This window comes from Enhydra lutris, unplaced genomic scaffold (genome assembly GCF_002288905.1).
Source record: "Enhydra lutris kenyoni isolate GAN:26980312 unplaced genomic scaffold, ASM228890v2 scaffoldscaffold7, whole genome shotgun sequence".
Taxonomy (NCBI): Eukaryota; Metazoa; Chordata; class Mammalia; order Carnivora; family Mustelidae; genus Enhydra; species Enhydra lutris.
In genome coordinates, this window is record NW_019154091.1 from 37394777 (window position 1) to 37466865 (window position 72089).

General features: G+C 36.9%; 1 protein-coding gene across 1 annotated transcript; it reads right to left on the reverse strand.

Moving 5' to 3' along the window:
- Window positions 1-4517: 4517 nt before the first annotated feature.
- LOC111142019 (NKG2-A/NKG2-B type II integral membrane protein-like) lies at window positions 4518-50732 on the reverse strand. Its single transcript, XM_022494941.1, has 4 exons — window positions 50546-50732; window positions 50030-50125; window positions 48554-48705; window positions 4518-4766 (listed from the first exon to the last, which is right to left on the reverse strand). The coding sequence occupies exons 1-4, from the start codon at window positions 50730-50732 to the stop codon at window positions 4518-4520; spliced, it is 684 nt and encodes a 227-aa protein (XP_022350649.1).
- Window positions 50733-72089: the final 21357 nt, after the last annotated feature.

Below are 72089 nucleotides of genomic sequence, written 5' to 3' on the forward strand. Positions count from 1 at the left end.
CAGGAGAATAGGAGTTATTTCTTCTTTGAAAGTTTGGCAGAATTCCCCAGGGAATCTGTCAGGTCCTGGGCTCTTGTTTTTTAGGAGGTTTTTGATCACTGCTTCAATCTCGTTACGATATCGTTAGATATCGGTCTATTCAGGTTGTCGATTTCTTCCTGGTTCAATTTTGGGAGTTTATAGTTTTCCAGGAATGCATCCATTTCATCTAGGTTGCTTAGCTTATTGGCATATAACTGTTGATAGTAACTTCTGATGATTGTTTCTACTTCCTTGGTGATCTCTCCCTTTTCATTCATAATTTTATTAATTTGGACTTTCTCTCTTTTCTTTTGGATTAGTGTGGCCAGTGGTTTATCGATCTTATTGATTCTTTCAGAAAACCAGCTTCTAGTTTCATTGAATACGTTCTACTGTATCTCTGGTTTCTACCTCATTGATCTCTGCTCTAATCTTGATTATTTCCCTTCTTATGTGTGGAGTTGGTTTGATTTGTTGTTGATTCTCCAGTTCTTTAAGGTGTAGAGACAGCTGCTGTGTTCTGGATTTTTCAATTTTTTTGAGGGAGGCTTGGGTGGCTATGTGTTTCTCCCTTAGGACTGCCTTTGCTGTATCCCATAGGTTTTTGACCAAAGTGTCTTCATTCTCATTGGTTTCCATGAATTGTTTCAGTTCTTCTTTGATCTCCTGGTTGATCCAAGCATTCTTAAGCAAGGTGGTCTTTAGCTTCCAGGTATTTGAGTTCCTTCCAAACTTTTCCTTGTGACTGAGCTCCAGTTTCAAAGCATTGTGATCTGAGAATATGCAGGGAATAATCTCAGTATTGGTTGGTATTGGTTGAGTCCTGATTTGTGACCCAATATGTGGTCTATTCTTGAGAAGGTTCCATGTGCACTTGAGAAGAATGAGTATTCTGTTGTTTTAGGGTGGAATATTCTGTATATATCAATGAGGTCCGTCTGGTCCAATATGTCATTCAATGCTCTTGTTTCTTTATTGATTTTCTGCTTCGATGATCTATTTCTGATAGAGGCTTGTTAAGATCTCCTACTATTAATGTGTTCATATCAATATAACTCTTTATCTTGATTAAGAGTTTTCTTATGTAATTGGCTGCTCCTATATTGGGGGCATAGATATTTACAATTGTTAGATCATCTTGGTGGATAGTCCTTTAAGAATTATGTAGTGTCCTTCTGTATCTCTGACTATAGTCTTTAGTTTAAAATCTAATTTGTCTGATATGAGAATCACTACCCCAGCCTTCTTTTGAGGCCCATTGGCATGAAAGATGCTTCTCCATCCTTTCACTTTCAGTCTGGGTGTATCTTTAGGTTCAAAATGGGTCTCTTGTAGACAACATATGGATGGGTCCTGTCGTTTTATCCAGTCTGCAACCCTGTGTCATTTTATGGGAACATTTAGGCCATTCACATTGAGAGTGATTATTGATAGATACGTTTTTATTGACCTTGTGTTACCTTTGAAGTCTTTCTTTCTGTAGATTGCCTCTATATTTCTGTTCAATGCTATTTTTAGGATTTTTCCTCTTTTATAGAACCCCCCTTAATATTTCCTGCAGTGTCGGCTTGGTGGTTGCATAGTCTTTTAAGCTTTGCCAGTCTTGGAAACTCTTTATCTCTCCATCCATTTTGAATGTCAGTCTTGCTGCATAAAGTATTCTTGGCTGCATGTTCTTCTCTTTTAGTGCCCTGAATATATCTTGCCAGCCCTTTCTGGCTTGCCAGGTCTCTGTGTACAGGTCTGACGTTATTCTGATGGGCTTTCCTCTGTAAGTAAGGAGCCTCTTTGTCCTAGTGGCTTTCAAGAGATTGTATCTACAATTATGATTCCTCAATTTGACTATCAAGTGCCTTGATGTTTTTTTGGAATCTATAATCTTGGGTGGAGACCGTTCGGCCTCTAGTACATGAACGCTGGTTCCATTCGCGAGATTGGGAAAATTTTCATGAAGAACTTGTTCCACTATATCTTCTAGACTTCTTTCTTTCTCCTCCCCTTCAGGGATTCCAATAATTCTGACGTTGGAACATTTCATGGCATCATTTATTTCCCTGATTCTGTTTTTGTGGCTTCTAAGCTGTTTGTTCCAGGCTTCCTCCTAATCCTTTCTCTCTATCTGTTTGTCCTCCAGATCACTAATTCTATCTTCTGTCTCAGTTACCCTAGCTTTGAGAGAATTTAGATTAGATTGGAACTCATTGAGAGCATTGTGAATCTCATCCCTGGTAGCTTTCAGTTCTGCTCTAACATTGTGAACATCATCCCTGGTCGCTTTCAGTTCTACCCTAATCAATTCCATTTGGTCATCCATGGCTTTTTCCAACCTAGCTATTGCCTGGATAATTGTTAGCTTGAATTCTCTTTCTGACATATTGTCTATGTTGATAGCCATTAGCTCTGTTGCAGAACACCCATCCTCTGTACTTTTCTTCTGTTGGGCATTCCTCCTCCTAGTCATTTTGGTGAGAGATGACTGAACAGATGTAGCTGGATATATCGACCATGGTGCAGTCAAGGTGCACCCTGGAACGCTTCTGAGCAATCAGGATTCCCCACCGAAATGAGAGAAAAAAGAAAAGATAAAGAAAAAAAGAGAGAGAGAGAGAGAGAGACAGGAAAAAAAGGGAAGATAAAAGAGAAGGTTCAGCCCGAATGGGCCCCAAGGTAAGATTTATAAAGTATACAAACAAAAACAGACAAACAAAAAGACTGATAAAAGTATATGACAAGAGAAAAAAATATATATATATATATATAAAAGCAAATAAAGGAAGAACCTCGTCAAAAAGAACCCCAAGTGTAAGATTTATATACTATCAGAACAAACACAAAAACACAGAAACACTGGTGGAAGAAAAAGATGGGAGAGAAGTTATAAATTCTCAGCGTGGGCGAGGGAGTATGTTTTGATTCTTCCTGGATGTATCTTGATATCTTTGTTAAAGGACTCAACTTTCCTAAGATAAAGGGGGATTAAAAATTGGTTTACCTATAGGGGTAACATTGATTGGTGGAAGGGGATTACCTTGAAGTTTAACTCTATATGAATATTAGAAAATAAAAATAAAAAAGGAATAAACTAGACTAAACTAAACTAAAATTTAAAAAAAAAATTTTTTAAATAGAAATGCAAAAGAAAAACACAGGTGTATGTATCTAAAAGTTCAGGTTAGAAGGTTATTATGGAATTTGATGTACTGGACATCTCACTGTGATGGTAAATAGGTTTAAAAATTATCTATATAAAAATAAATAAATAAATAAAAATGAATGAACCAGAATAGTGGGAACGAGTTAAAAATAAAAGTTGTCCTATGATGTAGTGGGGGTTGTTATCTTGTAGTCTTTTTTATTTATTTTTTTTCTTTCCTGGTTGGTTTTCTTGGGGAGAGGCCTGCCTCATGGGTTTTCAGTCAATGATGTTCCCTGAGTTAAGTCCTCCCGCCCCCCTCAAGGGGGTGGGCTCTCAGGAAACCGTTTTTTTCAGGCTTTTATTCTCTGTAGGTTTCTATGCTCACTTTTTTTTTTCTCTCACCTTGACCGCTTTTGATGGCTTTTGTAGGTTTAGAGGAAAGCGCAAACTGCACCCTGACCTCCCTCTCAGAGAGAAGCCTCAATCTGGTCCCCTGTGGGTGCTGCAGAGCCCATATAAATTCCCCCTTGGCCACTGGCAGAGCAGGTTCTGAGTCAAAGTCCCTGGGGATGCAGGATCTTCTGCTTGTACCCAAAACCACCACAGCGGCGGCTGTCTGGGCAGCTCCAGACCGCCAGAGAGGTTCCAAGCAGCGATTGCACACTGAGATTTTTCCGCTGGCCTGGGCTAGGAGTGCCTGGTCTTTTTGGGTCTAAGAGCACCAGGCTTGTGCGCACCTCTCTCGGGGGAGGGTGTGGGTCGCGTGCGCGTCTCAGGCTCTGATACCACGGCTCCGCGTTCCGCCTCCGGCGAGGCTCCCAGCCCCTCACAGGAGCCAGACCCCACGCGTTCTCAGGTGTGCTGGCAGCTCAGGGACGTAGACCTGGTTTCTCCACTGCACAATCTCTGGCTCAGCGCCAGGGGAGGCTGTCCTGGGACCGTGGACTTAAGCTCCTGTCCCTAGCTGCCCTGATTCCCACAATATCTCCCCAGAGATCCTTTACTCTTTTTGAGTGCTTTCAACCAGTCTCCAAGTTAATGCTGGTCCCCAGATGCAGGACACTCTCGTATTAGGGGTATTACTTTCCAATCGGTCACCTCTGGTGACTCCCTCCCCCTTTTGTTTATCTTTCGATATCAGTCCTACATTCCCACTCCGCTTTACCTGCCCACTGGCATCTTCTGCCCCTGTAGAGATCCAGATGTGTATAATTCTGATCTCAGGCTGATTTCATGGGTGATCGGAGTCTTTGGTAGGTAATCAGCTCACTTTAGGGTACAGATTGAAAGGGCGCCTCCTCCTACTTCCCTGCCATCTTGTCTTCTCCTCACTGCTGCTGTTAATGAATCTATGTTGTCATTAACAGTTTTCTCTAGGCTGAATATTATCTTCATAACTGCTACCCTGAAGTCTATTTCTGACCTCTTGTTTCGATCCATATCCATTAGATCTGTGGGAGAAGCCATTGTCTCTGAATCTTTTCTTTGTTGGGAGTTCCTCCTCATCATCATTCTGTTGAGTTGTGGTTGAGGGGTTGTACAAGCCAAAAATATCAACCACTATCCAGTCAAGGAGCACCTGGGAAGTTTTGGAGCAAACAGATATTATCTCCAAAAAGAAAGAAAAAGGAATAGTTAAAGAAAAAGAAAAAGAAAAAAAATTCCAGCTAAAATGAGCCCCAAGAGTAATATTTATAAAGTACAAAAACAAAAACAAGCAAACAAATAAAAAGAGAAATAAATAAATAAATAACAAGGGAGGCTGATGGGAAGATGGTTATAATCCCTCAGTGTGGGAAAGGAATGCCCATTTCTGTTCTTCCTGGGTGTATTTTGTTATCTTTGTTAGAGGACTCAATTTCCCAGACATACAGAGAAATTAAAACTGGTGTGTATATAAAGGTACTATTGAATAGGGAAAAAAGGACTTCGTTGAAGCATATATATATATATATATATAAGAAAAAATATATGTATGAAACACTCAAGTTAAAAAGTTACTATGGAATATGTTGTATTAATTAAACATCTAGTTGGAATGGTAAGTAGCTTAAAACAACAATAACAACAACAGCCAAGAACAGGGATCATGAGAAAGAATTAAAAATAAGAGAGAGGAAGGTTGTATATCAGAAATATACAGGCTGTGAGGCAATATCAGGAACTTAATACATTATTTTCCCCTGGTGTTGGGGTTTTTATAGTTTCATGGGGACCCTGTGGTTGTTGTCCTCTGTTCTTTCAGCTTGTCTTCTGGAGGAGGCGTCTGCTGTGTTGTTTTTCAGTTAATCCTGCTTGGGTAGAGTTGCCTGGCCCCTCTCATGGGACTGGGCTCTATGGAAACTGATTTTTCAGGATTTTGTTCTTGGAGGCTCTTCTTCTCTGGTGACTTTTTGAGCCATTTCAGAGGGTCAGAGCAAAGTAAGCTGTCCACACCCAGACCTCTGCCTTAGGGAGAAGCTACCCTCTGCTCCTCTCTGAATCGTCCAGAACATAGACTCCACCTCTGCAAACCCCATTGAATACTGCAGCCTCCCACAGGTGGTGTCCATTCCCAGCGACCCTCTGAGTGGTTGCCTAAGACCCCCAACTTGTCTCTGTAACCCCCTGCACAAGAACCATGAGCGATACCAGTTTGGGTGAACATGGCCCTGGTGGCTGCTGCTCCAGGGACTGTGGTCTCCAGACAAAGTTGGGTCCTCTCAGCTGCAGTGGTAGAGGCAATTATGGTGGCATCAGTAGTTACCAAGCCCCAGGGACCACTGATTCAAATCCCCACTGGGTCCTTTCAGGCATAAGTGGGCAGTGGTTGTGGTCAGTCCATGTGTCCACACTTAGGCCACCTGGTGCCTGCAATGTCCCTTAAGCCCCTTTGTTCTTTTTGAACATTGTTATCAGTCCCTTTCTGTCTTGCAGCCACCCATCTCCAAGGTATTGCTGGTCCCCGAGCACAGGGTGCTTTTGAACTGGGGAATTAATTTCCAATGGCTGGTTTCTTTTGGCTCTCCCCCATTCTGTCCTGCAACATCTATCTGTGCAATCCCAACTCCATCTTTTGTACCTCTCCACACATGATTCTCAGCCCCATAGAGATCCAGACATGTATAATCTTTCATCACAGGCTGATTTCATGGGTGTCCAGAGTGGCTTGGTAGATTTCCAGCTAAATTTAGGAGACTGGTTGAAATGGAGTCCCCCACTCTTCCATCATCTTGGTGGGACCTTCAGTAAGAAACCATTCTAGTGAGTGATGCTGATAACAAGCGTGCCCATGCACTTGTGTATAAAGGGGTAATAGAGGAAATCTCTGTATCTTCCTCTCAATTTTTTGTGAATCTACAATTGCTCTAAAAATTATATCTGAAAAATATTCTGAGATGATAATTGTATAACTTTAGAAGAAATGAGAAATATGTTCTTTATAGATGGTAAGATAGCATTATACCAAAATTAGGTGACTAAAATGCCCAGAGCTTACAAACATATTTTTTTTTTGATCCAAGCAGGATTTGAAAGAAGTTTTGTTTAAGTCAGAGTTGAAAAAAGGGACACTTCTTATCACTCTCTGAAGAAATTGATGACCTGAAATAAGGAGAATTATATCTCATTACTCTTAAAAATATGAATCACAATATTGTGAAGAATAAATAGTTGATTTAGACTAATAGCTGTACAATTAAATCTGAATATATCCCATATCATTTTTTATGGAAACATTTTCACAATTGTGTTATATAATTGTTCACATATTGCATTTATTCTTTGTAAGATTAATCCTCTTAAGGCATAAAACAAGTGGTCAAGAAACTTACACTTTAGGAAAGGAGGTGGAGACTTTTGGCCACACAGATGAATTAAAAAAGATGTTCTGGGAATCTCTACTAATCCACGAAGAATGAATGAGGAAGCTCAACAAATACTATGAGAAAACAAATTATTTTTAGAAGTCAAACAAGAGCTTTTATTTGAATTTTACAATAACAAACATAGTTGATTCTTTCTTACTTTATAGACACTTTCAAATTTTAAAGTAATTTTACACACAGGACATGTTATAGAAATATCTTAGTAGAAATAAATGAAGAGGACAAGTGACAAAGGCAACAATTTCAGAGTTCTGATAATTGATCAAAGGTTATTAATATTTTATGAATTATCTATTATTGAAAATCTCCTAGAGATTCAAGTAAGAAGAAGTATATCTATAGTCTTCTTGCCCGGTACTGCTCCCTTGCCTCCCTGCTTGTCCACCATAGCTCAGTGATCCAGAAGCTTGTAGTTCCACAATTTGGAGAAGCTTCAGAAAGCAATGGTGCTGATGCCACAGGGGAGACTTGATCAGCAGTGGAAAAGGCACTGAAATAGCCCATTGAATTTGCAACTCAGAGTGATGATTTTGCTTAGTAATGAAAGGGGAAAACCCATATGTGCATCAGGAGAAGATGACTAGCTAGGAATCAGGAGGCTGGGAGGAGTTGTTTTTCATCAGACTTGGGGCTGTGACCCAAGAGACTCTAGATCTCAATCAGTGTGTTTTCCTTGCTGACTCTGGCCTAGCCTCAGGAACCATAACTGCACATCCTGTCTCTCCAGACTCTGGCTGCAGACTTCCGCAGCCTCTGGGTATACATCAGTTGGGCCCCAAATGACCCAAAGCTCAAGGTCAGGATGAGAGAAGTCTTGTGGCCTAGTCTGGCCCAAGGGGACAGGCTACATGGTCAGTAGGAATGTTTCTCCTGCACTTTCTCTCAGCTATCAATAAAATTCTTTCCACTCCAGAAAAATTAAAAAAAAAAAAATGTTGGAGGTTGCAGTTTTTCTGTTAAACACTGTGGCTCCCATAAATATAATAGGGAAATGCTGTTAGTGAAGGAACAACAGAAGAGTTGACATGAGCTCTCTGTATACTCTTGGCTGGTGGAAAAAAATTATGCACACATGGAGAGGAGATCAAGATGAGCCAGTAGAAAGTAAAAGCAAAGGAGTCAAGATGGCAGAGAAGTAGCAGGCTGAGATGACATCAGGTAGCAGGAGATCAGCTAGATAGCTTATCAAACCATTCTGAACACCTACAAATCCAACAGGAGATCAAAGAGAAGAAGAACAGCAATTCTAAAAACAGAAAATTGACCACTTTCTGAAAGGTAGGACCAAGGGGAGAAGTGAATACAAAGCAACGGGAAGATAGACCGTGGGGAGGGGCAGAACCTGGCAAGCAGTGGAGCAATGGAGCACAAAATCAGAACTTTTAAAACCTGCTCCACTGAGGGAAATCTCTCCAGAGGCTAAGCTGGGGTGAAGCCCACATAGGGACAGTTGGTCTCAGGTCCTGTGGGGTAACAGAAGGATTAGGGGTGTCTGAGTGTCTCAGAGCTCAGAGGTATTGGGGCAGGGAAGCTGGCTACAGAGAAGGAGCCAAGGAGTGAGCTCTCAACATGGGGTTACCTTAAATTGTGATTCATGGCACAGACAGACCACTGCTCTTTGAGAAGGGACCCCACAAGGTCTCAGGAGACCCCCCTGGAAGAGCATAGGTATCTGCGGGATTTGGAGACTTCAGGAAGGGCTGTGTGCCAGAGACAGAGATGCTTTGTCACAGGCTGGTTGAGCTTGGAGCACAGCCAGAGGCCAGGGAGACGGGAATGATTGAGCGCCTTTCTCAGAGGGTGAACTGAAGAGTGGGGCCCTGAGCTCTCAGCTCTTCCGGGTGGAGATTGGGAGGCTGCCATTTTCATTCCCGTCCTCTGGAACTCTAGAGAGTGTTCAGGGAACAAAAGCTCCCGAAAGCAAACTCAAGCAGATTCTTAGCCTGGCCCCTGGTAAGGGCGGTGCAATTCTGCCTTGGACAGACACACTAGAGTATCACTACAACAGACCCCTCCCCCAGAAGGTCAATAAGAAATCCAGCCAAGACCAAGTTCACTTATCAAGGACAACAGTGGAATTCCAGAGGAGGGAGAGCAAAGCATGAAATTCATGGTTTTCACCCCATTATTCTTTAGTCTTGCGAAGTTAATTAATTTTTTTAGTTTTATTTTTTTATGCTAAAATGTTTTTAACTTTTACCCTTTCCTCTTTTAACGTTTTTTTAACTAGTTTATCTTAACAATATACCTTTAGTTAAAAAAAAAAAAATCTTTTTTGAACCTTCATTATTATAGCCATATTTTATCCTTCATTGTATCTAACTTCATTTTTGGTATGCACATAGGGATTTTTCTTCTAATAAAATTTGGGATACAACTTCTTCTAATAGATCAAAATACACCTTAAATCTAACACAGGGCTTTGTTCTAGTCTCCAGCCTGAGCAAATTCTCTCCACTTTCTTTTTCTTTATTCTCCCAGCCAACTTAACTTATCAACTCCTTTTTTAGAAAGTTTTAAAAACTTTCCATCTTTATAGTCATATTCCATCCCTTCATTGTGTTTACCCTTATATATTTTTTTCATTCTTTAAAATTTTGGGAGGTAGTTTCTTCTAAGACACCAAAATACTCCCAAAATTAAGTGGGTGATCCTGTTCTATCTACCAGTCTAATATATATCTTTTTTATATTTTTCTTTCTTTTTTTCTTTTTAAATTTTATTTTTTCTGAACTTAATTTTAAGCCCTTTCTTCCCCCGACGATTTGGGGTCTCTTCTGATTTGTTTAAAGCACATTTTCCTGGGATCTCTTGCAATCCTTTTAGTATTTTATTCACTCCTACATATATTCTTATATGGATAAAATGACAAGGCAGAAAAACTCACCACACAAAAAAGAACAAGAGGTAGTACCAAAGGCTGGGGACCTAATCAATAAGGACATTGATAATATATCAGATCTGGAGATCAGAATGGCGATTCTGAAGGAGCTAGCTAAGCTCAAAAAAGGCATGGAAGATATTAGAGAAAACCTGTCTGGAGAAATCAAAGCCTTTTATGGAGAAGTAAAAGAAATATATCTAACCAAATTGAAATTTAAAAAGCTATTAATGAGGTGCAATCAAAAAATGGAGGCTCTTGGGCGCCTGGGTGGCTCAGTGGGTTAAAGCCTCTGCCTTCGGCCCAGGTCATGATCCTAGGGTCCTGGGATCGAGCTCCACATCAGGCTATCTGCTCAGCAGAGATCCTGCTTTCCCCTCTCTCTCTCTGCCTGCCTCTCTGCCTACTTGTGATCTCTGTCTGTTTAAAAATAAAAAAATGGAGGCTCTTTATCTGTACCCCAATGTTTTTTTCTCTTTTTTTTAAGATTTTTTTTTATTTATTTGACAGAGAGAGAAATCACAAGTAGCCAGAGAGACAAAAAGAGAAAGATGAGGAGAAGCAGGCTCCCTGCTGAGCAGAGAGCCCGATGTGGGACTCGATCCCAGGCCCCTGGGATCATGACCTGAGCCGAAGACAGAGGCTTAACCCACTGAGCCACCCAGGTGCCCCTGTACCCCAATGTTTATAGCAACAATGGCCACTGTCACCAAACTGTGTAAAGAACCAAGATGCCCTTCAATGGACAAATGGATAAGGAAAATGTGGTCCATATACACTATGGAGTATTATGCCTCCATCAGAAAGGATGAATACCCAAATTTGTAGCAACATGGATGGGACTGGAAGAGATTATGCTGAGTGAAATAAGTCGAGCAGAGAGAGTCAATTGTCATATGGTTTCACTCTGAAAAACAATCTGAAGGTTTTGAAGGGGTGGGGGATGGGAGGTTGGGGTAGCTAGGTGGTGAGTATTAAGGAAGGCATGCATTGCATGGAGCACTGGGTGTGGTGAAAAAAACAATGAATTCTATTATGCTGAAAGGAAATTTAAAAAAAAAGGAGGCTCTTATTGCTAGGATAAATGAGACAGAAGAGAGAATTAGTGATATAGAAGACCAAATGACAGAGAATAAAGAAGCTGAGCAAAAGAGAGACAAACAACTACTGGAACATGAGGGGAGAATCTGAGAGATAACTGATATCATAAGATGAAACAACATTAAAATAATTGAGATTCCAGAAGAAGAAGAAAGAGAGAGGGGAGCAGAAGGTATATTGGAAGGAATTATTGGAGAGAATTTCCCTAATATGGCAAAGGGAACAAGCATCAAAATCCAGGAGGTGCAGAGAATCCCCCTCAAAATCAATAAGAATAGGTCCACACCCCATCATCTAATAGTAAAATTTACAAGTCTTAGCGTCAAAGAGAAAAGCATAAAAGTAGCCCAGGACAAGAAGTCTGTAACATACAATCGTAAAAATATTAGATTGGCAGCATACTTATCCACAGAGACCTGGCAGGCCAGAAAGAACTGGAATGATATATTCAGAGTACTAAACGAGAAAAACATGCAGCCAAGAATACTATATCCAGCTAGGCTATCATTAAAAATAGAAGGAGAGATAAAAAGCTTCCAGGACAAATAAAATCAAAAAGAATTTGTAAACACCAAACCAGCTCTATAGGAAATATTGAAAGGGGTCCTCTAAGCAAAGAGAGAGCATAAAGTAGTAGATCAGAGAGGAACAGAGAAAATATAGGGTAATAGTCACTTTACAGACAATACAACAGCACTAAATTCATATCTCTCAATAGTTACCCTGAGTGTAAATGGGTTAAATGCCCCAATCAGAAGACACAGGGTATCAGAATGGGTAAAAAACAAAAAAAAATCAATATGTTGTCTACAAGAAACTCCTTTTAGACCTAAAGACACCTCATATTTAAAGTGAGGAAGTGGAGAAAAATTTACCATGTTAATGGACATCAAAAGAAAGCTGGGGTGGCAATCCTTAGATCAATTAGATCTGATATAGCCAAAGACTATAATAAGAGATGAGGAAGGACACTATATCATACTCAAAGGGTCTGTCCAACAAGAAGATCTAACAATTTTAAATATATATGCCCCTAACATGGGAGCAGCCACTATATAAATCAATTAATAATAAAATCAAAGAAGCACGTTGACAATAATACAATAATAGTAGGGGACTTTAACACTCCCCTCACTGAAATGGACAGATCATCTAAGCAAAAGATCAACAAGGAAATACAGGCCTTAAATTACACATTGGACCAGATGGACATCCCAGATATATAAAGAACATGCCATCCCAAAGCAACAGAATACATATTCTTATCTAGTGCACAAGGAACCTTCTCCAGGATAGATCACATCCTGGGTCATAAATCAGGTCTCAACCAGTATCAAAAGATTGGGATCATTCCCTGCATATTTTCAGACCACAATGCTATGAAGCTAGAAGTCAATCACAAGAGGAAATTTGGAAAGAACTCAAATACATGGAGATTAAAGAGCATCCTTCTAATGCATGAATGGGTCAACAAGGAAATTAAAGGAGAATTGAAAAAATTTATGGAAACAAATGATAATGAAAACACAATGATACAATATCTGTGGGACATGGCAAAGGCAGTCCAGAGAGGAAAATATATAGCAATACAAGCCTTTCCCAAGAAACAAGAAAGGTCTCAAATACACAACCTAACCCTACACCTAAAGGAGCTAGAGAAATAACAACAAAGACAGCCTAAACCCATCAAGAGAAGAGAAATCATAAAGATCAGAGCAGAAATCAATGAAATAGAAACAACAAAAAAAAAATAGAACAGATCAATGAAACAAGGAGTTGGTTCTTTGAAAGAATTAATAAGATTGATAACCCCCTGGCCAGACTTATCAAAAAGAAGATAGAAAGGACCCAAATAAATATAATCATGAATGAAAGAGGAGCGATCACAACCAACACCAAAGAAATACAAGCAATTATAAGAACATATTATAAACAACAATACGTCAGCAAATTTGACAATCTCCAAGAGACATATAAACTACCACAACTAGAGACATATAAACTACCACAACTGAGCCAAGAGGAAATAGAGAAACTGAACAGACCCATAACCAGTAAGGAGATTGAAGCAGTCATCAAAAATCTCCCAACAAGCAAGATCCCAGTGCTAGATGGCTTCCAGGGGAATTCTACCAAACATTTAAAGAATTAATTCCTATCTCATGAAACTGTTCCAAAAAATAGAAATGGAAGGAAAACTTCCAAACTCATTTTATGAGGCCAGCATCACCTTGATCCCCAAACCCAGACAAGGATCCCATCAAAAAAGAGAATTATAGACCAATATTCTTGATGAACATAGATGCAAAAATTCTCACCAAAATACAAGCCAATAGGATCCAACAGTACATTAAAAGGATTATTTACCATGACCAAGTGGGATTTATTCCAGGGCTGCAAGGTTGGTTCAACATCCACAAATCAATCAGTGTGATATAATACATTAATAAAAGAAAGAACAAGAACCATATGATACTCTCAATAGATGCTGAAAAAGCATTTGACAAAGTACAGCATCCCTTCCTGATCAAAACTCTTCAAAGTGTAGGGATAGAGGGTACATACCTCAATATAATCAAAGCCATTTATGAAAACCCACCATAAATATCATTCTCGATGGAGAAAAACTGAGAGCTTTTCTGCTAAGGTCAGGAACACGGCAGGGATGTCCATTATCACCACTGCTATTCAACATAGTACTAGAAGTCCTAGCCTCAGCAATCAGACAACAAAAAGAAATTAAAGGCATCCAAATAGGCAAAGAAGAAGTCAAACTCTCCCTCTTTGCAGATGATATGATACTATATGTGGAAAACCCAAAAGACTCCACTCCAAATCTGCTAGAACTTGTACAGGAGTTCAGTAAAGTGTCAGGATATAAAAATCAATGCACAGAAATCAGTTGCATTTCTCTACACCAACAACAAGACAGAAGAAAGAGAAATTAAGGAGTCAATCCCATTTACAATTCCACCCAAAACATTAAGATACCTAGGAATAAACCTAACCAAAGAGGCAAAGAATCTGTACTCAGAAAACTATAAAGTACTCATGAAAGAAATTGAGGAAGACACAAAGAAATGGAAAAATGTTCCAATCTCATGCATTGGAAGAACAAATATTGTGAAAATGTCTATGCTACCTCAAGCAATCTACACATTTAATGCAATCCCTATCAAAATCCCACCCATTTTTTTCAAGGAAATGAAACAAATAATCCTAAAATTTATATGGAACCAGAAAAGACCTCGAATAGCCAAAGCAATATTGAAAACAAAAGTCAAAGTTAGTGGCATCACAATTCCAGACTTCAACCTCTATTACAAAGCTGTCATCATCAAGACAGTATGGTACAGACACAAAAACAGGCACATAGATCAGTGGAACAGAATAGAGAGCCCAGAAATAGACCCTCAACTCTTTGGTCAACTAATTTTCGACAAAGCAGGAAAGAATGTCCAATGGAAAAAGACAGTCTCTTCAATAAATGGTGTTGGGAAAATTGGACAGCCACATGCACAAAAAATGAAACTGACCATTTCCTTACACCATACACGAAAATAGACTCAAAATGGATGAAGGATCTCAATGTGAGAACGGAATCCATCCAAATCCTTGAGGAGAACACAGGCAGCAAACTCTTCAACCTCAGCCACAGCAACTTCTTCCTAGGAACATAGCCAAAGGTAAGGGAAGCAAGGGCAAAACTGAACTATTGGGACTTCATCAAGATCAAAAGCTTTTGCACAGCAAAGGAAACAGTTAACAAAACCAAAAGACAACTGACAAAATGGGAGAAGTTATTTGCAAACGACATATCAGATAAAGGGCTAGTATCCAAAATCTATAAAGAGCTTAGCAAACTCAACACCCAAAGAACAAATAATCCAATCAAGAAATGAGCAGAGGACATGAACAGACATTTCTGCAAAGAAGACATCCAGATGGCCAACAGACACCTGAAAAAGTGCTCCACATCACTCGGCATCAGGGAAATACAAATCAAACCACAATGAGATATCACCTCACACCAGTCAGAATGGCTAAAATTAACAAGTCAGGAAATGACAGATGCTGGCGAGGATGCAGAGAATGGGGAACCCTCCTACACTGTTGGTGGGAATGCAAGCTGGAAAACTTGAATTTTCCATTCTGGAAAACAGCACGAAGTTTCCTCAAAAAGTTGAAAATAGAGCTTCCCTATGACCCAGCAATCGCACGACTAGGTATTTACCCTAAAAATACAAATGTAGTGATCCAATGGGGCACGTGCACCTGAATGTTTATAGCAACAATGTCCACAACAGCCAAACTATGGAAAGAACCTAGATGTCCATCAACCAATGAATGGATAAAAAAAGATGCAGTATATTTATACAGTGGAATACTATGCAGCCATCAAAAGAAATGAAATCTTGCCATTTGCGACAACATGGATGGAACTAGAGGGTATCATGCTTAGTGAAATAAGTCAATCAGAGAAAGACAACTATCATATGATCTCCCTGATATGAGGAAGGGGAGGTGCAACGTTGCGGGTAGGAACAGAATAAATGAAACAAGATGGGATTGGGAGGTAGACAAACCATAAGAGATTCTTAATCTCACAAAACAAACTGAGGTTTACTGGGGGGAGGGAGAGGGTGGTTGAGTTATGGACATTGGGGAGGATATGTGCTATGGTGAGTGCTCTGAAGTGTGTAAACCTGGCGATTAACAGACCTGTACACCTGGGGCTAATAGTACATTATATGATAAAAAAAATGTGTTATGTGCATTTTCTTGGAATACTAAAAAAAGGAAATTACATGTCAGTGGCAATCTAAACTGATTCTGATAATATGTAAAAATAATGAACTACAAGATAAGTAGATTTATTGAAGCAATACCAAGTTGTATTTACATGAAATTCCATTAACTTAATCTGTCACATTAGCTGAGTAAAGGAGGTCAAAGGATGTGATTTCTCTGATGCAGAAGATAAAACTAATTTTCATTCTTAATTAAAAAAATCATTTAGACCAATAGAAATAAAAAAGGAAACATCCAAGCAAAGATCTAAATAGATATGAGAACTCTGAAAAAGAACTAATATAAACCTACTATTTATAAAAGGACATTTTACAGTATGGATTGATAAAAATATATACAATTTTTTTTAATTTTTTATAAAAATATATACATGATTAAAGTGAAGAGAAAGTGAAAAGTTTATCTCCGCACATATATGGAATGCAGATTTCAGCAATGATGGTAAGTTATTCTGTAGAGAAAGTATAGTGTTACAATAAATGTTGTGGTAACAATTAGTATCAAATGAAATTAATAATATGTACTTTATACCATATACAAAAATGTTTAAAAATGATCATCTATAAGTGCAAATGATAAAATTTCAAGAAGATGTATTAAGAAAAATATCTGACCTAAAGTTGGGCAGAGATTTCTTAGAGAGAAACAAAACATGATCCATAGAAGAACAAAGTGATGAAGTGTGGTTCCTTAAGATAAGGTCTGTGCTTTGAAGTAAAGGAAAGACAAGTCATAGACTGAGAGGAAATATTTACAAATAATACATCTAATAATATACTTGCTGCCAGGATACAGAAAGAATTCTCAAAATACAATAACAAAAACTAAAAATATAACAAAAATATTTCAAGATACTTCACCAAAAAGCATATATTGATGGCAAATAAATACAGAGAAAGTTGCTCAACACTGTCAGTCTTAGGAACATTTACATTAGAATCACTACATATCAGAATTCCTATTCCAGCAAGAAGGAGAGGATATGCTACTGTTCCCTACTTCCTCCACCAACTGCAGCTTTTAGCTGTTATCCAAGTGTTTTCACCTGGATATTTATACAAAACAGAACTGCACACTCTAACCCCAAGGAATGACATGGCAGTGAGCGCCCTGGAATTTATCTTTGCCTCACATATCCCAGACTGGTGAGCAAACCACAGACAGCAAAATGCACAGACCAAAGGCCCCAAAATGTTTTTTTCTCTCTAATCAACATAATAGAAAAAAGGCATGCTAAAAAGACACAAACAAACAAACAAAAATGTAGACACCAATCAACCACTGACTATCCAAGGGACACATCACTCAGGAATGCAGGGGAAATAGAGACATTCTGAGATAAAGGAAAACTAAATCACCGCCACACCTACTCTGAAAGAACTGCTAAAGGGAATTATCCAAACAGAAATTAAATGGTAACAGAAAGAATCTTGTGAGGATCATCAGGAAGAAATGGAAAACAAAAGAAAATATAAAACTATCATTAAGCCTAAGAGACATTGCTTCAAATCTAGTGTCTAAATTGTTTGATATTTGAATGAAAATCATCAGTTGAAGTAAAGTGATAACATTCATATAATTCTCAACATAAGTAGAGAAACATTTAAAACAAAGTAGAAATGAGACACAGTAAAGGGACATCAAGGAAGAGAAGGCTCTACATTTTACTCAGAGTGCAGTGTGTTGTGACAGAATGTGTAGACTGATATGTGTTTATAATTTTCTATATAAAGATATATACTATCTACATTGTTTATATGAAGCAGATTAGAACATATGTGGACATGTATATGACTATTTATGTATAAAGTTACTTATGAAGAAAAGATCGACTTTGCTTTACATTATGCTCCATCAATTAGGTTCATGATGTGGAAAACTATAACCTTCACATTTATCTCACTGCATCACAAATACAACATCACCAAAAATAAATTCCAATTGTATCAGAAACTCTAATTAAAGTGAAAAATTAATAAATAAAAAAATGAAAGTAATATGGGAAATTATGTTTATTCACTTTGGCTAACTTCTAAAACAGGTTCAAAATAATCACTAACACCCAAATGATATATGGGACCATGGTAATATTAAAATTCTGATCATTAAAGTACTCCAATAGAGGAGTAAAAATGCAATATACAGCTATTTCCATCTTGTAAACTCAAAAAGGAGCTCATAATCAAAACATGATAAGGACTTCCAAGAAGAAAAAAGAAAACACCATCAAGGAGAAATGAGCAAGGACACACGCGAGTCCTTCTCACTGAATAGAATATCCTTATAACTCACATCCCAGAAAAATAATACTGTTATATAACCACCAGAACTTTTTTTTATAATTTTCCTCAGACCAATGAATTTTGTACACTGTATTTACACAATACATTAGATAAATGTAGGGATAATGTAATCTATTAAAAGACACACACATCTATGACTGGGCAATTTCATACTAATGCTTAGAAGAAAATATATAATAATCATATGTAAATAAAATTGTAATGTTGCATTTATGCATTTTTATTTTGACAATTGCATTATTTACATTTCATAAATATACTATATTCTATGTAGTTATGTATAATAAGTTATTATAAATACAATATGTGGAAAACACATAGAAAAAGCCTTTCATAAAATAATTATTCATAATATGCACATACTAAAAAGGATGTAAGTTTCTGAGAATAACTTTTAAAATGTCCTATTCATATGAGACAGCAGCAGTGAAAATTCACAAACTATAGACAAATGGCATAGTATAGACAGATTACAAATATCACATGAGAACAAAAGGAGATACACATAATAATGCATACTGCATGATTCCATCAATATAAACTCTGAAAATAAGCAAAGACATTTCATAGTATTAAAATTGGCAGGGCTAATAGAGGCTCTAAACTTATCATTCATGATGTGACTTGTAATTATGTTTTGACTGTTTCATGATGAATATGTACAATCATATAGTTTTCTTTTTTTAAGATTTTATTTATTTATCTGACAGAGAGATCATAAGTAGGCAGAAAGGCAGGCAGAGAGAGAGGGGGAAGCAAGCTCCCTGCTGAGCAGAGAGCCTGATGTGGGGCTCAATCCCAGAACCCTGAGATCATGACCTGAGCCAAAGGCAGAGGCTTAACCCACTGAGCCACCGTGGTGCCCCAAACATATAGCTTTCTTGATGTGTGGTAAAAAATGTAGTAAGGTTATTTCAGGCAAAAGAGCATTTATAGAAGTATGGCTTTCTATGAAAAGGAAGAACTAGAAATTATTAAATGTACATTAAAGGTATAAAAATAATAAAATATCATAGAGTCAAACTATGGAATAATAATAACTATGCGAAAAAATAAATAAACAAGAAATATGTATGACTATATGAATAAGATCTACAAATGTAATATTAAATGATAGGCTTTTAGTAAAAGCTGGAAACATTTGAAACCTCACTGTTTCCTCTTCATCCTCTATGTAGAGCAGGGTAGAGTTCTTAGAAGTACAGGACAACTGACTCTCATTCCATGGTTTTCTTACAGTGCTAATGTAATAGCAATTTTTGGAATATGTAATCCACTCTTTTGGACAATGACCACATGGGTCAGCTAAAGAAAGATTATGAGATATTATCCAAAAGGCTTTGGATATTAAAACTTACAAGTTTGCAACTTTCATATGTATACACAAATGTGTATAAAACACAACATTTTACCCTCACAAGCAGGCAAAAATAAAACACATGCACACTCCCAAAAGAGTCAGGCTTCCCTCCCCTAATTTATGTGCCTATAAAAGGCAAACACACAAAAAAGTCCATATCTACATGTCATTTGAGTCACTGAACAAAACCACTTTTTTGGAATTATATAATGATTTACCTCTTATCATGTCAAAGCAGAAGGAAATTTGAAGCAGTTGGTAACAAAGGGTATAGTAATTTTAAAGATTTTTTTTTATTTGAGAGAGAGTGAGAGAGAGGATGAGAGAGATGAAGGACAGAGGGAGAAGCAGACTCCCCTGTGGAGCTGGGGGCCAGATGTGGGACTAGATTCCGGGACTCCAGGATCATGACCTGAGCCAAAGTCAGGTGCCTAACCAACTGAGCCACCCAGGTGCCCAATGGGTATGGTAATTTTAAAGGAGGATTTCCTCATATTGTTGCATAAGAAGGAATAAGCTCTTATAATCATTACTTACTAACATCTATTTTCTGCATTTTATAATATATGTTTCCCCTCAAACTCTATGATGATTTTTCACAGTCTAGTTGGAGACAAAATATAAACTGTACTACTATCAGAACTCTGAAAACCATTACATACATTCCTGGATTCTTATAACTGGGTACGAATTGTTCTGCTGTGGTGTTCCACTACCTAAAAATAAAAATTAATCCTTGAAATAATTCTAGTTATTCTGTTTGAAGCTTAGTGTACTTTTAAAGATTAGAATATTCTGGAATAAAATGATTTGCTAAAATTAACAGTATGATTAAGATTTGAGGGTAAATCAATCCAAAACCTTAAACAACCAAACATTGGCATTTCTTAAGAGTATTTCGTTTAGCCAGTCTCAAGAATTAACTTGTGTTTTTCAATTATGTATACATGTATATTTTCTGCAATCATTGTTATTTATACTTTTGAGAAATTAAGAATACGCATTCCACATTAGGCTAAATGCATACATGAAAAGGAAAGTTCCATTCCATGATACTTGATATGCTTAGAGGCATTGATGATCATTAATATGAAAAGATTTCTCATAATCATTCAAAGGTTTACTCACAGGGAAGAGAACTTATCATTCTTGCTACACTATAGGTCAAGACAAGGCAGGTGATTCCCAAAATCACAGCAAGGAGCTTCTCTAGAGATGACGGCAAATCTGTGGGGAGACAAATGAAACAGTGAGAAAGGATGGGTAGATGAAGACTAAAGTTTAGACAGTTTACATACAAGAGAACCAAAGATGCACATGGAATAATAGGTATAAACATGGACCACAAACCCATATCTACCATTGGAGTCTTCCTCACAATATATCATTTAACTGTCAGTAAGCATAATGCTCCATAAGTTGTTGGTCAAGGACTATGAATTACAACAGTGCCAGTGTAAATTAGTCCTCAGATTTCAAAAACAATACCTTATTCCAGCTTCAAGTTCTGATCCTCACAAATGAAAAATATATGAAATCACTCTTTACTCTTTCCCACACATTGCACCCCAAGTTCACATCCTAGAGCAGTTGTACTATGTGCCTTACTGTGTGCTTTATTTTTGCAGTGGTAGTTCTGTCATTCCCTTGAAGATCTTCAGAAGCATTTTGAAGATTTATTTCTGCACAGACGATTTCCTGCTCAGTTACTGAATTAGAGCTTTTAGAATCTGTTACTGAATTAGAGCCTTACCTTTCGACTGTTGTCTTCTTGAGTTCTTAACCAGATTTGGTTCTGAGAGGTTTTCTCTCTGGTTACTCATCTCAGCCGCTGAGAGATCTCAGGGCCTGTGCTGTATTGAAACTGGACTGATGTACTTGACAAACGGTGTAGGTAATGACAAGAGCACTGGTAGAGTCTCACTGGGTGGAGTGTGAGGTAAATGGTAACACTCCTTTGTAGCTGAATGATGTAAAATTCTGGTTCTGATCTCCTCAGAGCTTGAAATAAGTGTTTCATCAGAGAATAAGTGATTCTTTAAGTGGCATTTTATGTTTGATCCAATATTGGTTGTAGCCACAAAAAGCAACAAATTAGTGAAGAATGAAGAAACACATAAAGAATGATGTTCTTATTAGCTTAATGTCAGATTCCATAGACACACTGTAGGAATAACAGGGTTAAAACTAAAATGCTGTTATTAGGAAAATAATGAGACTAATTTTTTATGACAATTTTTAAAATCCTGAAAGGTTAAAGATTGTTCTGAAGTTGGGGGAACAGTGGTGTTAGCATATACTTCCTGCAGTAAATTACTTTTATTTGGTGATTTATGTATACTTAATAAAATGTGTTGAGGTCTTATTAAATGACCTTACATTTTGAATGATTGTAGAATTCTGGAAATCATTCAGTTTTAAAGAAATACTGTATATGGTGAAAAATACTACATGACACACTAACCTTATCCAAAACCTAAACAATTCTGCTGAAAACCAAAAGAAGACAATAACAGAAAAGATTTCTAAAAATTCTTATTTGACACCAGAAAAGGGTAATTGATAATGGCCAACATATGCAAGTATAAAATGGTAAACAAAAGTAGAGATCATTTATGGAAGAATGGTATGAACTCAGAAACAATCTATGGCTGTCAAAGGAGTAAAGATAGCTTTATTGTGCAAACAATTGTAATAACTCAAATAAACGTAATTTAATAATTCACATAATTAGCTCTGCAGTCAGTGAGCTCTAGAATCCCCTCTGGCTCTCAAAGTTACAATGTGTGATCTTTTGAAAGTTACTTCAAGTCTAGCCACCTAGTTTACTAATCTATCATTGATAGATTATAATATATATGTAAGCTCTAATACATGTAAAACACTTAGGATTCAAGCAGGCTTTTATAAATTCTTAATAATATGTTAGTTATTTTATTCCTATTTTAACCCAATTGCTATATTATTGTTTCTGATTCATATCATACTATGTACCATGATTCACAGGACTGTCTTCATCAGTGTGGTAAAACATTTTGCAATGTTTTGTTCATATTTTTTAGGAATCTTGTCATTATTTATAGGTAAGCTTAATTAGCATATTAGGAAAGTTACCTCCTCCTGATATTAGGAAACATTAAACAGTTTTATTTAAGAAAGTATATGAAGAATTATATTTGACCTTCATGATTGCATGATTTTATTTCAAGAATGTATTTTTAGGGGGTGCCTGGGTGGCTCAGTGGGTTAAGGCCTCTGCTTTCAGCTCAGGTCATGATCCCAGGGTCCTGGGATCGAGCCCCACATCGGGCTCTCTGCTCCACGGAGAGCCTGCTTCCTCCTCTCTCTCCCTGCCTGCCTCTCTTGCCTACTTGTGATCTCTGTCTGTCAAATAAATAAATAAAATCTTTAAAAAAAAAAAAAGAATGTATTTTTAAAGGCTGGGCTAAATATCAAGTAGTATATGAAATTATTTCTATGTTGATGGCAAATCCAAATTAACCATTCCTTGTCATGCATGATGTTTATGAGATTTCACGTGAAATTATATGGGTTTATAAACCCTTATCATATGCATGTGTATACATTTGACTACTTCTCCACAGGCAAGAATATGAATATTTTAAGATATTCTCTGACATATATCATATTTTTCCTGTTTGTGACCCTGAGTTGTTGGAATAGAGTTAACCAGTGTTCTCTGTGATTTCGTTGTGTATTAGTTGTATCCCATCCAGCATCTGTATCTCCCACTAAGTGAGGTGGCTAGGAGAGAGACAGCAGAGGAGTGACACGTACCTTCTGTTGGCCAGAGAGTAGGGCATCTTCCAGGGGGATACCAAGTTACTCTTGTAAACAGACAGAATCTGTGGTCTTCACAGACTGTCAGCCCTGTGAGCACTCAAAATGAGGCAATAGTGGAAAAAGTAGATTTCTCATCAATGTGTCGCTTAAAATTTGAACAGGAAATCCTTACACTTGGGCTATTTTGAAGATTCTTTATCTCATCACACACCTCCAGAATGTCCGAGACTTTCAGCTTGCAGTGTGTCAGTTAATTGTGACATGACTCTGAGAAATGTTTATGTTCCACAAGATATTGGGGTCAGAGGCTTGACCACCCATGCTGTTAGCTTGCTTTTTTCTCAGTCACAAATGCTGAGACCTGAAAATTCAGGTCTTTGAAGAGTATCTTAGATGTGTCAGTTCTATTGTCACACATTGCTAAGTCTTGGCATGATGTGCTTCTTTCCCTTATACTCTCCTTATGTCATATCTCTTATAAAGGGAAAAATCTGAAAACATCATCCCATTAGAATACGAAATTATTGATATTTATCTCCCAACTATTTTGAGTAACTACTACATTTTCAACTTCATGGTAATTGTTGCTATTATTAATTCTCAACTGTTCTTCTCAATTTCTCTGCCCTAGTTCTTTACATTCCTACCTTCAATTTTATTATTTGTATATAATTATTTAGATTTCACGTGATAAAAATTAAGGTCTCTGGGAAGGTTCAAACAAGAGACAATATTCAACTATATCACCATGGCAGAGGTTATAATATTAAGTAACTACTCATGACATTATTCATTGATTCATCCTTCAATCATAACCAGATATCTTTTTAAAAAAGGACATTTGTCAATAAACGACAAAAAAAACAAATAGAATGTAAGAACGTAGGGGGAAACAAAGTTAATTTTTAAGCATCGCTCTTAACCAAAAAATAAGACAGCAAAAAATGTACACTTTAAAAGCACAGATATATGAATATGAACTCCAAAGGAAATAAGGGTGCCTGTGTGTCTCAGTAGGTTAAGGGTCTGCCTTTGAGTCAGGTCTTGATCTCAGGGTCCTAGGATTGAGCTCCATGTTGGGCTTCCTGCTCAGCAGGGAACTTGCTTCTCCCTCTGCCCTTCCTCTGCTTCTGCTCTCTCTCTTGTGCTCCCTTTCTCAAATAAATAAATAAAATCTTTAAAAAAAAAAAAGAAAGAAAGAAAGAAAACTTCGTATTATCTAGTTTGCATCAAAGGCAATTCATTTCATCATTCCTCCTCCTGGATCATGAATTGGGTTAATGTGTACCTATCGTTCCTAAAGAACTTAAAAACAGAAGTGTCAATTCCACTTCTGGGGATGACATACCTATTTATTTGCCTTTTACTTATCGCACTTAGTGGATATTATGTGTTTTACACATCAAAGTGTTGTGGTAACTCTGTGTGGAGCAAGTGTACTGCCACCGTTTTTCCAAGAGCACTTTCTCACTTCATGTGTCTGTTTCACATTTTGGTAATTCTCACATCTTTGTAACTTTCCCATTATTACTAAATTTGTTACTGTGATCTGTGACTTGTGATTACAACTTGCTCAAAACTCAGTTGATAATTAGCATTTTTCAGCAATAATATATTTTTTAGATAAAACATGTACTTCATTTTCTTAGACATAATGCTCCTGCACACTGAATAAAATACATTATAGTGTAAACATAACTTTTATATGCACTTGGAAACCAAAAATCCATATGACCGGGTTATTGTGACATTTGCTTTATTGCACTGGTCTGGAACCAAACCCACAGTATCTCCAAGGTACGCAGCATATATCCAAAGGAAAGGACACCACTATCTGAAAGAAAGGTCAAATTGCAGCATTAGTCATATTAGCTACAGTAGAGATTCACCCTAAGTGTCTACAACAGAAGGATAGATATAGACAATGTGGCATACGTGCACTAGGTTATTATTCAGATTTGAAAAAAATCTTGTCGTTTGCTTTTTTGTTTGGTTGTTTTTTTCATTTTTATTTATTTTTTTTTTTTTCCATTTCAGGTGTAGAATTTAGTGAATAATCACTTACATAAAACACCTAGTGGTCACCATGACAAGTGCACTCCTTAATACTCATCACCTATTTAATCCTTCCCCAGTCCCTCTCCCCTCCAATACCCCTCAGATGGGTTGCTTTTCCTTTTTTCCCCCTATGTTCAATCATTTTCCTTCTTAAATCCCACATACAAGTGAAGTCATATGGTATTTGTCTTTCTCTTACTGACCATTTTCACTTAACCATAATACTCTCTAGCTCTATCCAAGTCGTTGCAAAGTCAACATTTCACTCTTTTTTGATGGCTGGGTAATATTCCATGGTAGATATGTAAACCTTCAGTTGATGGACATTTGGGTTCTTTCCATAATTTTCTTATTGTGGATAATGCTGCTATAAACACTGGATGTATGAATCCTTTCAAATCTGTATTTTTGTATCCTTTGGGTGAATATCAATTAGTGCAATTGCTTGAGTATAGGGTAGTTCTATTTTTAACTTTTTGAGGAAACTCTGTACTGTATTTCAGAATAGCCACACCAGTTTCCATTCCCACCAACATTGTGGGAGGGCTCCCCTTTTCTGCTTCCTCTCCAGCACCTGTTGTTTCCTGTGTTGTTCATTTTAGCTATTCTGACAGGTGTGAGGTCATGTCTCAGTGTACTTTTGTATTTCCTTGATGATGAATGATGTTCAGCATCTTTTCCTGTGTCTGTTAGCCATCGGGAAATCACCTTTGGAAAATGTCTCTTCATGTCTTCTACCCATTTTTTACATGGATTATTTGTTTTCTGGGTGTTGAGTTTTATAACTTCTTTAAATATTTTGGATGCTATTGCTTTAACAGAGATGTCATTTGCAAATATCTTCTCCCATTTCATAGACTGTGTTTTAATTTTATTGGTTGCTTCCTTTGTCGTGCAGTGGCCTTTTGTCTACAGCTTTTTAATACAACTTGAAGTAAGTAATTGGGATGCCTCCAGCTTTGCTTTTTCTTTTAAGGGTTGTTTGGCAATTGGATGTCTCTGGGAACCAAACAAATTTTAAGATTATTTTTTCTAACTCGGTGAAGAACGTTGTTGGTATTTTGATAAGGATTGCATTAAGTATGGAGATTTCTTTGGGCACTATAGACATTTTAATAAAGTTTGCTCTTCTAATCCATGAGGATGGAATGTTTTTACATTTCTTTGTGTCTTCCTCAATTTCTTTCATTAGTATTTTATAGTTTTCTGAGTATGGACCTTTCACCTCTTTGGTTAATTTTATTCCTTGGTAACTCACGATTTTGGTGCAGTTAAAAATGGGATTGATTCCTTGATTTCTCTTTCTGCTGCTTCATTACTGGAGTATAGAAATGGAACAGATTTCTGTACATTGATTTTATACTCTGTGACTCTACTGAATTATTGCATCAGTTCTAGCAATTTTTGTTGCAGTCTTTTGGGTTTTCTCTATATAGAATCGTGTCATCTACAAATAGTGAAAGTATGACTGCTTCCCTGCTGATGTGGATGCCTTTTATTTCGTTGTGCTGACTCTTGAGGTCAGGACCACCAGTACTATGTTAAATAACAATGGTGACATGGTGACAGTGGACATCCCTATCTGTTACTGAATGTGGAAGAAAAGCTCTCATTTTGTCCCCATTGAGGATGATATTAGCTGTTTATAGTTCATATGTGGTCTGCAATACTTTGAAGTATGTTCTCTCTATATCCCTCTATTACTGAGGGACTTGTAATCATGAGTGGTTGTTGCATATTGTCATATGCTTTTTCTATATCTATTGAAATGATCGAATAGTCCTTAACCTATTTTTTAAATGTAGTGTATGACATTGTTTGCTTTGTGAATATTGAACCACTCTTGTAGCCAAAAATTAAATCCCACCTGATTCTTTTCATTATTGTTGGATTTGATTTGCTAGTATTTTCTTGAGAATATTTGCATCCATGTTCATCCTGCATATTGGCTTATCGTCCTCTTTAATAGCAGAGACTTTGTCTACTTCTGTTACTAAGGTAATGCTTGCCTCACAGAGTGAATTTCAAAGTTTTACTCACTTTTCATCCTTTTTTTTTTTTTTTGAATTTTTTGAGTAGTTGTTGGAAAATGTTTTAATTTACCAGCATTCTGGAAGACTGTTAATGAAATCAAATTCTGGATGGCAGTGTTTTTTACTTGAGATGAATATTCTATTATCTCCTAAATTTCATTAATTTGAATGAAGTTCTAGGCATATAAAGTGTTGTTATTCTCTCATTGCTTTCAATATATTTTATGTGTTTCAGAAGTATAACTACAATGTGCCCACATGTGATCTAGTTATTATTTTTTTTTAATTTGGTTTTGCTGGGCTTCTTGAATTTTAATGTGGTGTTTTTCAACATAATTGAAATAGCTTCAGCCATTATTTCTTCAAATAATCTGCTAATTGTTTCCCTCACCTTGTAAGATCCTAATTATACATGTCCTAACTTTTGGTTTCTTTTTTCTTTTTCTTTCTTTTTATTACTATCTTTTTTCATTTTTCAAGGATAGAATTTAGTGATTCATCAGTTGCATATAACACCTAGCGCTCATTAAATCAAGTGTCCCCTTAATGACCATCACCCAATTTTCCCTTCCTCCCACCCACCTCCCCTCCAGCAACCCTCTGTTTCCTAGAGTTCAGCATCTCTTATGAATTGCCTCCTTCTCAATTTTCATCTTATTTTATGTTTCCTTCCCTTCCCTTATGTTCATCTGTTTTGTTTTTAAATTCCACATATGAGTGAAATCATATGATGTTGGTCTTTTTCTGGCTGATTTATTTTGCTTGGCATTATACCATCTAGTACCATGCCCGTCGTTGCAAATGGCAAGATTTCATTCCTTTTGATGTCTGAGTAATATTCCATTGTATATATGTCACATCTTCTTTATCCATTCATCGCTTGATGACATCTCGGTTCTTTCCATAGTTTGGCCATTGTGGACATTGTTGCTATGAACATTTAGGTGCCTGTGACTATTCTTTTCACTACATCTGTATCTTTGGGGTAGATACCTAGTAATGCAATTGCTGGGTCATAAATTAGCCATATTTTTTACTTTTTGAGGAATCTCCATACTGTTTTTCAGAGTGTCTGCACCAGACTGCATTCCCACCAACAGTATAAGAGGGTCAGGAACACTACAGACAAGTCCACTTTCACTGCAGTTGTTCAACATAGTACTGGAGGTCCTAGGCTCAGCAATCAGACAGCAGAAAGAAATAAAAGGCATCCAGATCAGCAAAGAAGAAGCCACACTTTCACTCTTCACAGACAACAATGATAGTTTTTGTAGAAAACCCAAAGACTCTAACAAAAATTTGCTAGAACTCATACAGGAATTCAGGAAAGGCGCAGAATATAAAATCAATGCACAGAAGTCCGTTGCACTGCCGTATACTAACAATGAGACAGAAGAAATAGAAATCAAGGAATTTATCCCACTTATAATTGCAACAAGAAAAACAACAACAACAAAACATAAGATATGTAGGAATAAACCTAATCAAAGAGATAAAGAATCTGTACTCTGAAAACTATAGAACACTCATGAAATAAACTGAGGAATACACAGAGAAATCAAAAAGCATTACATGCTCATGGATAGGAAGAGCAAATATTCTTTTTTTTTTAAAGATTTTATTTATTTATATATTTATTTGACAGAGAGAGAGAGACAGAGATCACAAGCAGGCAGAGAGGCAGGCAGAGGCAGAGAGAGAAGCAGGCTCCCCACTGAGCAAGGATCCCAATGCGGGACTCGATCCTGGAACCCTGAGATCATGACCTGAGCCGAAGGCAGAGGCTTAACCCACTGAGCCACCCAGGTGCCCCGAAAGAGCAAATATTCTTTTAAATTTTTTATTAACATATAATTTGCCTCATGGGTACAGGTCTGTAAATCATTAGACTTACACATTTCAAAACTCTCACCATAGTACATACCCTCCCCAGTGTCTATAACCCAGCCACCCTATCCTCTCACCCTCTCAGCCTCCAGCAACCCTCAGTTTGTTTCATGAGATTAAGAGCCTCTTATGGTTTGTCTCCCTCCTGATTCCGTCTTATTTAATATTTTCCCTCCCGATCCTCCATGGTTCCCTGCCCTGCCTCTCAATTTACTCAAGACCAAATGTTCTTAAAAAATCTATCCTACCCAATGCAACTACAGATTCACTGCAATCCTTATCAAAATACCATCAGCATTTTTCACAGAGCTAGAGCAAACAATCCTAAAATTTGTATGGAAAATAAAAGACCCCAAATTGACAAAATAATGTTGAAAAAGAAAACCAAAGCCTGAGGCTTCACAATTCTGGATGTAAAGCTGTATTACAAAGCTATTATCATCAATAGTATATGGTATTTATTTTTAAGATTTATTTATTTATTTGAAAGAGGGGGATAGGGGCTGAGAGCAAGGAAGAGAGAGTGTTAGCAGCTGGCACTGAACATGGAGCTGGACGCAGGGTTGGTCTCATGACCTTGAGGTCATGACCTGATCAGACACTTAACTGACTGTGCCACCAGGCACTCTTCCATGACTCTTTCTACTCTGACTACACACTTGATTAACTCCCTATAAATACTGTTCTGTGTGTATATTAAGAAGCTTCTCTCTTACATTCTCCATTCTCCATGGTGAGAAACACATATGTGTAGATAGGATATTCAACACTGGAAGGAAAAGGGCATTTCATTGTCTTAGGCCATTCACGTTGAGAGGGATTATTGACACATAAGATTTTATTGTCTTCGTGTTGACTGTGAAGTCCTTGTTTCTATGGATTGTCTCTGTCTATTTTTGTTCTGTATCATTCTTGGGGTCCTTCTCCCTTTATAGAACCCCCCTTAATATTTCTTACAGGGTCAGCTTAGTGGTCACATATACTTTAAGCCTTTTCAGGTCCTGCAAGCTTCTTATCTCATCATCTGCTCTGAATGACAGCCTTGCCAGGTAAAGAATTCTTGGCCGCATATTCTTCTCATTTAGCACCCTCAACATGTCTTGCCAGCCCTTTCTGGCTTGTCAGATTGATGTGAATAGGTCTGATGTTATTCTGATGGTCCTCCCTCTTTACATAAGGAATCTCTTCCTCCTAACTGCACTTAAAATTGCAAGTTTTACTATTACATGCCTGGGCATTGGTCTGCCTACACTGTTCTTGGGGGATATCCTCTCTGCCTCTAGGACAGGAATGCTTGTTTCATTCTCCAGATTCAGGAGGCTCTTGGCTACAGTTGGGTCAAATATATCTTCTAGTCCTCTCTCTCTCTCCACCCCTTCAGGGATCCCAATAATTCTGACATTGGAAAGTTTCACGGCATCATTTATTTCTCTAATTCTGTTTTCATGGATTTTAAGCTCTTTGTTCCAAGGCTCCTTCTGCTCCTTCTTTCGTATCAGTTTGTCTTCAAGATCACAAATTCCTTCTTTGGCCTCATTTGCCCTAACTGTTAGAGTATCTAGATTAAATTGTATCTCATTGATAGAATTTTTGAGTTCTGCCAAATCTGGTCTCACTTCTGCCTTTAATGAATCTATGTTGCCATTAACAGTTTTCTCCAGCCTGACTATTGTCTTCATAACTGCTACCCTGAAGTCTATTTCTGACCTCTTGTTTGATCCATATTGATTAGATCTGTGGGAGAGGCCATTGTCTCTGGACCTTTTCTTTGTTGGGAGTTGCTCCTCCTCATCATTCTGTTGAGTTGTGGTTGAGGGGATGTACAGCCAAAAATATCAACCACTATCCAGTCAAGGAGCACCTGGGAAGGTTCGGAGCAAACAGATGTCACCACCAAAAAGAAAGAAAAAGAAATAGAAATAGAAAAGGAAAAAGAAAAAAACAATCCTAGCCAAAATGAACCCCAGGAGTAATATTTGTAAAGTACAAAAACAAAAACAAGCAAACAAATAAAAGGATAAAGAAATAAATAACAAGGTGGGCTGTTGGGAAGGTGGTTATAATCCCTCAGTGTGGGCAAGGAATGCCCATTTCTGTTCTTCCTGGGTGTATTTTGTTATCTTTGTTAGAGAACTCAACTTCCCAGACATACAGAGAAATTAAAAGTGGTATGTATATAAAGGTATTATTGAATAGGGGAAAAAAGGACTACATTGAAGCTTATATCTATCTATCTATCTATATGTGAAGAAAAAGAAAAAAGTATATGTATGAAACATTCAAGTTAAAAAGTTACTATGGAATATGTTGTATTAATTAAACATCAGTTGAAATGGAAAGTATGTTAGAATAATAAAACAACAACAGCAAAGAGCAGGAATCATGAGAAATAATTAAAAATAAAGAGAGAGAAAAGTTGTTATCTCAGAAATATACAGGCTGTGAGGCAATATCAGGGCTTAATAAACTGTTTTCCCCTGGTGTTGGGGTTTTCATAGTTTTATGGGGACCTTGTGTTTTTTGTCCTCTTGTTCTTTCAGCTTGTCTTCTTGGGGGAGGGGTCTGCGGTATTGTTTTTCAGTTAATCCTGCTTGGGTGGAGTTGCCCTGGCCCCTATCATGGGACAAGGCTTTATGGAAACTGGTTTTTCAGGCTTTTGTTCTTGGAGGCTTTTCTTACCTGATGGCTTTTCGTGGCATTTCAGAGGGTCAGAGCAAAGTAAACTGTCCACACCCAGACCTCTGCCTTAGGGAGAAGCCACCCTCTGCTCCTCTCTGAATCATGCAGAACACAGACTCCTCCTCTGCAAATCCCACTGAATACTGCAGCCTCCCACAGGTGGTGTCCATTCACAGCGACCGTCTCAGTGGTTGCCTGAGACCCCCACTTGTCTCTGTACCACTGTGTCACAAAAACTATGAGTGATACCACTTTGGGCAAGTCCATCCCTGGTGTCTTCTGCTCCCAAGACTGTGGTCTCCAGACAAAGTTGGGTCTCTCAGCTGCAGTAGAGCAGTGGGGTGGAGGCGACTATGGTGGTAGCAGTAGCTGCCAAGCACCAGGGACCGCTGACATAAATCCCCACTGGGTCCTCTCAGGCACAGGCGGGCAGTGGTTGTGGCCAGTCCATGTGCCCACACCTAGGCCACCTGGTCCCTGCAATTGTCTCTTAAGCACCTTTGTTCTTTTTGAACACTGTTATCAGTCCCTTCCTATCTTGCAGCCACCCATCTCAAAGGTATCACTGGTCCCCAAGCACAGGGCGCTTTTGACCTGGGGTATTAATTTCCAATGGCTGGTTTCTTTTGTTTCTTCCCCCTTCTGTCCTCCAACATCTGTCTGTGTAAACCCAACTCCATCTTTTGTACCTCTCCACGGATCATCCTCAGCCCCCATAGAGATCCAGACGTGTATAATCTTATATCTCAGGCTGATTTCATGGGTGTCCAGAGTGGCTTGGTAGATTTCTAGCTAAATTTAGGAGACTGGTTGAAATGGAGTCCCACAGTCTTCAGTCCCCCTTGGTGGGACCTTCAGTAAAAAACAATTCTAGTGAGTGATGCTGATAACTGGTGCGACCATGCACTTGTATATTCAGGGGTAATAGAGGAAATCTCTGTACCTTCATCTTAGTTTGTGTGAACCTAAATTGCCCTAAAAATTATATCTGAAAAATATTATGAGATAATAATGTTATGACTTTTGAAAAAATGAGAAATATGTTCTTTATAGATGGTGAGGTAGCATTATACCAAAATTAGGTGACTAAAATGCCCGAGCTTACAAACATATATTTTTTGATCCAAGCAGGATTCGAAAGTTTTGTTTGAGTCAGAGTTGAAAAAGGGACACTTCTTGTCACTCTCTGAAGAAATTGATGACCTGAAATACAGAGAATTATATCTCATTACTCTTAAAAATATGAATCACAATATTCTGAAGAATAAATAGTTGATTTAGACTAATAGCTGTACATCTAAATCTGAATATTTCCCATATTGTTTTTTATGGGAACATTTTCACAATTGTGTTATATAATTGTTCACATATTGTATTTATTCTTTGTAAGATTAATCCTCTTAAGGCATAAAACAAGTGGTCAAGAAACTTACACTTTAGGAAAGGAGGTGGAGACTTTTGGCCACACAGATGAATCAATACTGATGTTCTGGGAATCTCTACTAATCCATGAAGAATGAATGAGGAATCTCAACAAATACTATTAGAAAACAAAATTTTTTTAGAAGTCGAACAAGACTCTTTTGAATTTTGCAATAACAAACATAGCAAATTCTTTCTTACTTTACAGATACTTTCAAATTTTCAAGTAATGTTACACACAGGACATGTTATAAAAATATCTTAGTAGAAATAAATGAAGAGGGGTTAGGAGTCAAGATGGAAGAGAAGTAGCAGGCTGAGATGACATCAGGTAGCAGGAGATCAGCTAGATAGCTTATCAAACCATTCCGAACACCTACAAATCCAACAGGAGATCAAAGAGAAGAAGAGCAGCAATTCTAGAAACAGAAAATCGATCACGTTCTGAAAGGTAGGACTGGCAGAGAAGTGAATCCAAAGTGATGGGAAGATAGACCGCAGGGGGAGGGGCTGGCTCAAGGTAAGTGGCAGAGCAATGGAGCATAAAATCAGAACATCTAAAAGTCTGCTCCACTGAGGGACATCGCTCCAGAGGCTAAGCCGGGGTGAAGCCCATGTGGGGACAGCATGGCCTCAGGTCCCACGGGGTTAGAGAAGGATCGGGGCTGTCTGAGTGTCACAGAGCTCACAGGTATTAGAGAGGAGAAGCCGGCTACAGAGACAGAACCGAGGAGTGAACTCTCAACTTGGGTTTACCTTAAATCATGATCCATAGCAGAGGCCACTACTCTGTGAGTAGGGACCCCAAAAGATCCGAGGAGACCCCCCTGGAAGAGCTCAGGGATCTGTGGGGTTCAGAGACTCCAGGCAGAGCTGTGTGCCAGAGACAGAGAAGCTTGGTCAAAGGCTAGGTGAGCTTGGGGCGCGGCCAGAGGCCAGGGAGAAGAGAGTGATTGAGCGCTTTTCTCCAAGGGCACATTGAGGAGTGGGGCCCTGAGCTCTCGGCTCTTTTGGACTGGAGATTGGGAGGTTGCCATTTTCATTCCTGTCCTCTGGAACTCTATGGAAAGCGTTCAGGGAACAAAAGCTCCCAAAAGCAAACCTGAGCGGATTCATAGCCTGGCCCCTGGTAAGGGTGGTGCAATTCTGCCTTGGGCAGACACACTAGAGTATCACTACAACAGGCCCCTCCCCCAGAAGGTCAACAAGAAATCCAGCCAAGACCAAGTTCACTTATCAAGGACAACAGTAGAATTCCAGAGGAGGGAGAGCAAAGCATGGAATTCATTGCTTTCGCCCCGTTATTCTTTAGTCTTTCAAAGTTAATTAATATTTTTAGTTTTATTTTTTTCTTATGCTAAAATGTTTTTAACTTTTACCCTTTCTTCTTTTAACATTTTTTAACTAGTTTATCTTAACAATATACCTTTAGTAAAAAAAAAAAAAATCTTTTTTGAACCTTCATTATTATAGTCATATTTTATCCTTCATTGATCTAACTTCATTTTTGGAATGCACATAGGGATTTTTTTCTTCTAATAAAATTTGGGGTAAACTTCTTCTAATAGATAAAAATACACCTTAAATCTAACACAGGGCTTTGATCTAGTCTCCAGCCTGAGCAAATTCTCTCCACTTTCCTTTTCTTTATTCTCCCAACAAACTTATCAACTCCATTTTTAGAAATTTTTATTTTTTTAAAAATTTTCATCTTTATAGTCATATTCCATCCCTTCATCGTGTTTACCCTTATATATGTTTTTCATTCTTTAAAATCTAGGGAGGTAATTTCTTCTAAGAGATCAAAATACTCCCAAAATTAAGTGGGTGACCCTGTCTTATTTACCAGTGCAATATACATATTTTTTTCCTTTTTATATTTTTTCTTTATTTGTTTTCTCTTTTAGTTTTCTTTTTCTGAACTTCTTTTTATCCCCTTTACTCCCCTATGATTTGGGGCCTCTTCTGATCTGATTAAAGGACATTTTCCTGGGATCTTTGTCACCCTTTTAGTATTTTATTTGCTCCTTCATATATTCTTATCTGGATAAAATGACAAGGTGGAAAAACTCACCACAAAAAAAGAACAAGAGGCAGTACCAAAGGTTAGGGACCTAATCAATACAGACATTGGTAATATGTCAGATCTAGAGTTCAGAATGACAATTCTCAATGTGCTAGCTGGGCTAGAAAAAGGCCTGGAAGATATTAGAGAAACACTGTCTGGAGAAATAAAAGCCCTTTCTGGAGAAATAAAAGAACTAAAAGCTAACCAAATTGAAATTTAAAAAAGCTATTCATGAGGAGCAATAAAACATGGAGGCTCTTACTGCTAGGATAAATGAGGCAGAAGAGAGAATTAGTGATATAGAAGACCAAATGACAGAGAATAAAGAAGCTGAGCAAAACAGGGACAAACAGCTACTGGACCATGAGGGGAGAATTTGAGAGATAAGTGATACCATAAGATGAAACATTAGAGTAATTGGGATTCCAGAAGAAGAAGAAAGAGAGAGGGGAGCAGAAGGTATATTGGAGAGAATTATTGTAGAGAATTTCCCTAATATGGCAAAGGAAACAAGCATCAAAATCCAGGAGGCACAGAGAACCCACCCTCAAAATCAATAAGAATAGGTCCACACCCCATCATCTAATAATAAAATTTAAAAGTCTTAGGGACAAAGAAAAAATCATAAAAGCAGCCCGGGACAAGAAGTCTGTAAAATACAATGGTAAAAATGTTAGATTGGCAGTGGACTTATTCACAAAGACCTGGTAGGCCAGAAAAAACTGGCATGATATATTCAAAGTACTAAACAAGAAAAACATGCAGCCAAGAATATTATATCCAGCTAAGCTATCATTGAAAATAGAAGGAGAGATAAAAAGCTTCCAGGACAAATAAAAACTAAAAGAATTTGTAAACACCAAACCAGCTTTACAAGAAATATTGAAAGGGGTCCTCTAAGCAAAGAGTGAACCTAAAAGTAGTAGATCAGAAAAGTAACAGAGACAATATACAGTCATAGTCACCCTACAGGTAATACAATGGCACTAAATTCATATCTCTCAGTAGATAGCCTGAATATAAATGGGCTAAATGCCCTAATCAAAAGACACAGAGTATCAGAATGGATAAAAAAAAATACCCATCAATATGATGTCTACAAGAAACTCACTTTAAACCCAAAAACACCTCAAGATTTAAAGTGAGGGGGTGGAAAACAATTTACCAGGCTAATGGGCATCAAAAGAAAGCTGGGGTGGCAATCCTTATATCAGATCAATTAGATCTGATATCGCCAAGGACTATAATAAGAGATGAGGGAGGACACTATATCATACTCAAAGGGTCTGTCCTACAAGATCTGACAATTTTAAATATCTATGCCCCTAACATGGGAGCAGCCAACTATATAAACCAATTAATAACAAAATCAAAGAAACACATGGACAACAATACAATAATAGTAGGGGACTTTAACACTCCCCTCATTGAAATGGACAGATCATCCAAGCAAAAGATCAACAAGGAAATAAAGGCCTTAAATGACACACTGGACCAGATGGACATGACAGACATATAAAGAACATTCTGTCCCAAAGCAAGAGAATAAACATTCTTCTCTAGTGCACATGGAACATTCTCCAGAATAGATCACATCCTGGGTCATAAATCAGGTCTCAACCGGTATCAAAAGATTGGGATCTTTCCCTGCATATTTTCAGACCACAATGCTATGAAGCTAGAACTCAATCACAAGAGGAAATTTGGAAAGAACTCAAATACATGGAGACTAAACAGCATCCTTCTAGAGAATGAATGGGTCAACCAGGAAATTAAAGAAGAATTGAAAAAATTCATGGAAACAAATGATAATGAAAACACAACGGTTCAAAATCTGTGGGAAAGAGCAAAGGCAGTCCTGAGAGGAAAATATATAGCGGTACAAGCCTTTCTCAAGAAACAAGAAAGGTCCCAAATACACAACCTAACCCTACACCTAAAGGAGCTGGAGAAAGAACAACAAAGAAAGCCTAAACCCAGCAGGAGAAGAGAAATCATGAAGATCAGAGAAAAAATAAAAAAAAAAAAAAAAAAAAAAAAAAAAAAAAAGAAGTAGAAATCAATGAAACTAGGAGTTGGTTCTTTGAAAGAATTAATAAGATTGATAAACCCCTGGCCAGACTTACAAAAAGAATAGAGAAAGTACCCAAGTGAATAAAATCGTGAATGAAAGAGGAGAGATCACAACCAACACCAAAGAAATACAAACAATTATAATAACATATTATGAGAAACAATACGCCAGCAAATTTGACAATCTTGAAGAAATGGATGAATTCCTAGAGACATATAAACTACCACAACTGAACCAAGAAGAAATAGAAAAACTGAACAGACCCATAACCAGTAAGGAGATTGAAACAGTCATCAAAAATCTCCAAACAAACAAGAACCTAGGGCCAGACGACCTCCCAGGGAAATTCTACCAAACTTTTAAAGAAGAATTAATGCCTATTCTCCTGAAACTGTTCCAAAAAATAGGAATGGAAGGAAAACTTCCAAACTCATTTTATGAGGCCAGCATCACCTTGATCCCAAAACCAGACAAAGATCCCATCAAAAAAGAGAATTATAGACCAATATCCTTGATGAACACAGATGCAAAAATTTTCACCAAAATACTAGCCAATAGGATCCAACAGTACATTAAAAGGATTATTCACCATGACCAAGTGGGATTTATTTCAGGGCTGCAAGGTTGGTTCAACATCCACAAGTCAATCAACATGATATTAATAAAAGAAAGAACAAGAACCATATGATACTCTCATGATATTAATAAAAGAAAGAACAAGAACCATATGATACTCTCAATAGATGCTGAAAAAGCATTTGACAAAGTACAACATGCTTTCCTGATCAAAACTCTTCAAAGTGTAGGGATAGAGGATACATACCTCAATATCATCAAAGCCATCTATGAAAAACCCACCATGAATATCATTCTCAATGGAGAAAAACTGAGATCATTCTCAATGGAGAAAAACTTAGAGCTTTTCTGCTAAGGTCAGGAACACGGCAGGGATGTCCATTATCACCACTGCTATTCAACATAGTACTAGAAGTCCTAGCCTCAGCAATCAGACAACAAAAAGAAATTAAAGGCATCCAAATAGGCAAAGAAGAAGTCAAACTCTCCCTCTTTGCAGATGATATGATACTATATGTGGAAAACCCAAAAGACTCCACTCCAAATCTGCTAGAACTTGTACAGGAATTCAGTAAAGTGTCAGGATATAAAAATCAATGCACAGAAATCACTTGCATTTCTTTACAGCAACAACAAGACAGAAGAAAGAGAAATTAAGGAGTCAATCCCATTTACAATTCCACCCAAAACATTAAGATACCTAGGAATAAACCTAACCAAAGAGGCAAAGAATCTGCACTCAGAAAACTATAAAGTACTCATGAAAGAAATTGAGGAAGACACAAAGAAATGGAAAAATGTTCCAATCTCATGCATTGGAAGAACAAATATTGTGAAAATGTCTATGCTACCTCAAGCAATCTACACATTTAATGCAATCCCTATCAAAATCCCATCCATTTTTTCAAAGAAATGAAACAAATAATCCTAAAATTTATATGGAACCAGAAAAGACCTCAAATAGCCAGAGGAATGTTGAGAAAGAAAGTCAAAGTGATCCAGAAGCTTGTAGTTCCACAATTTGGAGAAGATGCAAAAAGTAATGGTACTGGTGCCACAGGGGAGACTCAATCAGCAGTGGAAAAGGGACTGAAATAGCCCATTGACTTTTCAGCTCAGAGTGATGATTTTGCTTGGTAATAATGAGGAAAACCCATATGTGTGTCAGGAGAAGATGACTGGTTAGGAACCAAGAGCCTAGGAAGAGTAGTTTTTCTTCAGACTTGGGGCTGTGACCCAAGAGACTCTAGATCTCGATTAGTGTGTCTTCCTTGCTGACTCTGCCCTAGCCTCAGGATCCATAACTGCACATGCTGTCTCTCCAGACTCAGGCTGCAGACTTCTCCAGCCTTTGGGTATTCATCAGTTGGGCCCCAAATGACCCAAAGCTCAAGGGCAGGATGAAAGAAGTCTTGTGGCCTAGTCTGGCCCAAGGGGACAGGCTACATGGTCAGTAGGAATGTTTCTCCTGCACTTTTTCTCAGGTATCTATAAAATTCTTTCCACTCCAGAAAAAAAAAATAAAAGTTAGAGGTTGCAATTTTTCTGTCAAGCACTGTGGATCCCGTAAATATAATAGGGAAATGCTGTTAGTGAAGGAACAACAGAAGAGTTGACATGAGCTCTCTGTACACTCTTGATTGACGGGAAAAAAAAATATGCACACATGGAGAGGAGACCAAGATGAACCAGTAGAAAGTAAAAGGAGAAGGAGACTTGAGAACTGATATTACAGTTGGGAGCACTTCCTTCTCACACTCACATGCATGCAAACACACACACACACACACACACACACACATACCCCTCATGGCAGAGCATGGAAGTCCAATTACCTGCACACTTTGAACACAGTCTTTAAGAAAACTTGTAGGTAAAATCTAAGTTTCAAAGTCAAAAGGACAATCCCTAGGAATGCAGGCTAAAAAATAAGAATTTGGTAACTCTGAACAAAACCATTAGCAGGCAGACTTGAGGGGAGAGGATCCTGCAATAAAAATTGTGCAACTTACAGAAAATACAAATCTAAAAATATGAAATAGAATGCATGATGACTAAATTATATTATCAAAACTATCTACCTAAAAATTAAAAAAAAAAAAACATGAAAAGAAACTGGAAAATCTTTTCCATACTAGGGGAAAGCATAGGTCAATATAAACTTCTACTGAGATAAGAATATTGTTTATTAGAAAAAAAGCACTTTATAGTACTATTTATAAATATATGGAAATTACAAAGAAAACAGTTCAGATAACTAAATGAACATACAATGGCAGCAATAATGTAAGAAATACCAATAGAGAAACAAAAGTACATGAATAAATTAGAGAAATTCTTGGTTTATCATTATATACCTACATGAAAATACACTAAATTGGTTCTCCAGAAAATTTGAGATACATTAGAAAAAATTGATGACATTGAGGAGGGATAATGGATTTACTCATCTCACAGAAAGAGAGCAAAAAAAAAAAAAAAAAGAAAGAAAGAAAAGAAAAATTAGCACAGTCAGAAACCTTCAACACAGTACCAGGAAAACCAACATAGGTCTAAATACAATCTGAGAAGGAAAAGAGAAGCAGGGGGCTGGGGGTGGGGGACGGTGCAGAAAATAATCATAAGTCACAAAGAATGAACAACTTCTTAAATATCATTTTTAAAATATTATGGACCCCAGAGGCTCAATAAACTAATAACAGAACTATATCTATGACTCAAAACATAATGAAATGACTGAAGAACACATGCCAACACAGAAAAGAAATACTCCTGAAGGAACAGGGTGAAGCATGAGGTCGCTGAATTTGTGTGAAAACCATGGAATGGGTGATACATCTTCCATCTTCAGCAGCTTGAGACCACATTTTCTACCATAGAATCCACACATGCCATGGGCACAAGTTAGATCGGAGGGCATCACACCAGTATAAGAAGCCCCAGGCCATAAGTCCTTCATGGAAACAGTAACTTAAAAATAGATCCTGGGACTCATGGGTGGCTTAGTTGGATAAGCTTCTGCCTTTGCTCAGGTCATGATCCCAGGATCCTGGGATCAAGTCCTGCATAGGGCTCCTTGCTCAGCAGGAGGCCTGCTTCTCCCTCTGTTTGCCACTCCCTCCTTCTTGTACTCTCTCTCTCTCACACAAATAAATAAATAAATCTTAAAAAAAATAAAAGTAAAAATATACGCAAACACAAACTAATGTATATTGAGTCTAATCATTTTGATTGGGGTGCCAAGACCTTCAAAAGGAAAGGGACAGTATCTTTCACAAAGGGTGTTGGGAAATTGACTTTCACAAATGGTTGGGAAAACAATTTCTTTGCAAAAGAATGAAATCAGATGCTTACATTTACAACATATACATGTTAACTCAAAGTGGACCAAAGACCTAAACATAAGATACAATAAAACTATGAAATTCCTTGAGGAGAACATGGGGGGATGTAGACAACATTGTAGCTCCAACATTGCTTTGGGGACTCTGAGGTCAACATGCCGTATCAGACAGCAGAAAACATCCTCTTGGGAAGACTTTCTTCTCATGGATAAGATAGGAGAGAATGGAATGATATTTTTAAAGCAGTCAAAGGGAAAAACAACTGTCAACCAAGAATACCTTACTCAGCAAAGCTGTCATTCAGAAACGAAAAAGAGATAAAGACTTTCCCAGCATCCCAGGGGATGGTGTGTCAAGGTTTCAACTCTTTCCTCAGATGGCAGTCAGAGGAAATTGGCATGACTCTAGTGGTGGTTGGTTAAAACCACGTTTCAGAAGAAATTTGAACCATTAGAACTGCCCAATAGAAATGTTAAAGGTAATTCTTCAAACTGAAAAAAAGAGACAAACATAAGTAACGTAGAAACACATAAAAATATAAAATCACTGGTAGAGAACAAAACGAAAAGATCCTTCATAAGATTTCTTGGGTAAGTCACCAAAAGATAGGCAAGAGAAATTAAAATAGAAAAGTGAGACTGCATTAAATTAAGAGCACGTGCACAGCAAAGGAAAGAACAAAAAAGTTGAAGAAAAGTTTGGAAGAATGATGTACAGAACAGGAGAAATATTGTAAACCATCTATCAGATAAGGGACTGATATTCAAATCTATAAATAGCCCCACCAATGCAATAAAAACAAAGGAAATAATCCAATTCCAAAAATAGGAACAGGGCATGAGTAACATTTTTATGAAGACAGAAAAATGGCCAATAGGTACAAGAAAGATACCCCAAATCACTAATATCAGTGAAATGCATATCAAAACCATAGTTAATTATCACCTCACACCTGTTAAATTTTTTTTTTTAAATCTTAAGAGAATATTGGTAAAGATCTGAAGAAAAGGAAATCCTTTGAAGGAAATATAAATTGGTGTTCCCACAATATTTTTCAAGCAATTACAAATAAAAATACCATATTATGTATCTTTTTCAAGCAATTACAAATAAAAATACTATATCGCATAGTAATTACTCCTACATATATATTGAAAACTCAAATCAGTGTCTTAAAGTTTTACTGCACACCCATGCTCATTGCAACATTATTTTCCATAGCCAAATTATTGAAGGAACCTAGGTATCTGCCAACAGATAAAGAGTTAAAGAAGGTGTGATATATTTATGTATACACATACATACGTACACATATGCTCAATGAAATATTGTTCAGTCATGAGAAAGAAGGAAATCTTGCCATTTGTGACAAATGGATGTATCTTGAAGGCATTATGTGCATGACAAAAATCAGACAGAAATAGACAAATATTGTATGGTTTTGCTTAAATGTAGAATCTAAAACATTGAACTTGAAAAAGCAATGAGTATAATATTGTTTACCAGGGACAGCAAGGCAGGGGAATTGATGAGATGTTTAAGAATACAAAGTTACAACTAGTACATAATAAGTTCTGGAAGTCTAATGTACAACATAGTGATTATAGTCATCATTACTAAGTATTATAAACTTCAAACTTGGTAAGACTAAATCTTTGCTGTTCTCAATACCCCAAAAAATGGTAAGTATATGATGTGAGAGAGGTGTTATCTAACATTACCATAGTAATCAATCAGTAATACATCAAAGTATCAAATGAGCACATTGCACGCCTATAATTTACACACTGTTATGTCAATTATATCTCAGTAAAAACAAATAAAAGATGTAATTGTAATGCCCAGCTACTACAAAGAACTAACTTGAGAATATAGCAAGACATCAAAGGGGAATTAATATATGATACTAAAATATGTTTAATACAAAAGATGTCAGATAAGGTGGAAGAAGAAAACAATATAAACAGAATGAACAGCAAAATGGGAGGCCCAAATCCGACTATCCCAATAATGACGTTCATGTTAATTCAGTAAATATTCCAATCGAAAGATAACAATTGTCATCCTAAATAAAAAAGAAAAAATTCAGATCCATCATTATGCTTTCCATAACACACGCACTTTAGATTCAAAGGCAGAAAGATGTGAAAGTAAAAGGATAGCAAAAGATCCACTCTCCAAACAGTAACCCTGTAAGTGAGGACAAATGGCTACACTATCAAAGTGTAGCTGTTAAAACAAGAAATAACAATAGAACGTAAAAGAAACAATTCAACATGGTAAGCCTGTCAATATGAGAAGATAAAATAATTATAAATATATATTATTCACTTAGCAATAGGACCCTCAAACACATGAAAAAGAAACTGACAGATTTGGGAGGATAAATAAACAGTTCAATGAACACAGTTGGAGATTTAAAAGATCTTCCATCAGTAAATGAGAGACCATCCAGTCACAAAATCAGGAGCACCATGGAAGACTGGCAGAGCTCTAGGAACCAGCTTGACAAAATTGACATATATAGAAATTATTCTTCTATGTCACAAATAGGGATCAAACATTGACAGGATGGAAATTTTCCAAACTATATTCTCTGAAGACAAATCAATTTTTGTCCAAAGGAATAAATTAGAAGCAACAACAGAAAGAAATTTGGGGAATTTCCAAAAATGGAATCTGTGAAAATACCTTGTACTGGATGACACAAAACTGAGAATATATCAGAAGTTTTAAGGTGAAACTAACGTGGTGTTTGGAGACACATAGCTCTGTCATTAATACCCAAAAGGAAGAATGTTATAAAATGCATGATCTGAGTAGCTTCCCTCTCAAGACGCTGTACAGAGAAGAGCCTATTAAAGTTAGAGAAGAAAGAAATGATAAACATATACTAAGCTAAAAGCTGACTGTGAAGTACAAATAGTAGTGTAACCCATGGCAGCCCAAGTGGATCAATACCCAAATATCCAATAGCATTAGCAATAGTATGGATGAATGCACTGAAGTAGAATCAGACACTGGAGCAGCAAGGAGTTTGGAGGATTTACAACTTCATGGAACTGTATGGATGAAAAGCACAAGTTTAGCTTCCCCTGAAAATGCCATAAATAAAATATGCATACTGTATCATTCTATTTACATAAATGTTTGTAAATGAAGGAGAAAACATGTAATATTTAATTCTGGTAATATTCATTTTTCTCCGTCATATGATGGTGACACTTGAAAATGCAGCCAGCTGTTGGCATGTATCTCATGTGCAACCATCCGTATGCACATTATACCACAGTAAAATTAACATAACAGAATACCATGAAAATATGTAAATTTATTTAAAACTAGACAAAAACTTGAAAACATCCTACCAAATACAACTTGTGAAAACCAGAACAAAAGGAAATAAAAATATCAGAAGTGTCTTAACTTCTAATATAATTTAATCTCTAATTCAGAAGCTTTTAATACTCAGTTACAGAATATCTAGATGCTTATGAGGAAAGAAAGATGAAATGTCAATTAAAAACCAAAAAGAAAATCTTACAAGGTAGAAAAAAGGGTCTAATAAAATATGTGTTGTGTGTATTTTCTTGGAATACTAAGAAAAGGAAATTACAGGTGAGTAGCAATCTAAACTGATTCTGATAATATATAAAAACAATGAACTACAAGATAAGTAGACTTACTAAAGCAATACCAAGTTGGATTCACATTTGAAATTCCATTAACTTACTCTGTCACATTAGCTGAGTAAAGAAGGTCAAAGGATGTGATTTCTCTGACGCAGAAGATAAAACTAATTTTCATTTTTAATTAAAAAAAAAACATTTAGACTGATAGAAATAAAAAAGAAAACATCCATGCAAAGACCTAGAATAGATATGATAACTCTGAGAAGAACGAATATAAAGCCACTGTTTATGAAAGGACAATTTTTAAAGTATGGATTGACAAAAATATATACAAGATCAAAGAAACTGAAGAGAAAGTGCAAAGTTCATACCCACATGTATATGGAATGCCGATTTTGGCAAGGATGTAAAATCATTCCGCGGAGAAGTATAGTGTTACAATAAATGTTGTGGAAACAATTAGTATCAAATGAAATTAATAATATATACTTTATACTATATACAAAAAATGTTAAAAAATGATCATCTATAAGTGCAAATGATAAAATTTCAAGAAGATGTATTAAGAAAAATATCTGACCTAAAGTTGGGCAGAGATTTCTTAGAGAGAAAGAAAACATGATCCAAAAAAGAACAAACTGATGAAGTGTAGTTCCTTAAGATAATGTCTGCACTTTGAAGAGAAAGGAAAGACAAGTCATAGACTTGAGAGGAAATATTTACAAATAATACATCTAATAAAATACTTGCTGCCAGAATACATAAAGAATTCTCAAAATACGATAACAAAAAGTAAAAATATAACAAAAATATTTCAAAATACTTCATCAAAAAGCATATATTGATGGCAAATAAATAGAGAAAGTTGCTCAACACTATCAGTCTTAGGAACATTCACATTAGAACCACTATATATCAGAATTCCTATTCCAGCAAGAAGGAGAGGATATGCTGCTAGTCCCTACTTCCTCCACCAAATACAGCTAAAACACCTGGATATTATACACAAAACAATATAACATTCAAACAGGTGATAAGAAAGTTGACAAAACTGCGCCCTCTATCCCCGAATGACACGGCGGCGAGCGCCCTGGAATTTCTCTTTGCCTCACATATCCCAGACTGGTGAGCAAACCACAGACAGCAAAGTGCACAGACAAAAGGCCCCAAAATGTTTTTTTCTCTCTAGTCAACATAATAGAGAAAAAAAAAAAAAAGACATGCTATAAAGACCCAAACAAACAAAAATGTTGTAGATATTAAGTTAGTAATTTCAATCAGCCACTGACTATTCAAAGGGCATATCACTCAGGAATGCAGGGAAAATCAAGACATTCTGAGATAAAGGAAAACTAAGAAAAGTGTCACCGCCACACCCACTCTGAAAGAACTGCTAAAGGGAATTATCCAAACAGAAATTAAATGGTAACAGAAGCAATCTTGCAAGAATCATCAGGAAGAAATGGAAAACAAAAGAAAGTATAAAACTGTCATTAGGTCTAAGGGACTTCGCTTCAACTCTAGTGTCTAAATTGTTTGGTATTTGAATGAAAATCATCAGTTGAAGCAAAGTGATAACATTCATGTAATTCTCCAACATAAGTAGAGAAACATTTAAAACAAAGTAGAAATTAGACACAGTAAAGGGACATCAAGGAAGGGAAGGCTCTACATTTTACTCAGAGTGCAGTGGGTTGTGACAGATTGTGTAGACTGATATATGTGTTTATAATTTTCTATATAAATATATATACTATCTACGTTGTTTATATGAAGCAGATTAGAACATATGTGGACATGTATATGACTATATATGTATAAAGTTATTTATGAAGAAAAGATCGACTTTGCTTTACATTATGCTCCATCAATTAGGTTCATGATGTAGAAAACTATAACCTTCACATTTATCTCACTGCATCGCACATACAACATCACCAAAAATAAATTCCAGTTGGATCAGAAACTCTAATTAAAGTGAAAAATTAATAAATAAAGAAAAAAGATAAAAGTAATATGAGAAATTATGTTTATGAACTTTGACTAACTTCTGAAATAGGTTCAAAATAATAACACCCAGATGATATGTGGGACCATGGTAATATTAAAATTCTGATCATTAAAGGATTCCAATAGGGGAGTAGAAATGCAATACACAGCTATTTCCATCTTGTAAACTCAAAAAAGAACTCATATTTAAAACACGATAAGGACTTCCAAGAAGACAGAATAAAACACCATTTAGGAGAAATGAGTAAGGGACACACTCGACTCCTTCTCACTGAATAGAATATCCTTATAATTCACAGCCTAGAAAAAAAAAAAAAAAGATACTGTTATATAACCACCAGAACTTTTTGTCATAATTTTTCTCAGACCTCTGAATTTTTGGATCAAGGGACTATTTTGTACAATGTATTTACACAATACATTAGATAAATAGGGATAATGTAATATATTGAAAGACATATCTATGATCAGGCAATTTCATACTAATGCTTAGAAGAAAACGTATAATAATCATATGTAAATACAATTATAATGTTACATTTATGTATTGTTATTTTGACAAATGCATTATTTATATTTCATAAATATAATATACTATGCACTATGTAGTTATGTATAATAAGTTATTATAAATACAATACATGGAAAACACACAGAAAAAGCCTTTCATAAAATAATTATTCTTGATACGCACATACTAAAAAGGATGTAAGTTTCTGAGAATAGCTTTTAAAATGTCCTATTCATATAAGACAGCAGCAGTGAAAATTCACAAACTATAGACAAATGGAATAATATAGATGGATTACAAATATCAAACAAGAAGAAAAGGAGATACACATAATAATGCATACTGCATGATTCCATCAATATATATGCCAAGAATTAGCAAAGACATTTCACAGTAATAAAATTGGCAGGGCTAATAGAGGCTCTAAACTTCTCGCTCATGATCTGATTTGTAATTATGTTCTGACTGTTTTGTGATGAATATGCACAATCATATAGTTTTCTTTTTTTAAGATTTTACTTATTTATCTGACAGAGAGATCACAAGCAGGCAGAGAGGCAGACAGAGAGAGAAGGGGAAGCAGGCTCCCTGCTGAGCAGAGAGCCTGTGTGGGGCTCAATTCCAGGACCCTGAGATCATGACCAGAGCCAAAGGCAGAGGCTTAACTCACTGAGACACCCTGGTGCCCAAATCATATAGCTTTCTTGATGTGTGGTAAAAAATATAATAAGGTTATTTCAGGCAAAAGATAATTTATTATAAAAGTATGGCTTTCTATGAAAAGCAAGAACTAGAAATTATTAAATGTATATTAAAGGTATAAAAATAGTAAAATATCATAGAGTCAAACTATGCAATATTAACAGACTTTAAAATAAATGAACAAGAAATATGTATGACTATATGGATGAGATCTACAAATGTAATATTAAATGATAAGCATTTAATAAAGGCTGGAAACATTTGAAACCTCACCGTTTCCTCTTCATCCTCTATGTGGAGCAGGGTAGAGTTCTTAGAAGCACAGGACAACCGACTCTCATTCCATGGTTTTCTTACAGTGCTAATGTAATAGCAATTTTTGGAATATGTAATCCACTCTTTTGGACAATGACCACATGGGTCAGCTAAAGAAAGATTATGAGATATTATCCAAAAGGCTTTGGATATTAAAACTTACAAGTTTGCAACTTTCGTATGTATATACAAATGTGTATAAAACACATCATTTTACCCTCACAAGCGGGCAAAAATAAAACACAGGCACACTCCCAGAAGAGTCAGGCTTTCATCCCTTACTTACATGCCAGTATAAAACAAACAAACAAAAATGTCCATCTTTACATGTACTTCGAGTTCCTGAACAAAACTTTTTTGGAATTGTATAATGGTTTATATCATATCATGCTAAAGCAGGAGTAAATTTGAGACCATTGGTAACAATGGGTATAGTAACTTTATTTTAAGATCTATTTATTTATTTGAGAAAGAGTGAAAGAAAGCATGAACCTGAGGGGTAGAAGGAGAGGGGGAGGGAGAGAGAATCTCAAATAGACTCTGCACTGAGCAAGGAGCCGACATGGGGCTCAGTCCCAGGACCCTGATTTCATAACCTGAGTCAAAACCCAGAGTCAGATGCTTCACTCACTGAGCCATCCAGCCATCATGTATGCTGATTTTAAATTAATATTTCCTCATACTGTTGTGTAAGAGGTAATATTTCTCCTATTGACAATTTACTACGCAATTATGACAATTTACTACGCAATTTTCTAATTCATTTTCCCCAAAATCATCTATTATCATCCTTGTCTAGCTTAAGATACACACAAAATACATGCTATCTGTCTAGCTTAAGATACACACAAAATACATGCTATCTTAATATCAGAGTTTTGGAAATGATTTTCTACCTTTCTGGGTCGTTATTTCCGCAGACGGCTTGTTCTGCACTGATCCTGCAGTAACTAGAAAAATTAAAGCAATGCTCATAAAACAACATTAAACTAAATAAATCATTATGATTTGAGTTTCCTAGTTTGAACTTTGGTATATTGTTTAGAATGAGAAAACTCTGTAACAAAATTGATTTTACCCATAAAAATTAAATAAAATAGTGAACATGTGGGGGAAGATAATTCAAAAGTTTAAAGAATCAAACCTCACAGTCTTTTACAGTATTTGGTTTAACCAGTCTCAAGAGCTAACTTGTATATCTCCATAAAGTTTCTCCCATAATTTGTATTTCAGGTATGAAATCGGAATATTTGTGTAATATGCTCTATATAGAGTTATTCTGTTATTTCTACTTTTGACAGATTCAGAATAACCATTCCACACTTAGAACATACATGCTTTAAATTGAGGTAATACCATTCCATAATATTGTGCAACATTCCGAGCACCAATGATCATTAAAGTGAAAAATTCCCTTGTCATTGAAACACTTACAGTGAGTAACAGCTATTGTGACCACAGTGGACATCAAGACAAGGCAGATGATTCCCAGGATCCCAGCAATGAGCTTCCCTGGACATGAAGGTAAATAGTTGGAAGAGAAATGAAAATGCTCAGAAAACATGGATGGAAAACAATCATTTAGGAGATTTACATACAAGAGAACCAACAAAGCACAGGGAGTCACATATAAAAATTTGGACCCCAAACTTGTATCGACCATTGTAATCTTCTCTCAGAATATACCATTACATTTGCAATAAATATATTACCCCCATAAGATTGGGTTAAGGCCACGAATTACAACACTTGAACAAGGTTCATCCTCAGATTTCAATTACAATATCATATTCCAGCCGCAAGCTCTGATCCACACAAATGAAAAATATGGGAGATCATTCCCTACTCATTCCCTGTACCTCTGCTCCCCAAGGGCACATTCTAGAACAGTATACTGTGTCTGTATTAAGTATTTAAAGGTATTAAGTACTTAAAGGTAATTAAGTATTACCTTTCCATTGGTAGTTCTTGCCATTCCCTTAAGATCCCAAGAAGCATCTTGAAGAGTTAATTCTGCATACGTTATTTCCTGCTCTGTTCCCGAAACGCCACTTTTAGTGCCCTTAGCTTTCACTTGCTGTCTTCTTAAACCCTTAACCTGACTGAGTTCTGCATAGGTAACTTCTTGGTTATTCATCTCTGCAACTGTATGGTGTCAGGCACAGGGCTGAATGGGACTGTACTGAAGGACTTGATGAACAAGTGTCCCACTGTGGTGGGACAGTCACAGTGGGTGGAGTGTGTGGTGAGTGGTAGTACTCATTTGCTGTTGAACACTGTAAAATGTAAAAAATGTAAAAGTAATGTAATGTAAAAAAATGTAAAAAAAATGTAAATGTATAACAATGTAAAAATGTAAAATGTAAAATCTCTCTGGAGCTTTAAAGAAGTGCTTTATGATGAAATAAGTGGTTTTTATAATGATATTCTCTGACACAATAGTATTGGTTGGAAACATGTAAAGCAACAAATTATTGAAGAAAAAGAATTCAGGAATAATATTGTTCTCATTAATGTAAGGCCAGATTCCACAGAACAGGTCAACACTATCAGAATAACTGGGTTAATATTTAAATGCTGCATTAGAATGAAAATGCTGCATCAATTTTTTTGACAAGTTTTAAATGCATTATTGGTTAAAAAAATTGAGTCCCCCAGATTAGGGAATATTAGTTTTGGCACATATAGGAATTTCCTGGAGTAAATTACTTTTATTTAAGACTCAGGTTTCTTTACTAAAATGTCATGTAGTGCTATCAAGTGGTCTTTTACCTTGAGTAATTGTGGCGTTCGAAGAAATCGTTAAGTTTTAAAAGAAATCTTTTATGTGTTGAAAATGTTACATGACACAATAAATTTATCCAAATCCTGAAAAATAATGAAATCAAAAACACCAAAACTATTTTTTAAAGTACTTACTTAACACCAGAAATTGACAACCGATTTAATAGTAAAGGTTTGAAACCATAAAATGATAAATAAAAGTGTAGTTCATTTATGGAAGAACACTGTTGGTACAAACTTCCAGAAAAACCTAAGAATGTCAAAGCAGTAGGGAAACTTTAGTTGTATAAGGAATTCTAATAAATGAAATAAATGTAATTTCATAATTCAGTCAATGAGCTCAGCACTCAGTGAAATATAGAATTACTCCTGGCTCTCAAATTTACAAACTATGACCTTTAAGAAGTTATTTCCTACCTAGCTACCTAGTTTATACTAATCTAAACTGGGAATTAAAATATATAAAATAAAATGCATTTAATGCACTAAACATTCCATTCAGCTTTTCTAAGTTCTCAATAGTATATTAGTTATCTTAAGTACTCTTAACAGAATAGTCACAGTATCATTGCTGATTCATATCCTTAGAGCAGGTAACATAATCCATTAGACAGGCTTCTCTTTCAGTATTAAATATCCTTTTTTTGCCAAGTTTTGATCAATTTTTTAAAAGTTTTTTGATTATTTCATACCTAAGTATAAATTAGTATTTTCCAGAAGGTACTTCATCTGCTTTCCATGAACAATCAAACTACTTTCATTTAACAAAGCAAGTATATGAGGAATTACATTTGACTTTTATGATTGAAGGCTTCATCTTAAATTATTTTTTTCAAATATTTATGTAATTCTATTTAGTTGACATATAGTATGATATTCGTTTTGAGAGTAGAATTTAGTGATTCATCACTTACATATAACCCCAATGCTCATCACTACAAACGTCCTCCTTAATACCCATCTCACGTTTAGCCCATCCCCTGACTACCTGCCTTTCAGCAACCATCAGTTTGTTCTTTATAGTTACAAATGTCTTATTGTTTGCCTCCTCTCTTTTTTCCCCCTTCACCTATGTTCGTCTGTTTTAAGAATCTATTTTCAAAGACTGGGCTAAAGATCAAGTAATATATGTAATTATATCTATATTGATGACAAATCCAAAATTAACTGTCGCTTCTCATGATGCTTATGGGATTTCACATGAAATTAAACTGATCTGCAGACACAATTATGTGCGTGTATATGCACCTAATTACTTCTCCACAGGCAAGAATTTGAATACTTTAAGAAATTCTCCAGTGTTTTTCATATCCCTTCTTGTCTGTTACCCTAAATTGTTGGAATAAGTGTACCAAAGTTCTCTGTGATTTGATTGCATATTAACTGAACCTCATGTGCATCCCATTCAGCATCTGTATCTCCCACTAAGTGAGGCAGCTAGGAGAGAGACAGCAGAGGAGTGACACATACCTTCTGTTGGCCACAGAGTCATACATCTTCCACTGGGAAACCAGGTTACTCTTGTAAGGTATCTGTATCTTCACAGACTCTCGGCCCTGTGAGAGAGCTCAGAGAGAGGTAATAGTGGAAAAAGTAGATTTCTCTTCAATGTGTCACTTAAAATTTGAACAGGAAATCCTTACACTTGGTCTATTTTGAAGACACTTTATCTCATCATACAACTCCAGAATATCCGAGACTTTCAGCTTGTAGTGTGTCAGCTAATTGCGACATGACTCTGAGAAATGTTTATGTTCCACAAGATATTGGGGTCACAGGCTTGACAACCCATGCTGTTAACTTGCTTTTTTCTCGGTCACAAACGCTGAGACCTGAAAATTCAGGTCTTTGAAGAGTATTTTAGATGCATCAGTTCTATTTATACACAGGTTGCTAAATCTTGGCATAACGTGCTTCTTTTTCTTATACTCTCCTGATGTCATTACTACTATAATGGGAAAAATCTGTAAACACCACCCCATTCACAACAGGAGTTTAGTGATATTTATCTCCAGCTATTTTGAATGTGCATTGTCAGATTCTTTCTATACATCTGTTGAAATCTTCATATGGTACTTTACATTTTTATGAATATGGTGTATCACACTGTTTTCTTTGTGAATATTGACCAACCCTCGCCGCCAAAAATTAAATTCCACTTGATTCTTTAAATTACTGTTGGATTTGATTTGCTAGTATTTTGTTGAGACTATTTGCACCCATGTTCATCAGGAATACTGGCCTGCGGTCCTCTTTTATAGTGGAGTCGATTAGGCTAATGCTGGCCTCATATAATCAATTAGGTGGTTTTCCTTCCATTTCTGTTTGTTTGGAATTTTTTGAGGAGAATAGGTATTAACTCTTCTTTAAATGTTTGACAGAATCCCCTTGGGAACTATCTGGCCCTGGAGTTCTGTTTGTTGGGAGATTTTTGATGACTGATTCGATTTCTCTGCTGGTTATCGATGTGTTCAGGTTTTCCATTTCTTCCTGTTTTGGTTTTGGCAGTTTATGTTTCTAGGAATGTATCCATTTCTTCCAGGTTGTCCCCATTTGTTGCTCTAAATGTTTTTTTAATACTATTCTCTTAGGGCACCTGGGTGGCTCAGTCATTAAGTGTCTGCCTTTGGCTCAAGTCATGATCCCAGGGTCTTGCATTGGGCTCCTTGCTCAGTGGGGAGCCTGCTTCGCCCTTTGCCTCTGCTTACCACATTGCCTGCCTGTGCTCTCTCTCTCTTCTTCTCTTAAGGAAAATAATATTCTCTTATAATTGTATTTCTGTTGTGTTGGTAGTGAAAAAATGTAGCCCATTTTATTTAAGCACAGTTACACATATAGTACATGAAAGAGATATAACATATTTTTGATTTTGAATTTTCATGGTGATAATGTGTCTGTAAAGACTTCTTGGTGGGTTGAGTTTGGGGGAGATAATGAAGTAAAGATTGAGAAATACTGTATTATAAAGTAATGTGCATAAATTGAAAAGATCAGATCTCCCAGGTTTTTGCTTGGTAAGTCTGTAACAGCTTTTTCAAGAAGTAGGAACAGATGAGTAGCATGCTCTGACTTCATTATACTAGTCTCAATTTGGCAGACAAAAAGTAATAAGAAAATTAAGAACAAAAACAGGGAGACTCAAAATACTACAGGGATTTGGTGGCTTGGGCTAAGGTAAATGTGGCAATGGCAATGAGAGATTGGACTCTGGAATACTTTGAAGTCAGTATTCTCTAATGTGAGAACGTGGCCTGAGAAAGAAGGAAAGAGGTCATGGATGAAGCATGTGCTTTATCTTGAGTATCTGAAAAGAGATTGAATCTTGTTTCCATTCAATGAGCTGGGAAGGATTATACATGATGTGGGTGTGATTAAGAGTCTGTGTTTGGACTGGACATCCGAAGAGTGAATTTTTTGTGAAACACAAAAATGGAAGAGTTGACTAAGGGCTCAGAGATCAATGTCCTAAAGTGAATGGTGAGTTATGGGCAAGAAAGTATAAAACTGGGCTTTTCAGCTTGCACGTGCTGCTTAAAACGAAGTAACAGAGATGGTCACCCAGGATCTTAAAGTGGATGTAAATAAGAGGAAGTTCTAGGATAAGCTCTGAGACTCTCTCATGTAAAGAGGAAGAGGAGAAGAGGTGAAATCAGCAAACAAGACCAAAAGCGCAATGAGGAGATAGGACTCAAACCCATGAAAACTATGTTGCCATGGGTACCAAGTGAAAAAATGTTTCCAGGAGGAATGAATGATCCACTCTGTTGAACTCTGCTGCTAATCAAGTAAGATGAGATTTTGTTATTTTGTGTACAGAATAGGGAATGGTTCCAGTGAGCTGTTGGGGCAAAAATCCAATTTGTCATAGATTCAACAGAAAATGGAAGGATGCAAATTAGAAATAGTTTTACTATGATGCAGCACAGTGTTTATTAAAGGTATCTTTTCCAATAGCGAGGAACTGTGTTTCTTGAATGGGACGATCCAGTGGACAACCAGTCCTGACTACCACCACATATGCTCTCTTCCAATATGGCTTATCTGCATTCTCTCAATGATTCTGAACCTCTCTGCAAATGTTATCCCTCATACCTGTAGCTTTTATAGTTTCTCCCTCCTTTTCTCTTGTCTTGTTCGTTCAATTCACTTACTTTCTCCCGAATCTTTTCTAACTTGTTCTTTAATCACTCCATCAATTATTCATTTAAATATTTTTGTTTGCATTTCTAGAATTCTTCTTTTTGATTTTTAAAAATTACTCCAGGTTTTCCAAAGTCTAACCATCAGACACTAACCTCTTTTTTGGTAGTCACTGTATCCCTTATACTTTTATTCACTCTAAATATTTGTACTTTATAATCAATATTCAAGAATTCCATCATTTGGTGTGTATGTGTGTTTCTCTTTTGCTTTTCTTCTTTTTCCTTTGTTTTTGCTTTTTTTTTTTTATGATTTTCAATTTTGAGCATAGTTTCCATATCCTAAATGGCCTGGATTGAGAATAACTGCAGAAGGTTTTCTTTAGCAACAATGATGATTAAAATCTGGGAAATAATTTTGCCTATGATAAAATGTGCACTTAGAGGATTTTTAATTATGGAAAAGATAATAACAAAGATTATGTGGGTGACAGACTAGAACTTTATTTTTTTTATCTGTTAATATATATTGGAAATTGAAAAATAAGGAATATAAGTATTTTTTTAAAACCCACCTTTTGTAGTCTGGAAAACACTATATCCATTTTAAGGGAAAATAGCTTAAATTGAATCTGCCAGAGGAATACTAATTGAAGCCAGACCACACATACTTATGGGGAAGATAATAAGAGTAAGAAATTGGGATAGAAGAATTCTTTTCTTAATTATGTCATCATATGTATATGATTCATATTATGGAACTGTTAATTCCCCAAATTATATACTTCGAGATTTGTAATTTATTTTGTCTATGTGCACTTTGTGCCTGCCTTCTCTGGGATTATTATACAGAAGGACACTACATAATTCTTAAAGGGACTATCCAACAAGATGATCTAACAATTGTAAATATCTATGCCCCCAATATGGGAGCAGCCAATTACATAAGAAAACTGTTAATCAAGATAAAGAGTCATATTGATATGAATACATTAATAGTAGGAGATCTTAACACACCTCTCTCAGAAATAGATCATCGAAGCAGAAAATCAATAAAGAAACAAGAGCATTGAATGACACATTGGACCAGATGGACCTCAGAGATATATACAGAATATTCCACCCTAAAACAACAGAATACTCATTCTTCTCAAGTGCACATGGAACCTTCTCAAGAATAGACCACATACTGGGTCACAAATCAGGACTCAACCAATACCAAAAGACTGAGATTATTCCCTGCATATTCTCAGATCACAATGCTTTGAAACTGGAGCTCAATCACAAGGAAAAGTTCGGAAGAACTCAAACACCTGGAAGCTAAAGACCACCTTGCTTAAGAATGCTTGGATCAACCAGGAGATCAAAGAAGAACTGAAACAATTCATGGAAACCAATGAGAATGAAGACACTTCGGTCAAAAACCTATGGGATACAGCAAAGGCGGTCCTAAGGGGGATATACATAGCCAGCCAAGCCTCCCTCAAAAAAATTGAAAAATTCAGAACACAGCAGCTGTCTCTACACCTTAAAGAACTGGAGAATCAACAACAAATCAAACCAACTCCACACATAAGAAGGGAAATCATCAAGATTAGAGCTGAGATCAATGAGGTAGAAACCAGAGATACAGTAGAACGTATCAATGAAACTAGAAGCTGGTTTTTTGAAAGAATAAATAAGATCAATAAACGACTGGCCACACTAATCCAAAAGAAAAGAGAGAAAGCCCAAATTCATAAAATTATGAATGAAAAGGGAGAGATCACAACTACCACCAAGGAAGTAGAAACAATCATCAGAAATTACTATCAACAGTTATATGCCAATAAGCTAAGCAACCTAGATGAAATGGATGCATTCCTGGAAAACTATAAACTCCCAAAATTGAACCAGGAAGAAATTGACAACCTGAATAGACCGATATCTAGTAACGAGATTGAAGCAGTGATCAAAAACCTCCTAAAAAACAAGAGCCCAGGACCTGACAGATTCCCTGGGGAATTCTACCAAACTTTCAAAGAAGAAATAACACCTATTCTCCTGAAGTTGTTTCAAAAAATTGAAGCAGAAGGAAAACTTCCAGACTCTTTCTATGAAGCCAGCATTACCATGATCCCCAAACCAGGCAAAGACCCCACCACAAAGGAGAATTTCAGACCAATATCACTGATGAATATGGATGCTAAGATTCTCAACAAGATCTTAGCAAACAGGATCCAACAGCACATTAAAAAGATTATCCACCATGACCAGGTGGGATACATCCCTGGGCTACAGGGATGGTTCAACATTCACAAATCAATCAATGTGATAGAACAAATTAATAAGAGAAGAGAGAAGAACCACATGGTCCTCTCAATTGATGCAGAAAAAGCATTTGACAAAATCCAGCATCCGTTCCTGATTAAAATGCTTCAAAGTATAGGGATAGAGGGAACATTCCTGAACTTCATCAATTCTATCTATGAAAAACCCACAGCAAATATCATCCTCAATGGGAAGAAGCTTGCAGCCTTCCCATTGAGACCAAGAACACGACAAGGATGCCCACTCTCACCACTCTTGTTCAACATAGTATTAGAAGTCCTAGCAACAGCAATCAGACAACAAAGAGAAATAAAAGGTATCCAAATTGGCAATGAAGAAGTCAAACTCTCTCTCTTCGCAGATGACATGATTCTTTATATGGAAAACCCAAAGACTCCGTCCCCAAACTACTAGAACTCATACAGCAAATCAGTAACATGGCAGGATACAAAGTCAATGTACAGAAATCAGTGGCTTTCTTATACACTAACAATGAAAATACAGAAAGGGAAATTAGAGAATCGATTCCATTTACTATAGCACCAAGAACCATACGATACCTGGGAATAAACCTAACCAAAGAGGTATTTGAATAATTTTTAGAACTCCATTTCAATTAATATATTGGCTTCTAGGCTCACCCTGTGTACAGTTTCTTCTTAGTGGTTATACTAAGATTACAGTACACAGTCTTAACTTTTCATGGTCTAGGTAGAATTATTGGTACAACGTAAGAAATCCTGTATGAAACAGGTCTATTGATACCCTCCACTCCCCATTATGGTAAATAGTTGTCATAGGTCTTACATATCACATGCATTATACACACTGGAAGAAACTTGCAAACTTTGCTTTGAATGGTCACGCATACTGCAAGGAAATTCACAGAAGATTGTCTTTCATATTTACCCTGATATTTATAACTTTACATGTCCTTATGCCTTCCCAGACAACAAGATTTCTCATGAAACTATGACACATAAACCTGACACATTTTCTTCCTTTAATACTTCTTGCACGGCAGGCCAAGTAGTTTCTGGAAAACGTCTTAATTTACCTTCATTCTGGAAGACTATTAATGATATCACATTCTGATTTGGCAGGGTTTTTAATGAGATGATTATTATCTCCTAAATTTATTGTTTCTAGTGAATTTCTAGGCATAGAAAGTGTTATTATTCTCTAATTGATTTCAGTATTTTTTATCTGTTTCAGAAGTATGACTACAATGTGCCTACATGTGATCTAGTTTTTATTATTTTAATTTGGATTTTGCTGGGCTTCCTGACTTTAACTTGGTGTTTTTCAACAAATTCAAATTAGCTTCAGCCATTATTTCTTCAAATCATCTTCTGCTAATTGTTTCCCTCTCCTTATGAGATGTTAATTACATGTGTCATAACTTTTGATATTATCACGTTGATCTCTCCTGTAAAAATTATTTTTGATCCCCTCTCAGATTCCATTATAATTCTTATCCAATCCAGAGCATTTGAGGGGGACAAAGCTAGATATTTACATGTTGCCTTAGGAGGAGCCACAAAGAACTAATGGTTGTAATTAAGAGCAGAGCAACAATTTTTAAATGTTAAAGCCTTATTTTATTCATAAAATATAATCACTAATTTCAGAAAATAAAAATTTCAGATTAATCAATTGGGTACAGGAGTTTGGACAGACCCAACTTTGTCCTTTTCGCATTTTCTTTGGAACTGAGTGCCCTCAAAGAATACACTTTCTGCTGTGCTGCAAACACAGCAAATTATAAAAGAACATCACCTTCCTCTGAAATTAGTACTGAAATGAGGACTGCTTAACTCTGAGATCCAGAATAAGAAGCCCATAATGTTCAAAACCTAATGTATAGTCTTAGAAAGTTAGACACACAGAAAACTGCCACATTGATCTTTATATCTCTGACTTCTCTGAGGATTTTTTTTTTAAGTCTCAGTGGTAGAATTTAGTGATTCATCAGTTGCATATCACATCCCATGGTCATTACCTCAATGTCCTGCTTAATGCAGATCACCCAGTTGTCCCTTCCTCCCACCCATCTCCCCTCCTGCAACCCTGTTTGTTCCCTATAGTTGAGTCTCTTATGATTTGCCTCCACCTCAGTTTTCATCTTGTATTGTTTTTCCGCCCTTCTCCATGTTCATCCGTTTGGTTTCTTAAATTCCACATATGAATGAAACCATACATTATTTGTCTTTCTCTGACTTAACTTATTTTGCTTAGCATAACACACTCTAGTTCCATGCACATCATTGCAAATGGCAAGATTTCATTCTTTTTGGTTGCTGGGTCATACTTCAATGTATATATACCACATCTTCTATAACCATTCATCTGCCGATGGACATGTGGGCTCTTTCCCTAGTTTGGTTCTTGTGGACATTGCTGCTACAAACATTGAGGTGCATATGCCCCCTTGAATCACAATGTTTGCACCTTTGTATAAATACCAAGTAGTGTACCTCTTGTGTAATAGGGTAGCTCTATTTTCAACTGTTTGAGGAACCTCCATACTGATTACCGGAGTTGCTGCACCAGTTTGCATTCTCACCAGCAGAATGAGAAAGGTCAGAAACACAACAGTCGAGTCCACTCTCACCACTGTTGTTCAATAGCACTAGAGGTCCTAGCCTCAGCACTCAAACAACGAAAAGATTTTAAAGACATCCAAATCAATGAAGAATTCAGATCTTCATTCTTCATAAATGATATAATAGTCTATGTAGAAAATGCAAAGATTCCACCAAAAAAATTGCTAGAATTCATGCAGGAATTCAGCAAAGGCACAGGATAAAAATCAATGCACAGAAGTCAGGTGCATTCCATATATTAACAATGAGGCAGAAGAAATAGAAATTAAGGGTTCAATCCTATTTACAATTGCACCAAAACCGTAAGGTACAGAGGAATAAACCTAACCAAAGAGGTAACGAGAAACTAAAACTACAGAACAGTTATAAAAGAAATTGAGGAAGACACAGAGAAATGGAAAAAGAAATTCCATCCTCATGAATTGGAAGAAAAAATACTGGTAAATGTGTATGCTACCAATAGCAATCTATAGTTTTGATACAAGCCCTATCAAAATACCATCACCATTTCTCACAGAGCTAGAACAAACAATCCTAAAATTTGCATGGAATGAGAAATGCCCCCAAAAGACAAAATAATGTTGAAAAAGAAAACCAAAGCCTCAGGCATTACAATTCTGCACTTGAAACTCTATTACAAAGCTATTATCATCAAGACCATATGGTCTTCTCTTTTTTTTTTTTTTTTAAGATTTATTTATTCATTTGAAAGGGGGTTGGGGCAGAAGGCAAGGGAGAGAGAATCTTAAGCAAACCCTGTGCTGAGCATGGAGCTGGACACAGGCTTAATTTCATGACCCTGAGGTAGTGACCTGACCTGAAATCAAGAAGTCAGTCACTTAACTGACTGAGCCCTTCCATGACTCTTTCTACTCTGACTTTACACCTGCCTAACTCCCTTAAAATAGTGTTCCATGCTTATATATCTCCAGTGAATTTGGTGGATCCTCCACTTAAGTTCACTCTACCAAAGTCTTCCCATGGCTTCTTATGGGTACATGTAAGACATTAAGCATCTTTTTTAGAAGCATGTAGAGATGTAAAACATAATTTAAGAAAAAACTGGGAGGTGTTCCACATCAGAATGTTAATATTAAAGAGCTTCTCTCTTACCTTTCTTTATTCTCCATGCTAAGAAATACATATGTGTCAATGGGATACTCAACACTGGAAAGAACAGGGCATTCAGTATCTTCTTCCCCTAGGCCCCAGTAGGTTCCCCAAATCCAGGAACCAAACAGACTATCTTGCAAACCTTGAAAATTCCTTTAAAAATCTCTTCTATTCCAAAAGAGACCGTTACATATGTCCAAAGTAACACATTAGGTGAGAAGACTGGGTTTCTTGACCAGTAAGAGAAAGAATAATAACTGCAACTTGATTTCAAAAATCTGTTTCCCAATATTTTTCTTTTACAAACAAGCTTCTTTCATGAACTACAATAAGAAAAAAAAATCCTACAGTTATTATGGTAAATTAGGTTTTTGTTCAATAAAACTACATTCCTTCCATCAGAGCACTTTGAAAGGAGTAAACCCTGCAGAAAATCAATGATAAGTTTGACCACGTGACTTGTTTGCACAATCTAATGTGAGTGGGAATGTGACAGCTTATAAGTTCAGGGTCCAGGCATTAAGAAGCACATTTCTCCTAACCACTAATCTCTGCTATAAGATATCATACATCAGGTAGCTGCTTTTCTAAGAATAAAATACATCCAAAAGATCTGAGCTGAATCTATAGTGTAGTCTGGAGCCAAGCCCACGATGCCAAGCCTCGATCAACTAAAACCTAGCCAAAGCAGAAACTGGTGAATGAGAAATAATTGTTTATTTTACAATGTCATTGCAATCTTGGGTTGTTTGAGTACAATGTCAGCAAACCATTACAGCTAGCATTTACATATTATATGATTTTGATTTTGAGTATTCATATAATTTCTCAATCAGAGTATAAGAAATCAGTACAGAGAGTGTAAAGAATATGTGTAAGTTTGCTTGGGTGGCTCAGTCAAGCATCTGCATTATGCTGAGGTCATATTACCAGGGTCCTGGGACTGAGTGCTGCACCCTCCAGTCTGGCTCTTCTCAGTGGGGAGATTGCTTCTCCCTCTGACTGCTACTCTCCTGCTTGTTCTCTCTCTCTCTCTCTCTCTCTCTCTCTGCACAAAATAAATAAATAAATAGCTCTCAAAAAATAATATGTGCAAAAAAAATTTGTCTATATTCAAAGTGACATATGTTTATGAAGTATGAATATTTTTGCAAGCAATAATCAAGTTCAATCTCTCTCCCTCTTGTAATTGAACGAGGGTAGAAATATCTGAATCACTACCAAATTACTAAAGTTTGTTGGGAAGTGTAGCATTAACTATCTGTTTGACTCACACAATACCTTTACACTTTTATTCTTGTTTTCTTCATAATTTAACATTTTATTTTTTACATCAAAATATTTTCTAGCCTGGATAAGGGTAACAGAAGTGGGGACTTGGGAAATTTAATAAAATAAGATGTCTTCTAAAACATCTGAAATCCAGGTAAGAAGGAAAACAGCACACAAGAAAAAGTAGTGAAGGACACTGGTTATTAATGATTGAGAAGACACCAATCTCTACCAAAAAATGAACCTAATTTTGATAGTACAGGACTAAAAGAGAGTCAGAAGATAGCTGTTTATTCCATTCTCAGAGGACGTGGGGCAGGTGGGAATGGCTCTTACATAGCAATCCTGTGGTTGTTGCATGATCACCCTGAGTGTCTGTTCGCAATTTGGTACTCTCAGCTCTAAATCTACCCACCCTTCTGTGCCCTGTTCTCAGAAAATGGAGTTCTCATCCTTGTCAGCTCACATGAATTTGAGTTCTGTCGATAAAGGCAATGGAGAGACACAGCAGCAAGGGCTCTTCTGATTTCATGGTGTTTTCAGGGTGTTTGGCGGCTATGGCTTGGTTACCTGCCGCATGCAGGCAGGAAGTCCTTGTATTCAGCCTCCAGCAAGTTTTGTGGTCAGTGCGAGTCAGTTTCCTGGCCTCTGCTCTGTGCCTCCTAACAGGAGTTCTTCCTGCCTGCCAGTCATAGCCTGAGATCCAGCCTCACTAAGTTCAGCCTGTGGACTGTGGAGCTGCCTGTCCCAGGTCAACGCAGTGAGCATGTCTGCCAGGAAGCTGTGTGTGGCTGCATTGTCTTCAATGACATCTAAATCCCCTCTCCAGAGAGCAGATGTGGTTTCCCAGTGATCTCTCCCTTGGGTACTCTCCTTTAACTCTAAGGATTTCGTTATGATTTTCTTGACTTTAGTAGCTTTTCCTCTTAGTAGGCTTTCCCTTACAAATGGATAATAGTTGTTTACATCAGTCTTCCTCTGGTTTCTATTCCTGAGTCAATTCTGGTGGATAATCTTGACACCCAGGGTTGTTCAACCCTTATTTGTAGCCCCTTTAAGGGCTAGAAAAATCAATTCATTTGGAAATATGAGTGGATTGATGACCTTACAGAAGACTTTACAATAACAGTGCTTCATATTATAATTTGTCATTTATGATTTAATAACAAAAGCTTAAGAAATGTGTTGTAATATGTACCTGAGTGTATATTTTTTACATTAATAAAATTAAGATGAAAAACAGTTCTATGACACCAAGGGGGAAACCTCACTTTGGGCTTTGCATGATTATGATCCAAACTGCAGGTTCCGTCTTGGTAAAAAATGAAGCATTCTAGTGAATGATGCTGATAACGGGCAAGGCCACACATGTGTGTACGGGGACAATGGAGGATAACTCTGTACCTTCTTCTCAATTATGTTGTGAACTAAAATTGTTCTAAAAATAGTATCTGAAAAAAATCTGGGAAAATTATATGCCTTTTGAAAAAATGAGAAATATCTTCTTTATAGGTGGTGAGATAGCGTTATACCAAAATTAGGTAACTAAAATGCCTAATGCTTACAAACATATATTTTTAGGTCTAAGCAGTTTTCAAAAGATCTTATGTTTGAGTCAAAGTTGAAAAATGGATAATTCTTGTCACTTGCTGAAAAAACTGATGACCTGAAATACAGAGAATTATATCTTATTACTCTTAAAAATATAAATCACAATATTTTGAACAATAAACAGTTGTATTCCATTGTGTATATATACCACATCTTCTTTATCCATTCGTCTGTTGATGGACATCTAGGTTCTTTTCATAGTTTGGCTATTGTAGACATTGCTGCTATAAACATTCGGGTGCACGTGCCCCTTCGGATCACTACGTTTGTATCTTTAGGGTAAATACCCAGCAGTGCAATTGCTGGGTCATAGGGTAGTTCTATTTTCAACATTTTGAGGAACCTCCATGCTGTTTTCCAGAGTGGTTGCACCAGCTTGCATTCCCACCAACAGTGTAGGAGGGCTCCCCTTTCTCCGCATCCTCGCCAGCATCTGTCATTTCCTGACTGGTTAATTTTAGCCATTCTGACTGGTGTGAGGTGATATCTCATTGTGGTTTTGATTTGTATTTCCCTGATGCCGAGTGATATGGAGCACTTTTTCAGGTGTCTGTTGGCCATCTGGATGTCTTCTTTGCAGAAATGTCTGTTCATGTCTTCTGCCCATTTCTTGATTGGATTATTTGTTCTTTGGGTGTTGAGTTTGCTAAGTTCTTTATAGATTTTGGACACTAGCCCTTTATCTGACATGTCGTTTGCAAATATCTTCTCCCATTCTGTCAGTTGTCTTTTGGTTTTGTTAACTGTTTCCTTTGCTGTGCAAAAGCTTTTGATCTTGATAAAATCCCAATAGTTCATTTTTGCCCTTGCTTCCCTTGCCTTTGGCGATGTTCCTAGGAAGATGTTGCTGTGGCTGAGGTCGAAGAGGTTGCTGCCTGTGTTCTCCTCAAGGATTTTGATGGATTCTTTTCTCACATTGAGGTCCTTCATCCATTTTGAGTCTATTTTCATGTGTGGTGTAAGGAAATGATCCAATTTCATTTTTCTGCATGTGGCTGTCCAATTTTCCCAACACCATTTATTGAAGAGGCTGTCTTTTTTCCATTGGACATTCTTTCCTGCTTTGTCGAAGATTAGTTGGCCATAGAGTTGAGGGTCTATTTCTGGGCTCTCTATTCTGTTCCATTGATCTATGTGTCTGTTTTTGTGCCAGTACCATGCTGTCTTGATGATGACAGCTTTGTAATAGAGCTTGATCCGGAATTGTGATGCCACCAACCTTGGCTTTCTTTTTCAATATTCCTTTGGCTATTCGAGGTCTTTTCTGGTTCCATATAAATTTTAGGATTATTTGTTCCATTTCTTTGAAAAAAATGGATGGTACTTTGAAAGGAATTGCATTAAACGTGTAGATTGCTTTAGGTAGAATAGACATTTTCACAGTATTTATTCTTCCAATCCAGGAGCATGGAACATTTTTCCATTTCTTTGTGTCTTCCTCAATTTCTTTCATGAGTACTTTATAGTTTTTGGTGTATAGATTTTTAGTCTCTTTGGTTAGGTTTATTCCTAGGTATCTTATGGTTTTGGGTGCAATTGTAAATGGGATGAACTCCTTAATTTCTCTTTCTTCTGTCTTGTTGTTGGTGTAGAGAAATACAACTGATTTCTGTGCATTGATTTTATATCCTGACACTTTACTGAATTCCTGTTCAAGTTCTAGCAGTTTTGGAGTGGAGTCTTTTGGATTTTCCACATATAGTATCATATCATCTGCGAAGAGTGATAGTTTGACTTCTTCTTTGCTGATTTGGATGCCTTTAATTTCCTTTGGTTGTCTGATTGCAGAGGCTAGGAATTCTAGTACTATGTTGAATAGCAGTGGTGATAACGGACATCCCTGCCATGTTCCTGACCTTAGCGGAAAAGCTTTCAGTTTTTCTCCATTGAGAATGATATTTGCGGTGGGTTTCTCATAGATGGCTTTGATAATATTGAGGTATGTGCCCTCTATCCCTACACTTTGAAGAGTTTTGGTCAGGAAGGGATGCTGTACTTTGTCAAATGCTTTTTCAGCATCTATTGAGAGTATCATATGGTTCTTATTCTTTCGTTTATTAATGTGCTGCATCACATTGATTGATTTGCGGAGGTTGAACCAACCTTGCAGCCCTGGAATAATTCCCACTTGGTCATGGTGAATAATCCTTTTAATGTACTGTTGAATCCTATTGGCTAGTATTTTGGTGAGAATTTTTGCATCTGTGTTCATCAAGGATATTGGTCTGTAGTTCTGTTTTTTGATGGGATCCTTGTCTGTTTTGGGATCAAGGTGATGCTGGCCTCATAAAATGAGTTTGGAAGTTTTCCTTCCATTTCTCTTTTTTGGAACAGTTTCAGGAGAATAGGAATTAGTTCTTCTTTAAATGTTTGGTAGAATTCCCCCGGGAAGCCGTCTGGCCCTGGGCTTTTGTTTGTTTGGAGATTTTTGATGACTGTTTCAATCTCCTTACTGGTTATGGTCTGTTCAGGCTTTCTATTTCTTCCTGGTTCAGTTGCGGTAGTTTATATGTCTCTAGGAATGCATCCATTTCCTCCAGATTGTCAAATTTGTTGGCGTAGAGTTGCTCATAGTTTGTTCTTATAATTGTCTGTATTTCTTTGGTGTTCGTTGTGATCTCTTCTCTTTCATTCGTGATTTTATTTATTTGGGTCCTTTCTCTTTTCTTTTTGATAAGTCTGGCCAGGGGTTTATCGATCTTATTAATTCTTTCAAAGAACCAGCTCCTAGTTTCGTTGATTTGTTCTATTGTTTTTTTGGTTTCTATTTCATTGATTTCTGCTCTGATCTTCATGATTTCTCTTCTCCTGCTGGGTTTGGGGTTTCTTTCTTGTTCTTTCTCCAGCTCCTTTAGGTGTAAGGTTAGGTTGTGTACCTGAGACCTTTCTTGTTTCTTAAGAAAGGCTTGTACCGCTATATATTTTCCTCTCAGGACTGCCTTTGTTGTGTCCCACAGATTTTGAACCGTTGTGTTTTCATTATCATTTGTTTCCATGAATTTTTTCAATTCTTTTTTAATTTCCTGGTTGACCCATTCATTCTTTAGAAGGATGCTGTTTAGTCTCCATGTATTTGGGTTCTTTCCAAATTTCCTCTTGTGATTGAGTTCTCGCTTCAGAGCGTTGTGGTCTGAAAATATGCAGGGAATGATTCCAATCTTTTGATAACAGTTGAGACCTGATTTAGGACCGAGAATGTGATCTATTCTGGAGAATGTTCATGTGCACTAGAGACAAATGTGTATTCTGTTGCTTTGGGATGAAATGTTCTGAATATATCTGTGATGTCCATCTGGTCCAGTGTGTCATTTAAGGCCTTTATTTCCTTGTTGATCTTTTGCTTGGATGATCTGTCTATTTCAGTGAGGGGGGTGTTAAAGTCCCCTACTATTATTGTATTATTGTCAATGCGTTTCTTTGATTTTGTTATTAATTGGTTTATATAGTTGGCTGCTCCCACGTTAAGGGCATAGATATTTAAAATTGTTAGATCTTCTTGTTGGACAGATCCTTTGAGTATGATATAGTGTCCTTCCTCATCTCTTATTATAGTCTTTGGCTTAAAATCTAATTGATCTGATATAAGGATTGCCACTCCTGCTTTCTTCTGATGTCCATTAGCATGGTAAATTCTTTTCCACCCCCTCACTTTAAATCTGGAGGTGTCTTCGGGTTTAAGATGAGTTTCTTGTAGGCAACATATAGATGGGTTTTGTTTTTTTATCCATTCTGATACCCTGTGTCTTTTGAGTGGGGCATTTAGCCCATTAACATTCAGGGTAACTATTGAGAGATATGAATTTAGTGCCATTGTATTGCCAGTAAGGTGACTGTTATTGTATATTGTCTCTGTTTCTTTCTGATCTACTATTTTTAGTGTCTCTCTTTGCTTAGAGGACCCCTTTCAATATTTCCTGTAGAGCTGGTTTGGTGTTTGCAAATTCTTTCAGTTTTTGTTTGTCCTGGAAGCTTTTAATCTCTCCTTCTATTTTCAATGATAGCCTAGCTGGATATAGAATTCTTGGCTGCATGTTTTTCTCGTTTAGTGCTCTGAATATATCATGCCAGCTCTTTCTGGCCTGCCAGGTCTCTGTGGATATGTCTGCTGCCAATCTAATATTTTTACCATTGTATGTTAAAGACTTCTTTTCCCGGGCTGCTTTCAGGATTTTCTCTTTGTCACTAAGACTTGTAAATTTTACTATTAGGTGACGGGGTGTGGACCTATTCTTATTGATTTTGAGGGGGGTTCTCTGCACCTCCTGGATTTTGATGCTTGTTCCCTTTGCCATATTGGGGAAATTCTCTCCAATAATTCTCTCCAATATACCTTCTGCTCCCCTCTCTGTTTCCTCTTCTTCTGGAATCCCAATTATTCTAATGTTGTTTCGTCTTATGGTGTCATTTATCTCTCGAATTCTGCCCTCGTGGTCCAGGAGCTGTTTGTCCCTCTTTTGCTCAGCTTCTTTATTCTCTGTCATTTGGTGTTCTATATCGCTAATTCTTCTGCCTCATTTATTCTAGCAGTGAGAGCCTCCGTTTTTGATTGCACCTCATTAATAGCTTTTTTGATTTCAACTTGGTTAGATTTTAGTTCTTTTATTTCTCCAGAAAGGGCTTTTATCTCTCTGGAGAGGGTTTCTCTAATATCTTCCATGCCTTTTTCGATCCCGGCTAGAACCTTGAGAATTGTCATTCTGAACTCTAGATCTGACATATTACCAATGTCTGTATTGATTAGGTCCCTAGCCTTTGGTACTGCCTCTTTTTCTTTTTTTTTGTGGTGAATTTTTCTGCCTTGTCATTTTGTCCAGATAAGAGTATATGAAGGAGCAAGTAAAATACTAAAAGGTTGGCAACAACCCCAGGAAAATATGCTTTAACCAAATCATAAGAGATCCCAAATCGTGAGGGGGGAGAAAAGGGATAAAAAGAGGTTCAGAAAGAAAAAAAAAGAAAGAAAGAAAGAAAAGAAACAATTAAAAAAAGAAAACGAATAAAGAAAAAATATAAAAAAGAAAAATATATATATATATATTAGATAAACTAGTTAAAAAACGTTAAAAAAGAAAAGGGTAAAAGTTAAAAAAATGCAGAAGAAGAGAAAAAAATTGAAAAAGAAAAAAAAATTAAATTAACTGCAAAGCTAAAGAATCATGGGGAGAAAGCCAGGAGTTCCGTGCTTTGCTTTCAACTCCTCTGGAATTCCGCTGTTCTCCTTGGTATTGAAACTGCACTCCTTGGTAGGTGAACTTGGTCCTGGTTGGATTTCTTGTTGTTCTTCTGGGGGAGGGGCCTGTTGTAGTGATTCTCAAGTGCCATTGCCCCAGGCGGAATTGCATCACCCTTACCAGTGGCTGGGCTGAGTAGTCCGCTCAGGTTTGCTTTCGGGAACTTTTGTTCCCTGAGTGCCTTCCGTAGAGTTCCAGAGGACAGGAATGAAGATGGCGGCCTCCCAGTCTCCGGCCCCCAGGAGCCGAGAGCCCAGGGCCCCACTCCTCAGTGTGTCCTCAGAGAACAGCGCCCAATTACTCCCATCTGCCTGGCCTCCAGCCAGGCTCTGAGCTCACTGAGCCTGTGACTGGTTCAACGTAACCCCGAGCTGTGAGCTCACTCCTTGGCTCCGTCTCTGTAGCCGGCTTCACCATTCTAATACCTGTAAGCTCTGCGACCCTCAGACACCCCCGATCCTTCTGTGACCCTGCGGGACCTGAGGCCACACTGACCCCACATGGGCTTCATCCCGGTTAACCCTCTGGAGCGATGTCCCTCAGCGGAACAGACTTTTAAAAGTCCTGGTTTTGTGCTCCCTTGCTCCACTGTTTGCCGGGAGCTGGCTACTCCCCCCGCGGTCTATCTTCCCGTCGCTTTGGATTCACTTCTCCGCCAGTCCTACTTTTCAGAAAGTGGTTGATTTTCTGTTTCTAGAATTGCTGTTCTTCTCTTTGATCTCCCGTTGGATTTTTAGATGTTTACAATCTTTAGATAAGCTATCTAGCTGATCTCCTGCTACCTGAAGTAGTCTCAGCCTGCTACTTCTCCGCCATCTTGACTCCTCCCCCCGGAAACAGTTTTTATGTTTATGTTTTTTTATGTTCTTAGGATTATTCACATACTGCACTTATTCTTTGTAAGATTGGTCCTCTTAAGGCATAAAATACAAAAGTTGTCAAGAAACTTACACTTTAGGAAAGAAGGCTGAGGCTTTTGGACACAGTGATGAATTAATATTGATATTCTGGAAAACTCTACTAATCCATGAAGAACGAATGAGGAGACCGAACAAACACTATGAGAAAACAATTTTTTTTAGAAGTCAAATAAAAGCTCTTATTTGAATTTGTAATAACAACCACAGTTATTTTTTTCTTACTTTATAGAATTTTTCACATTTTAACATAGTGTTATATACTGAACATGTTATGAAAATATCTTAGTAGGAGTAAATGAAGAGGAAATCTTACAAAGACAACAATTTCAGCATTCTGATAATTTAACAAAGGTTAATAATATTTTATGAAATATCTATTATTGAAAAACTCCTAGAGATTCTCGTAAGAAGAAGCACATCTGTATTCTTCCTGCTCAGCACTGCTCCCATGCCTCCCTACCTGCCCACCATAGCTCAGTAATCCAGAAGCTTGTAGTTCCACAATTTGGAGAAGCTGCAGAAAACAATGGTGCTGGTGCCACAGGGGAGACTCGATCAGCATGGGGAAAGGACTGAAAGAGCCCAGTGACTTATCAGCTCAGAGTGATGATTTTGCTTGGTAATGAATGAGGAAAATCCATATGTTTACTAGTCGAGATTTTGGTTTTTCTGTCAAGCACCATGATCCCATAAATACAATGGGAAGATACTGTTAGTGAGAATACAATGGAAGAGTTGATATGAGCTCTCTACACACTCTTGGATGGTTGAACAAAATATGCACACATGGAGAGGAGACCAAGATGAACCCAGTAGAATTTTAAGCAGAAGGAGACTTGAGAACTGATATTCAAGTTGTGAGCACTCCCCTCTCACACGCATACACACACACACACACACACACACACACACCCCACATGGCAGAGGGTACAAACCCTACTGATTATAGTTTTTGAACATAGCTTTTAGAAAACTTGGGGGTTTCATTTAAGCTACAAACTCACAAGAGCAATCCTTAGGAATGTAGGCTAAAAAATAAAAATAAAGAATAACTATTTGGAAACACTGAACAAAACTATCAGCAGGCAGATTATAGGGAAGAAGATCCTGCAGTAAAGTGTATGCAACTTACAAATATATAAATCTAAGAATATGAAACAGATTACATATTATTTAAACTATATTACCAAAAATATCTATTTAAAAAAAAAACATGAAAAGTCACTGGCAAATGTCTACTATACTATAGGAAAGCATAGGTCAATATAAACTTCTATTGTGATAAGGTGTTACTTTAATTATAAGACAGTATTTTAGGGAACTGTTTATAAACATATGGAAATTATATGGGGCACCTGGGTGGCTCAGTTGGTTAAACTTCTGCCTTTGGCTAGTTCATGATCCCAGGGTCCTGGGATCAAGTCCCACATTGGGCTCCCTGATCAACAGGGAGTCTTATTCTCCCTGTGCCCTTCTTCCCCCTCTCATGCTTATGTTCCCTGTCTCTG

What these genes read in the sequence shown, in the direction of transcription:
- LOC111142019 (XM_022494941.1), bottom strand. Translation starts at nt 50,732, where the DNA reads ATGAATAACCAAGAAGTTACCTATGCAGAACTCAGTCAGGTTAAGGGT. An exon ending in CACAATAGCTGTTACTCACT is followed by an intron (nt 48,706 to 50,029) that starts GTAAGTGTTTCA and finishes ATCTTTCTTTAG; the next exon opens with CTGACCCATGTGGTCATTGT. An exon ending in TAGAGGATGAAGAGGAAACG is followed by an intron (nt 4,767 to 48,553) that starts GTGAGGTTTCAA and finishes TTCTTTTTGGAG; the next exon opens with ATAATATCTGTTTGCTCCAA.